The sequence below is a fragment of the Ptychodera flava genome (genome assembly GCF_041260155.1).
Source record: "Ptychodera flava strain L36383 chromosome 3 unlocalized genomic scaffold, AS_Pfla_20210202 Scaffold_27__1_contigs__length_13241970_pilon, whole genome shotgun sequence".
NCBI lineage: Eukaryota > Metazoa > Hemichordata > Enteropneusta > Ptychoderidae > Ptychodera > Ptychodera flava.
Genome location: NW_027248281.1, coordinates 8427531 through 8499619, shown reverse-complemented (window position 1 = coordinate 8499619; position 72089 = coordinate 8427531). Strand labels below are relative to the sequence as shown.

The 72089-nt window shown below is 38.0% G+C and overlaps 2 protein-coding genes and 2 long non-coding RNA genes across 4 annotated transcripts in view; 1 reads left to right on the top strand and 3 right to left on the bottom strand.

Moving 5' to 3' along the window:
* Positions 1-12027, bottom strand: part of LOC139126312 (uncharacterized) — a 16710-nt gene extending 4683 nt beyond the window's left edge. Inside the window, exons 1-6 of the mRNA XM_070692387.1 lie at positions 11855-12027; positions 7463-7526; positions 6342-6460; positions 4354-4444; positions 3904-3963; positions 1458-1570 (exon numbers count right to left, since the gene is read on the bottom strand). Of these exons, the coding sequence (XP_070548488.1) occupies positions 1458-1570; positions 3904-3963; positions 4354-4444; positions 6342-6460; positions 7463-7517 (438 nt within the window). The 5' untranslated portion in view covers positions 7518-7526; positions 11855-12027. The remainder of the gene's footprint in view (positions 1-1457; positions 1571-3903; positions 3964-4353; positions 4445-6341; positions 6461-7462; positions 7527-11854) is intronic.
* A 31606-nt stretch (positions 12028-43633) lies between these two features.
* Positions 43634-44504, bottom strand: LOC139126273 (uncharacterized). Its single transcript, XR_011550509.1, has 2 exons — positions 44313-44504; positions 43634-43844 (listed from the first exon to the last, which is right to left on the bottom strand). It is a non-coding gene; the product is annotated as an uncharacterized lncRNA (long non-coding RNA).
* A 1046-nt stretch (positions 44505-45550) lies between these two features.
* LOC139126540 (uncharacterized) lies at positions 45551-55023 on the top strand. The gene is made up of 2 exons (XR_011550629.1): positions 45551-45708; positions 53563-55023. It is a non-coding gene; the product is annotated as an uncharacterized lncRNA (long non-coding RNA).
* An 850-nt stretch (positions 55024-55873) lies between these two features.
* Positions 55874-71252, bottom strand: LOC139126224 (uncharacterized). Its single transcript, XM_070692272.1, has 8 exons — positions 71127-71252; positions 66609-66672; positions 64663-64781; positions 63261-63351; positions 62761-62820; positions 60402-60538; positions 59058-59151; positions 55874-55989 (listed from the first exon to the last, which is right to left on the bottom strand). Exons 2-8 carry the CDS (start codon positions 66661-66663, stop codon positions 55874-55876), a joined length of 672 nt encoding a protein of 223 aa, XP_070548373.1. The 5' UTR covers positions 66664-66672; positions 71127-71252.
* Positions 71253-72089: the final 837 nt, after the last annotated feature.

Sequence of the window (72089 nt, the reverse complement as noted above, 5' to 3'; positions counted from 1 at the left end):
TCACTACTCTGTTTCAATGTATCAACTACAGAATTTTACTATAATCCGATCATCATGACCAATGCCCGGTGTCCTGCTTGCCAACACAGCCTGCATATGTGAAATGACCATTGTTATTGTTGATAATTGTATTCTAGTCCGGACCTGAATACAAAATTTAAACAATAAAAATGCAGATTATACTCATATAGGGTATATTTATGAGCTAAATATTAGGAATTTCTCCATGGTTCAGGGATTCACACCAGAAACTGCAGATTGTGAACAGAAGCAAACAAAATAAAAAATGACCAAAGTTACAGCTAATGGATCTTAAGTCTGATAGAATGGAAACATTATCAAACAAGGGAAAATTTTGAGATGAAGGATCATTGCATTGCTCACGCCGCAATTGCCAAACGCTGCTTGATAGGCATTTCTCTGACCCGTACCGATAACTACACACTTATCTCCATGCTCGACTAATGGTGGCGCTGTTCCGACTGAACTAGAACTGTGGTGAGCAAACGGCTGCCAGTTGTAGCTTGTTTACAAAATGTATACTGTGTAACTAAACTTGGTTCAAGTCTGTGATTTGTGAATGTTTAAGTGAGGTGAACGCGATGATTTGTGTTCTGTTTTCATGTGAAATGCGTGAGTGGAATGGACACGATGAGTGGGGTGAATGTTATACAGGGGAGAATCCGGCAAAAACCTACTCACTACTGCGCAAACTCAAAAGTAACGCGTTTAATCGCTAGGAAGAACTGGCCCAGGCTGCCAATTCAAAATAGGTTTTGCATGAAATAGTACGGATACAAATGAAACTAGTACAAATGATTTTATTTTTAGAAATTCACCGACTTGAATCAAGTTTACAGTGTGTAACCTGCCTTCCTGGTTTACTGATGGACGTGTCAAACGGGGCAGTTTGCCATTGCAGTTGAAGGATTAAAATTCATTGTTTGAGCCAGTGACTTTGCCCACAGAAATGATATATATGTCAAGATGCTATTGCAACGTACAGTGAAGGTGAGGTGAAGATCGTACGAGAAGGAGTTAGGAGATCGCGTCATACTTTTAATTAATTATTTGTTAAGATGTTGAATGAGAACAATCGAGTACTGGATATTCCATGGTGTGATCTTGTTTAATCTTAAGAAACAATCAAAGACTGGCGGGAAAATTTCCACCTGATGACCATTGTATAATGATGATAATTTTGTAGTTATGTAAGTTTAATAAACGTATATAACTTTGTAGCGAATGTACAAACAGATCAGACCTGAGACGCCAGACGATACGGTCGACATCTTAAATAAAGATTTAAGGTTGTGCCTACAATCTGCATCTTGGGCGTCAGCTTCAGTTACTGAAAGCATTACGATGCACACTGGTACCTTAAGTCGTATTCCCACAAACTACGGGCGCAACATTTATACATTGTATCCCCGAAAAATCAGCCGCAGGGCACTCACCGAGCACTTCGAGCCAGAACAAGTTCTTGTAGTGTCGTCGGGAATTTTACAGTTGTCTTCCAACGGCCATGTGCAAGAGTAGCATGAGTCACCATCATCACCGTCACCATCGCCTGGTAATAAACAGGCAATAACACATTAACGCCAATCGCAGAGTACGGGACCGTGCCAGTATTTAGTTTGATTGATAATAAATTAAATTATTCTTACAAACTCCACGTGCGTCACGGTCATCGCTGAAACCTTTTGGGTTAACATTGCTGTTTTTTTAATATGTCAGTGGTACGTCATCCATACGAAAATCCTTACAGCGCTTTGCTCTTTAGACTACTTTCTGACTCTTTTCGATCTAAAAAAATCGAGCATAATGGATAATGTGGTAGAAAATTACAGTAGAAATTTGTCGGTGTTATGTTAGCGCCGGCCGCAACGATTCCAATTAGTCATGGTTAAACGGCCGGAAAGCTTGTATATTTATATTTCTTAGTGACCCCTGTCTCGTTTTTCAAAACACTTTCTCGGAAACGATCATTGGATAGCTTTGGAATTTGTTTTTACCTCCTTTAGAAGATGCCACTCGGATTTCTCAAACCGATTTTTGATGGAACTTTAGGACCAATATCTTGACTTTAACCAAACCATGTACACATCAACAGCTTAAAAACATATTTGAAATTATCGTCTATAATATTTTGTGTCATGAGTTAGCTGTTTGTCTAAACATCATTATCCATGAAAATAATTATCAGATTGCTTAAAATTAAATTTGCATGTTTCTTATAATGATCTAATTTTCAAATTCAAAAAACTATTTCGATTTGTTAGGCGATTTTTTTCAAACGCCACTTTCTTTTTTGTCACTTATAATTTAGCGTTCAGAGTTTGCAGATCGGTTTAATGATTTATACAAACGATGAGAAATATCCCAATATCAATCTGCAAGGACAGTTTCCTTACTTGCGATCAAAACATTGTATTCTATGAAACCACGCACTTTCAAATTAGGTATGCATCTTGATATTAACGACTAAATTTTGGAGTCAATTTTGTCATCTTAATCGAGGGTCAGTCAAACTTAAATGTTTTAAAATAATTACGATATGTTCCAATTACTTAGCGACAGAGATGTTGAAACAACCATAATAATTTCGATTCCTTACGAAGACAACTGATTCACACTCAGTGAATGAGGACCTTGTTTACAAACTACTATCACTGGAGTGTATTTTTTTCTTAAGCTTAAAACTTTCACGAAATTTTAAGGACGAAATATTTTACACGTGAAAAATCAAATAAACGCTTGGCTATAGTAAAGACTGGTTATCAACGACTTCAACCACAGGGCACAGAAGTCAGTCCCCTGGGGTGGGGAGGGGTGGGGATGGATGGGTTTACTTTGATTTTATCAATTTTGACTGTGATATTTCAAATAAAGATTTCGACTCCACGCCATCTGACTGCTTAATATATTACCGACAAGTCCTTATCTTCTTTCTAACTTGTGTATACACCACTGTAATTGCTCCGAAATCATTGCCAACTTGCTAATCCGCTGTCCGTACCAGCGGATTAATTGATTTGGTAAACGCCATAGCCGCCACACGCTCTTATTTTACTACGAACAAGTTGGCAATGTTTGCGGAGCAATTAGAGTGGTATGTACACTGGTTGAAGAGGAGGTAAGGAATTGTAGGTATTAAAAACACAGACAATTTGGAGTCGAAATCTTTATTTGAAATATCAGAGTCAAAATTGATAAAATCAAATAAGACATAAACCGTTGCAAAAAAGACCACCCCTCCCCCACCCAAGGGGACTGACTCCTGTACCCTGTGCTTCAACCCGAATGTTGTCACCTTCCGAAACAAACACTTCCCAATATTCTTTTTACACTATACAAACTGTTGTAACTTGGAATCGTATCATTTGTACTTTCCATTGCTCGCCATGAGTAAGATTCTTCTGAACAAGACCTTAAAACCGTCAATTAACTGGTTCAAGTTGGTACAAAGATTTTAAATGTTACGTAAAGCTTAATAACTGTTTTATTGTATGAACCGTGTTAAAACGGTATCCGCCGATTCAACATCATGAAAAGTACACTGGGATTTTGCGACACGCCCTCTGCGTTTCCAGATAGTTCCACAAATTAACAGCGATAGATGGATCGACTTCATATTCACAATTTAAACACAAGGAACAAAAATACAAATAAAGAGGTTAATTGGATGCACTAATATTTTCTGATTATGGTTAATAAATTTTGACAGATGCACAGAATATACAAGCCCACTACCACCATACTAACTTGACATCCTCGAATCTGAAAACGGGGGTTAGTGAGTTGACCACCAAAATTATATTTGTAAGGAAATGTTTTCGTCAACGTTTAAACCTGCTCAGGGAGTATTGAGCGAAGACAGTCTAGTTCTTAGAAATTTCTCACCTTGAGAGGAAACGCTTTCACTATTACATTTATCTGTACTGCAGCAGTCAGTGTCGCCACCTGTGAAGAAAATAATCCATGTTATAGCACGTCATCTCTTGTACCGAAGTATGGCTAAAGAAACATCTCTCTCTCTCTCTCTCTCTCTCTCTCTCTCTCTCTCTCTCTCTCCATTATAACACGCGCACAGAAGCATTATGGCAAGACAGCCGACTAATATAATTCCCTAGGAACGCACCATGATGTTTACATGATACAAAGATAATACTACTCAATCTGCCTAAAAATATTAATTAGATAAGCAATCTTGATACAAGGTCACACCAAAAGAAAATATAATTTTCTTGTCTCTGTCTCCTCAATTGTTGTAAAAATCTCCTCGTGTGCGTTTTAGTTTGGTTACCAGTAGCGCTTACTGTATACTAAACACATGGCTGGTGTGATACTTACCTAGCCCTGACATTGGATCAGATTCTATGCATGTGAGAACACATGCACGCGTAACAGATGTGATCGAGTTGCTCAGATACGTGAAAGTAGTCTGAAAAAAGTTGAAGAAAATCAGTCAACGTCATGAAGTATAGACATGAGCGTTAAAATCCATTCCGTGCTTATTCAATATGCCTGGTTATCGTCATGGTAAGTGAAACATTGCACAGCTCTTTGCAGAAACGTTGACCAAACTGCAGGTTTTATTATTACGTTCGCACCCGTAGAATACATAATGCTCAAGATGACCTTTTTATGAACTTCAATATGAGTATTTTGCTGTGGTGTCATACTTAATAACCAATAATCGGCTCTCATGATGACGTTGAACGGGAAACCCCATCGCTTGATTTAAAATTTGTTCGGTTAAGGAGCGCTAAGTTCTTAAGGTCGCTGGTGGGCCGGCAAAATCCGGGGGGGGGGGGGTTCACCTGAAATTTGAAAACTGTAAATGGTTGAAGGGGGTCATGAATTTTTCAGACAGCACAAATGGGGTCAATTGATTTTCTGAAGTATCTATCCCGAAAAAGGCGACATCATTGTACAAAGATATTCTGGGAAATAAAAAAGCAATCTCTGCAAAATTTCATTCTCTGAAGGCATGTCACTTTCATCTGAATAAAAGTATACGTATTATCTGTCACATGAACCCCTTGACTGGACAACTCTATACAGGCTTGTCTTCTTGTAAATTTAGCTCGCTGAGGGTAAATAAACAATTCCTATCAGCCTTTGGTTAAGGTAAGGCAATGATTAGGTGCAAGATATATGTTAAAATGACACCTGACACACACTGAAAGGTTCCCCTTGTGTGTTGCATAGCACTATTTTTGATATCTGACCAGTTTTCAGGAAAGAGATGTACAAAACTTATGTGGATAAATAAACAAAAAGGCTGGAATATAAATGAAAACGTTAAAATGACCTTGCAATTAGCAATAAGGAAGAAATAGATAAACTATTTAGTGTTTTAACTCTTAAAACATATGTTTAATATGTATATATACTATTTCGTCGTAAATTGTCCTTCAGGTAGTATTATGGTATTGTGGCAAGAGTATCCATAAGGGAGCATGTCCTTGATCAAGCACTTTTAGCTCACTTTGCTTCTCCTTTCCCCAAAAGCAGTGGGTACAAGGCCTGGAAATTGGCCATTTGACCCCTTCATGACCTTATATCCTGGCATATTTGGTGACATGCAATGTTTTCCTCTGAAAATATGCATCGATGTGAAAATGCACAATTTTCCTTGGAAATGAGGCCCGGTGGAAATACAGTTGAATGTTACACAGTGTCAATCAACCTGGTAGATGTAGATCAACACAAATACCCGGATGTGTTGTCCAAGAAGGGATCAAATAAAATGGCCATGTAGATTTTTGTTCAATGCCTGCTGAGAAGTACACGAGGAGTTGTATTTAGATGGGGAAACTATATCAAAATTACACACTGATGATTTGCACTCAATGGAAACATAATAACACTTACATTTCTAATATAAAAATTCTTTAGAACTGAGTGGATGATATGTTATATTGTATCTATGCATCGGTAGTGGCCAGTGTTATCATGAAAATGGGATCAATACTTACTCAAGCAATATGGGGTCATAAAAATCCTGTAACCTTATAAAGAGTGTATCAATTTTAGGGGCAATACGTAGGTGAGGCTCATTTAAGAGAAATTTCCCGGTCCAACCCAGGCCATAATACCTGAGCGCTCCATAAGTCAGTTTATAACACACTTTACTTGAAATATGGCAGAGCCTGTAATCACAGGTTGACCTTGGCACATTTGTATTACACACACAGGATTTGTACATTACAGCAAGGGGCCAAGAAGTAAATTGACGATATATCCGAGTGAAACTTTCTTGAGGTTTCAAATCACGGCTTCTATCAAACCACAGTTGCCTATAGATTTCTGAATACACTTTGTGGTCTCTTTACCTGACACTCGCCAGCGCAAGTAGTGGTGAGGGTCGTTCCGTCTACTGGATTAGCGCAGGTGTCACTGTCCGCTGTCGATACCGAAGTACAAGTGTAACATTCAACAGCTGAGCTTCTCTCTTGAAATAAAAAAAAACATGAGTAAAAACATTTATATGCACTTTGGATGAATGAATTCGTAATGACACGCGTACTGCACCACAGCACACCTTTCACTTTGCCAAGCTGACTTTGCAACATGTCATGGTTAGACTCCCCTCTCGTACCCGTTCAAATCTTCAATGGTGTGACTATTTGAAAGATATTGATCGTGAGAACAGAGAAAAGGTAAGTACTGTTAAATTTTCTGTCAAACAAACAGAGGCGGCTTATGATTATTTTCCTGATCAAAAGCGGACAAATTTTCTCAATGATATCATGAAATCAAACGTGTGTCAGTGTGAGTTAATATCGTGATCAGAAAGGAAAGTTAAATTTTATGTCCTGATAGTATTCTCTGCGAAAAGAACAAAAGAGAATGATCACTGAGTAAATGCGAAGGAATTTCAGATAATTTTGCAGCCTTTTCGAAAAGCAAAAATTCAATCAACAAAAGTAAACATGTTGTGATTTAGAGCAACATGAACGTCTTCCATGACCAGCAATGACAGTTCACTTCGTATATCAGATATTTTATCAGATGATCTATCTAGCGATTTCTCTAAAGTACTTGATTGGTGGCAGGTATATCCCATGCTTCTCTTTTCAGAGCAATAGTATTATTTATTTAGATTCAGCGCACACAAGAAACATCCAACGGTTGCCTTACAAACAAATTGTGCGTTTGCCAGCAGAGACAACAGCTACGAGACAACTCATAGACCGTCGAGATAGTCTATGGACAACTTGACATCAATCTTTGTCAAAAAACATCGCTTTATAGTAAACAATGCGCTGTGTCCACATGGTTATGCTTTGCAGATCAACATACTTGATAGACTAGAATCTAAAATAGTTTAATTGAGATGCTTTCTAGAACAGATCATACTTAAACGTTTAAAAAGCTATAGTGGACAGTCAATTTAACTATTTTATTGATAAATTCACGTATTCTATTTAGGAGAGGTAAATTCATTTCTTACCAATTACAAATGTAAGCAGGAAAGCAAACACCAAGGTCTTCATTGCAACGTCCATTATGATCACCTGAAACAAAATAACAGGAAAAATTGCTGTAGTTTCAAATAACATTGATGTTATTCAGAGAAATACATAAATACCTATAAAGACAGGACATAAAAATGTGGTGATAGTGGTATATTACGAGTTAAATGACATCACGTGTAAAGTGTGGCGTTTATTTCAAGTACTGTGGAGCTACTACTGAACATATCAGGTTCCTGTTACTGTATGCTATCGCAATCTCAAAATTTGATTTCGAGTTTCCGAGCAAAAGTCATATTTCGTCAAGATTACATTTACGCTAATGAATACAACATGATAGTGTCTCTTCAATTTGTTGTGTTAATTAGGCTGTAATTTTGAATTGAAGCTGTTACGGATTTTGACGCCACCCTGCGAAACGTCCAATATTCTCAACCTTATCTCCTTAGAGAGCCCGATGGTCTTAGATTAATTTTCCGACTTAGTTTCCGTTATTTTCCATGTGCCACGGCTGACCAATGTCTGCTTCATTTCTTAAAGTTGCGCCACCTATACCAGTATGGAATCGTCGTGAAATGCACGGAGCATAATCAAATAAGGGAACTCGAAAATATCCTCCTTCATGTCAATCCGCTTTTAATTTATCTCAGAGCAAATAAAATCAAAGTTGCAAAGAAAATCTATTTACAAAGAGAAAGAAAGAGTGATTGTGTACTGGTTTGGCTCTGTTATGGAAACGGCTGAATCTTTTACAGACACACCCGATGCCTCCGGATCAAAATCAGATTGAGTACTACTTCAAATTTATAAATGTGACAGGATCCTGACATTTCAGTCATTGAAATGTCAGCGAGCAACATATATGAGACCTACTCTTATGGAGACCAAAAAGGAGGTTAAAAGATTCCTCATCACTCAATCCCGGTGACAATTTTGAATTCGCTCTACATAGGTTGTGACGTTTCAACACAGAAATATTACATTCTAACACTATGCTCGTCAAGACGTCATGGAAACAACAGTACCATAAAATAAATGCTCCGATTCAGGTGCAGCCAACGAACAATGCACTTTTAAAAAGGTCCTTACTATGATAAGATATATTGTGCATGACAAATAATGTGAACTGACTAATTTCAAGTCAAGAGGGTAATTAATTAGCTGTTCATAATTTGCCCTCCCACAGAAAATTTTTCGACTTACCCTCCCGCACTCAAACTTCATTTTTACCCACTCCCCACTTGTTTTTGCCTGTTTCCCCTCCCCACTGTGAATTTTTGAAGCTCCCCCGCCCTGTGGCGAAAAAAACTTGCCAATTTCCCCTGCCCTGGAAACAATTCCCCTCAAAAAGTTTTTCGCCAAGCCCTGTCCCCAGGAGAATCAACCGATATCCGCCCTGCCTTACAAAAAAAACCTAAAATTTGCTCCCCTGTCACCCAAAAACATGTCCCCTGCCCTAGCAAAATTAAAATTCCCCTGCCCTCAAAAATTGCTCCTGGAATAGCTTTTTCGATGAATAGCTCTGTTGGCTGCACCTGCCGATTGCGCTGCCATACTGCGTACCGTACGCCCTCAACGTTCAGGTTTAGGAGAGAAGGTACCAGCACGTACCACGGTCATGTTTCAGCAGCATTCACCGTGTTGAGAGACAAAGGCAAAGTTCACCACAGTGCAAAATGATTAGATGTGATCGTGGTGTCAAGAAAAGTGAATTCCTAAAAGCTGTACTTGAATCCAGAATAATCCTAGGGTCAATGCCTCCATAGAACTATCATGAAAGCCATCCGAAGACAAACATATACCAACGACAAAATGTAATACACCCAATATTCTTTGGTACACTGTATTGTTTCGCTTGAATAATATTACACTTACGTTTTTACAAAGGTCTTCGCGCCAAAATGTTCAACTTTGTCTTGTCATGAACGAAATGTTATTGCACATCTTAAATAAGTACATGTTTGTGTTGTAAATGTTAAGATTTCATAAAGTGCAAGAAGATATTATTAATTATACCGTCAAACTAACCCTGGCATCTGATCGAAATTAGAAGCCAGAATCAAAAGTTAGCCACCATTGCGACAGCTTATGACTGCTTATTTGACGTTCATGATCGGTCACACAATGCACTGACCACTCCCAGTACCTAGCTCGTCACCATGATGACTGTCAATAATTGAATACACCAAATGGCAAGCAATATACAAGAGTGTGTCCTACAATTTTCACTTAGGGGAAATATAATGAAAACTCACGACGGCGACAAATAGTGCGATACCGTGAGAATGGAAATAATAACCTTGAGTGTATGGCGTAAATAGTGTACTTGAAAGACGTGCGTAGCCCCCAGTTTGATATGTAAATTACGGCAAAGTATGACATCTTTACAGGTTTAGATACAGCAGGTTGCAATTCACGCTACTCATAATCGATGGTAATTGTTTGGCTCTAGCAGGAGAACTTCACGACCAAAGTATACCCTGGTCGTTTTCGAAGTTTTGAGCAAAAATTATTAAAAAATCTTGACGAAGCACGATGCAATCGGTCATTTCAAACGATAATATACATAATATAACCCATTTAAAAAAATAGGTCGAAATTTGTTGACGTTGACTGGTCATTTAATGCAGTATCTAAATGTATATGACATCACCTGAAGACTGAGATTAATGAAGAGTGGCCGTATATGGTAATATGTCAGAGCGATACGGGTACACAACTCATGGCTGTAGAGGTCACCTTGATTCACAAAGTCATCGGTGGGTGCGCTGTTCTGCATAATTTAGCGATCTGCCACAGACACTTGTTGCGACACGATCACAGTTTAAATCTTGATTCTCTTTGACACGCGCGGTGTAAGCGTCGTCCGAAAGTCTCCTAAGCTCAAATTGGATGGCAAAATTCTAGTCATGGTCGCTTCATCACGGTAGTATTCATTTAAAGCTTTTCCAGTTAAAAGTTACTGATCACAATCTTTCCAAATGTACACGTCTTTTACGTAAATAATTGCTGATATGTGACAATGACTTCTTTGAACGCTCAATATATGTGAAAACATGTATCGACATGCTGCTTTGCTTGCACGGGATTTAAGTAACAGTGACTTTTGATTTTCAAAATCGTTCAAAAAAACATCAAGTAAAATTCAATACCGAATTCAATGCTTTAAACTGCCGATCTGCTTAACTATGCAGGACATTTTCAGCAGGACCAATGTAACCCTACACTTTTATTCACGCCTGTCATCCGAAGTCGTACTAGTCCGGTACATCACAATTCCATGCATCATCAATGTGACATCATGTAATTTTCACGAGAAGATCGAGTTGAATCGTTTTAAGAAGGACTGGACGAAATCATGAATTTCTGCCAGCTAATGCTTTTCGCATGCACGGTAGATTGAACTAAAGCGAGTTGGTGAGCAAAGTGCAGATTCCGCTATTGGTAGAATTGGTACTGTCTCGACTAATGATTCTTCACTTTTTTATCGCCTTTTTCATTATCGTTTTTATCGTTTTCATTGCCATATTGCTTCAGTTACAGTACGACAATGCGACACCAAAGTATAGACAGAGCATCTCTCACAGTCTAGGGTTCCAAAGAACGAGATAGCATTCATGTTGGCATTTTAGCACTATTGACTTACAGATTCTCAAACGAATGGTTTATATGTATACGAAATACACAGCCAGTGTAAGAATGGGGCATTGAGGGAATTATATTAAAATGTCTATAGCGTTGAGCAAGCGGAAAGAAGCTGTCGCATCAGATTAGCCATCGCTGTTGTAAACTTTCCAGAATTTCCCCTCCTTGAAGTAACTTAGCAGGCACACAATCAAATGCAGGGTCACGTAGATACGTGTTGCTGGGTACCTGTACACAAAACATTAGACTTGTTTACCCACGACCTGACGACGGTCTGAATAAAAGCCACATAGAGGAGAACATCGCTATATCGGTATCAAGCGAAAATTTGATGGAAGCTTTCCAAGGTTCGAAATGATGCCAGCGATACAAAATTGATTAACTTTTCTCGAAATTTAACAAGCAAGGACGTACGGGAAGAAGACGAGACCGTCACTAATTGTCTTGATTCATTCGCTACTTGCCTTCCATGTATTAAGCTTATGTATGAACAAGGAACATTCTCAGAGGTAGACTGATTGTTAATATCGTATTGAATCATATCATCGAAAAACTAACAGAATTAGTACCGTACTAAAAGTGTCTCGCAGAATAGCATAGATAATGTTACCAGGACGTAGAACATGAAAGTCTTTCAAAAAAATCGCTTAAATCCGTCGCGCTTAACGATGCAATAGTTGATGAAATTAATTTCGCCAAGCGGCTGCAGCTCGCGGTCAGCTCACCTTATGGAGACGGTTATCCTAACACTTCGGGATCGGTTAAGTCTTGGAAGATGATGCGATGCCTTCGACGTCCAGTCCGTTAATGATAAGGGTGAGTTTGAATTACTGCCCTGCATAGGAACCTGTTTCTATACAGAAAGAGGTGTTGTGAAAGCGTTTGACTAACAGAATTGTTTGTTGCCAAGGAAGTGACGTATTCTGCTGAAAGAGTAAGGCCTCGAGCTTCGATCTGTCAAGCTATTTCACTGGTCCTGACATGCATAAAAGCGACAAAGAGTAAAAGGAATAGCCAAGCCCATAACGCCATCAACTCATAATCGATCATGAAATTTAAAAATGGAGCAATACACATCACAGGGACTCGTCAAAAGGGATCTAAGTCTGATACTGCTGTACAGCGTGTTGTCTGCCCAGGGAAACTGTCATATGAAACGCCTTTTTCATTTCTTTGTTCAGATTCCTGCAGACACACCGTAGAGAAAGAAAAGTTATCTTTGCAAGTGTTCATATGTTTAACAGGACACGGTGCACGACATGTTGATGATGCGGACAGACAAACAGACATACATATATGCATACATACATACAGACAGACAGATGCAGAGGGCGAGAGATTTGTATCTCACACAGAGCAGATAATGCAAACAACTGAATAAGGTCAATGTAACGAAGGCGATCGTACACAATATTTGCTATCGCTAGGGAGTAGGTCTCAGTATTTCATACATTGCCTTGTACTTTAAGAACAACGAGTTTTGTACAGGCAAGTGTTTGATTTTCAAGGGCTTTGTTCATTTTTGTATGTGAAGGTTGAATACTATGAAAGAGCTTTGGTTCTCTACAAATGCCTTTATTCCAGCAATATCACCACCCATTATCACAAGCCGCAGATTTAGGTCAGTGGCATGACCTGAACCACTAAAACGGTCTTGTTTGACACAATAAGCCGAACGAAAAATTTGAAAAGATGTAAGTCCGCGCCTCTGTCGTCAAGCATTCTGTTTATGTACTCTGTTCTTTGCACTGTGATGACCCAAATGAGCACGACACATGTTGTTACGGTCTTCACTTGAACGGCTGGTAGCTTTCTAGAGTAAAACCAACTTTTTAGATCAATCTCTTCGACCACACTTTCGAAGTCCATGTGTCATACGATGTCTCAAGATGGAAAGTTTCCTGTGTGATTCTGTTGTCGACTATTCCTGCCTTTCATTGCATTGCCACATTTCTATAATTTCACATATAACTTGCTTTGTTGTGTTTAAAACCTCGTCCACCTTCTCCGTTTCCTTCAAAGTATCAATAGAATTTTCCAAGTTCCTGCTGGTGCAATTTGATGGTTATCTAATCAACCAAACTGACAGATATTCCGTTCATAGGTAATGACGCTTGTGCGGCTTGATAAATTTGTGACATGGAATTGATTGAGAGAGAATGTATACATTTAGTATCAATAGTGTGCACTTCAAAAGTAAAAGACTCTAAATTTTTCTCTCACTTTCTTCAATTAAAATTTAAACCATTCTCGTGTCAAATCCAAAACACTATCAGGGGTCACAGTGCAAAGTTTGGTACTAGAAAAAACTTACCAAACATTTAGCGATATTTGAAATTCAAAATGGCTGCTCTCCCTGTTTTAGCTCCATGGCGAAGAATAATGAAATGTTCAATTTTCCAAAATCTGAGACGGAGAAAATGTTTCATACCCCGAGAGCTTTAAAATGAACTTCCACAAGTGGTAAAACCGAAAAAAAATTGTAAAAATTTGCGACTCCGAGGCACATTCTACCGCGATGATGATGTGCACGCATTTTCTTTATACATTGGAGGAGTTCTGGCGGTATGATCCAATAAAGTGAATACGAATGATAATGCTCTCTGTCAGCTAGCTATGCTTGCATTGGGACATGGAAATGATTAATCCTAGGAGGTGTAGACTGATATCCACGAATCCGTTCACTGAACCCCTCCAAAAATATCGATAATTTGGTCAGATCTCTAAAATTACAACATGTGACTGCAATGGTTAGAAATACACTCATCAGCTGTCAATAAAGTAATTTGCAGTGTATGTCTGATATTATTCGTTTTATTAAGGTGGATTTGTCCACTGACGATTACTATAAAGAATAAGAATTCTGTCAAAAGAAGAAAAACTTTGCCCAAGTTACTTGAGTCCTATCTCTTTCAATCAAGTTGCCATGACGATAGAGATGAATAGACGATATGTTGACAAAGCACGGTACTGCTGTGTACATAACTACTCTTGGCGCTGCGATGGCCTTGTTCTGCTAGCGTCCTTTCTCTTTGTAAATGGACACATATTTAAATGAGAATTGTAGAAATACAAAACGTCCTCCTTTAAGAAAATAGACCAAGAGTATACGTGCCCTTCCTGTACTTCACTCCATTGACAATTGTAGCTGAGGCAAGTTTTATAAATTACAACGCCTACGCACGATGATCTAATCACAAACTTTTCTGCTTATCTCACACATTTGAAAATTGTGACACAAGACAAAAGAATTGAAAATAGAAGCCCTCGTTCAAACAAAAAAAACAAACAATATTTTTGCACCACGGTTTGAACATGATAGTGATGTCGAAATTTCAAAACCGTGTCTCCTTTCCCTAGAGATCTCTTATGAAGTAAAAGAAATAATCTGTTGAACACAGTTTTCTACTACTGCCAGTTGCTTCACTCTCCTGACCACGGCAATGTACAGACACATCTCGACATTTTAAAACACATACTCATTTACACAAACAAAAAATTTTTCCAAATCTATTTCATGTCGAATCATGAGTCACGTTTGGTTTGCAATTTTTACGACTTTCAAAGAATTTTGAGTGTTTGAACCCAGCTTTTCAGTTTGACTCCATATTTTAGCCTGTACATCGACGACTTGACACATTGTCCATAATCGTCTGAGATTTCTGTACTATGATATGATACGGCTAGTTTTCAATCGGGTTCGAACCCACAACATACGGCATCAGTCGCCTAGCGGAGAGGCCACAGAGAGAACCGCTCGGCTAAATCTCCACTCCCAAAAAAGAGTGGTTCAATAGCCGGCTAAGTTGTTACATTTTTCTGACTGAGTGAGTTTATATCATGATGAGCAGGGAGATTTTTGCAATCGGAAAGAGAAAAAGCATTTTTTGAAAATGATAACAGCTGTTGCATTGTAATAAGTCGACTCCATCGGATTCGTGCAAGTCGCGTCTTGTCGTAAAACAACGCTATCATAGAATTCATTATTGTTGTGAAAGGGGCTGAATAGAATAGTGAAAACAATGAGAGGTTTTAACGGCCGTTTTGCGGAATTTCAAAACTTATTCCAGATTGGTAAAAGTAGAAACATGAATTCTGCGGAACAAGTTATTGTATTGTCTGGCCTTACAAAATGTTCAAAGTAGCGTATTCAGATTGACCGATAAGTTTTGATTTACACTGTTCATCGTTTGACCAGAACGATGTTTCCCTATCCATTGTACATTGACGAAGTCTAATAAATGGATCCTTTGCAAGGACTTGAAGGTTATTCTCCAATTTCTAAGTTATCAATACTGGAAACCCAAGATCTAACCAATGAACTTTCTTCTTCTAAACAATAGTTTTTAATCTTCAGCCGTTAGAATTGATTCTGCTAGCCATGGACCATGGTGAGACGAACCCGAGGTAAATATCCCAACCACAGACAAAAACAAATATAGTTTTCTAACCCTGAGATGACTTCTGTCAACTTCATCTTTTTTCAACCGAACTTGGCAAAATGAATTCCTGTGTCTTTAAGCAAGGCACGCCTTCAGATAATATTCGCATTGCTGTGACACTAGGGGTGTCGCGAACAACCAAGGCTTTATTTTGAGTCACCTAAGGTGCCTTTGTACTGACCTTTCGTTTTGTAAATAGGTGGAATTTAAAGCAAAGCTGAAGATACACAAATACTATTGAGGATGAAAGTCAACCAAGCCAAACATTTCACTTTTATCGCCTTATCGTCTGTTTCGCTGAGTTAGCAGAGTATTGAAGACTTGGAGATAATATAATAACCTGCAGTGCTGCGCCAAGGGTCCGTTCATTAGCATTTATTAGTGTATGGCGGCTAAGGTAATTTTATTGTGGTCAACCGTGACCAACGTTGGCAAAATCGCCCACGTATGATGATGTCATCGCTTTCAATCTTTGTATCGCCTGACGGCGGATTGCAAGCTTTTCTTGTTCTTTCGCTTTTCAAGAATGTGTTCTTTTGATTTAAGATCAAAGTAAAGAAGCAGGTTTTTCACGACAACAATAAATCAGTGTTTGATTTTCTTAAGACTTAAACAAACCAATACCTTGTGTCCTAGGATAAAAAAAAAATCCTTATATCGTTCTTCAAAGCTAAAAACTTCAATGCTCTACTCCTTATACTACCTGCCTTGTACAATGAAAGCATAGAGGGCCCGCATATGATTTACAGTACATTATGACGGACGTAAATTACACTTCTCTAACTGTTGGATTGACGCTCCCCCTGCATAGTGGGGTGTTCTCTATGTGTTGTTACTTCATAGTATTTCACAGCCAGTGATTTCACCTGATTTCTTTTTATTTGATTTAATCAACATAATTCTTCTAAATACAGAAAGTTTGTTACACAGCGATAGCATAGGTCGGAAAGAATTTATTTCCAAAGTGGAGAGGACAGCTAGAGTCCTTGCATTGGAACTGGAGTCTAAGAAATTCGCTGCTCGTTGATTTGCATTTTGTCACATCTCTTCTCGAGATCAAAAGTAGCCCTTTATAAAATCCTAGCTATTGGAAATAGTTATATGTGGTGACTTAATCACATTGAATTCATTCATAGCCAGGGCAAATGAATCAAATCTGTGTTCTTCATTTACATTGTGAGTAATAAACGGTTGTAGCGTCATGTGCGTAAACTTTATCCGGATCTACCTTCCCAAACATCTCTTATTGGTGGTTTCTTCAACTCTGGGCGGATCCAGCTTCTTTCCTCCCCATGTGAAACTTCTACAGTCCTTCAAAAATGTAAACTTAGCTGTAAAACGTGATATTCGGATCTCCTACTTCTGTCACTTGCCTCATGTACACTCCGTGCCACGCCCAGTCGAACGGTTGAACGAACCAGCATACTATACACACAGACACACAGACACACACAGTCTCACGGGAACTTAACACTCAACCATAAGCACACCTCAGACTTCTTTTCTTGTTGAACTAACACGAGTACTAAGAAAGAGTGATATCCTCTATGTATTGACACTTCAAGGTATTTTACATGTTGCCGTTATACGCCATTTGATTTGATTGAAATAGCACAATACATCTGATACACAGACAGCATAATCGTTGAACTGACATACCATGAAAAGTATAAAAAATTATACTCTAAAGTAGTCCGACAAAGGAGCACTGTGGTCCATTATTTTAATGACAGTCCAATAAATTTGAGTATTCAAATTTATCGATTAAAGACAGGATTGGTCTGATTCGGCCTTCAAAGATATTGTTATAACATTATGTGTGTCGAAGAATCGCTATTAACTTTTACAACGGGTCGCCAAAGGAGTCCTCATACTGAACTTTTTTTTCGTGAATAAGCGAAATTTACCACAAACCCATGAACAGCTGCGAAAAACAGCGAGCCCTCGTGCAAATACTCCTAGAACGACGTACTTGCACTGTCTCCTTAGACTTGAACCAAGTCTGTGATTTGTGAATGTTTGAGTTGGGTGAGCGCGATGATTTGTGTTCTGTTTTCATGTGAAACGTGTGAGTGCGGTGAACGCGATGAGTAGGTTGATCGCTATACGGGGGAGTTTCTCCGGTAAGTCCGGCAGAAACTAGTAACTCACTATTGCGCAGACTCACGGGTAACCGCGTCTAATCGCAAGGAAAACCTGGCCTGGGCTGCCAAATTCCAAATAGGTTTGCATGAAATAGGAGAGACACAAGAGAAACTATTACAAATGATTTTATTTTTTTTTTAATTCACCGGCTTGAACCAAGTCTACCTGTCTCCATGCCTGTGTCTTTACAGGCTGGCACGGTGCTTTATAATAAGTGCGGAGCAATGAGACGATATAAATGGAGACATATCAAATATGCCTGTCACTTTTTAATCAAGTGCCACATATCCACGAGATCACAAACAAGTTAGATGTGGGGTTTTTTATTATAAGTAAATAAAATCTACTTACATGGTGATTTCATAAATGTCTAAAAATAAGTAAGTTTAATTAGTATCATAATACTTGAACGATGAGTAACCGACACGCGTTATTTATTGTGTACCAAAAAAGTTGAACACATCACTAAGTTTTATTCTGCCGTGACCTTCTTCTGATGCCGTGGTACTTCTTTGTAAATGGATTGATTTAAATTGAATCTTCACCCCAAGAAAACAGTTGTCTAGGACGGCAATTAAACGAGTAAAGAAAACCTTTTGAAACCCCGTAAACACCCGCTCATAGATCACAAGTTGCATCTCTCCATAAATAGCAAATGAATTTCTATGAAGTTTGCACTGCATACAAGCCATATGAGGTCCTGTATTATGCTACATCAAAGTATATTGAGATAGTTTCTCAGTGTATTTCTTACATGCATCACTCATATTATTCGATGTAGCATACTGATAATGCAGACATTTTTCGATGGATTTTGCAACGACCGCGATGCTCTCGGTCCTAATCTCTCCATTCTAGTTTGTTAAGTACAGAAATTCATGTCATTGTACATGTAAGGACTGCAAGCAGGTAAGGAATAAAACTTACCATTTTGTAAGTTATGGTTTAGGCAAAATGTACACTTCTAAACAACAAGTAAAATCCTAGCATGATTGAATAACCATCAACTGGTCTGCCTCAAGAGTGTTTGGAAGTTATGATGTTTGGGTTTTGCTTTTATTCTGTTAGATCTTTCTGATGACCTCATTCTGACCTTGCTATTTCTCTTTGCAGGAAGTACATATCCAAAATGGACATATACGATGTTTTTTTTTCTTCCGCTTGCATTTTGAAAAAAACGAATGGGAGGAAAACTTATCAATGATGTGATTGTCATCTGATCCACCAGTCGTCATGCCTTTCAACGTCACTTCAGCTCAGAGCATATTGGACTATAAACTGTGGTTGATAAAGCAAAGAAACACAAGACAACAAACATTTGTCTGTAATTTTGAAATAGTCTCTTATATATCACACGCTCCATTGTAATTCAGTGATCTGCAGTAGCACGGCATCCATATTTTTGCACTCCATCGGTGCAAGTGACCTGGATAAAGGACATTGCAAACCAGTGCTGAGATTGCATACCTCGCCTGTAGTGTCGTTTAACCGTCTATTATCAAGACCAAGTGACGGAGACACGCCTAATGCTGCCGTTGTAATATTCAGCCATTTAATTGTTCGATTCACCACTTTAAAATCCCTCCCCTCGTTCTTTTCCCATGAAATTGAATAGAGTGAAGTTACAAACAACAAACCTACCTTATTTGTCCCTGTCTGTGTCAATGCCGGGTCAACCTGTCACCCTGTCGCCTTAAATAGCCGCGATTTCGTGAAGACACTGAAGACGATAACGATTTTCGATTTCGTCTTACTATGATCAGACAAGATTTGTACTTGTCGGAAGGAAAGTCTGAGACATATATATGGAGTCTAGCGAATCACATTTTCAGGACAAGGTCGTGTCTGAATGAACAAACGCGAGCTTTATCAAGTTCTTTACTTAAAATAATCTCATTGTTATCCTGTGACCTTGTAAAGATGGTTAGGGAAAGGTTGACCTCCTGATATTTTCTATTACTTCTTAATTCATTATTGTATTCTAACCGTCACAGGTCAGGATGTAGATGGGTAGATAAAACCGTCAAATATTTTATTAGATCCATAGCTATGTTAGAACGCAGTTTTGTTCGTTCAGGAAGAGAAATTTGTAACTTTAAAATATTTGAGATACCTATAGTTCGAGGCAGTTGATGAATGTAATGGCGACCCTGGAATTGCAGGTTTTAGTAACCAACACGATTGGAACTAATTTGCGATAATTGCATGGATGGTGAAGTAATGTAGTATGCAAATGTAAGCTCGTCTGCTGTTCTCTTTAAATTATACACTTGTTTTTATGACTACTTTGTTATATTGCAAAATTAAGCTACATGGCACGTAACACTTTTTCAGAAATTTGACAATATGAAGATCCAATTTTATCAAATGAGTTCCAATCGCGTTAATCACAACATGTTGACACTGGTGCGTACGTACACGTTATATCCATCATAGAATGCTTTCCACACATGTTTCAGAGCTTTGTTGTGAGAATATTGTTAATAGAACGCCATGCTAGATGCCATGACAAAGCTGTAAACACAGGCAAATACATGACATCGACTGTATTTGTGTCATTGGATACGACTGTATAAATAATGCTAGCAATGCATCTATCACAAACCGTTTCGTGTGCCCTCGTTCCGAACAAAACCCCTGATCCGACAATGCTTGCTGTGAGCCTTTTTTATACAGGGGCTGGTTTTGTACGTGTCTCTTCAGTATATGTCACACTGTGAAATGGAGGACAAAAGGAAGTAGGCCGCTGGCCCTAGTTACGGGATACTCCTGACAAAAGCCCGGTCACTCCCTGCTTGTGCTCCGCATTGAGTCAAGGCTACCTGCCAGAGTCAAAGTCCCGTTTAGTTCTCAACAGTGTTGTCGGAATCGGTCTATTTCAATTCGAAGCACATACACGGATACATTTTAGTACAATCACTGTTCTTAGTGAATGCATTGTTGGATGAAAAGTGATTACATCAGTCAATCAATCAATCAATCAATTAATTGATGTGATAGAGTAGAACACTAGTATTTTAAAGGACAATGCGTCACTAATGCGGTGATCTGCTGACGGTTGTATACGCGTTTGAAAATTGAAAGACTTAAACTTCCGCCCTCACTTTCCTCCCTTTCGATTTCAAGACAGAATAAAATAAGGAGTCAAGTTTTGTACTAATAATAATAATATTTAATTCTTAAAAAACCCACTCCACAAACGTCTCAGTGCACTGAACACGAGTGTTTAAAACTAGTCTAAGAGAAAAAATTTACCGAGCATATATAACTTTTTGAATTTAAACAAGTCCCCATCCCTAAGTTAACACCTAAGGAAAATATTAAATTTTCTAGTTTCACAGAAATAATCCTGTGAAAACTGCACTCACTTTATAAGCACCCATAAGTGGTAGAAAAATAAAATATTGTAAAAGCTTGACAGTCCGAAAATGTGTCCACGAGGCACCTTCTAACTTACGCATATATTTAGTTACTTATTTATTTAATCCGACATTCAACACAATAGGCGAAAGCTCAAGCATACGAAGCAACAAATAGTAAAGTACTTTGTCTCTAGGCAAAACAACATACTCGAATCTCGGACACAGCACCATTCGACAGTGAACCCGGTACACATACCCAGCCGTACGCGTCACGATGGTCTTTTCGACTGTAAGTCAGCGTTACAGTGTCTAAAGCGTAATAGTAACTAGATTGTTGATTACCGTGTAATAACACCAAGAATCTGAGTGAGTCCTTATGACAATGAAGTACATGTCATTCAGCCAAAAAAAGCACCTTAAATGTAACGAAAATGATAGCCAAACAAATGACCCCGAAGAGAGCGGCCTCGACCCCTTCGCTGACCGGTACGCCTTTCTGCGTCTTTTGTACATCTGAATGCAATCCACCTGTAATACAATATAACGTTGGTGACACGCACATGTTATGCTACAATGACACAGTCTCATCCTCTCAAGAGAAGTAATTGAGTTTATTGGCCTGTATTGCCGACTGGTTATTACATTTTCACAATTCTTATCACGTAAGTTCTTAGTGTCAGTAGAGATATGCAGAACTGTGCTCTACAAACGTCTTTGATGTCGGCTACATAGGTTCCTTGCATGATGTATTCTGTCAAAACTGCAGAGACAGACGTGTCTTGACAAAACGCTGTCACCACAACAACGACGAATCGAACGATTGCCTGTACATGTCAATTCGTCGTTTGAAATCGAATGCCTTCTCATGGTCTCTAAAGAACAAAATAAGAACGGTTACGTTTTGCTCTCACGCGCTGTGCTGAAATGAGAGTGTTGTAATGGCTCTGAATTTCTTTGAGCTTGTTCACTATACACATTGTTTCGTCCAAATGCCTAGAGTGGTTGAACGTGATCTTTAATCCAAGCACCCCGCGTGACACACGGTTTAACATCACTTTCATTTCAAGTCTGAATCACATTATCTGCAGACAGAGATAGCTGACACTTCACCGAAAAGCTTTGTTTTTTGTGTACATTTTTGTGATGCACAGATTATACCAAATCCTTTTCGCGTCCCTGTTACCACATTGAAATATTATTTTGAATGAAGTCTTAAGTATACCAAAGTGTCAAAGTTTCATTTTTTTCAGCATATTCAGTCTTCTTGGACAGACTTGCTTTGATCATAAATTTGTGGCACTTACACAACGACGACACAAGTTGCATCTCTTTTCAAATAAATTCAGACCTATATTTCAGAAGTTTGCACTTTAGGCTGGCCGTTTGATGTCCACAGGATACTTTGTCAAAGTTCATTGAGATATTTCTTACATGGATCACTCACATTATTAAATGTGGCAATCTGATCATGCAGATATTTTTCATGGAACGACCATGATACTCTCGGTCCTCATCTCTCCATTGTTACCTAGTTTTTGTCAAGCACAGAAATTCATATCATTGTATGTAAGGACTGCAAGGATGTAAAGAATAAAACTTACTGTTTTGTAAGTTATGGGATTGGTAACATAAACACTTCTAAACAACATGTATGTCCTGGCTTGATTCAATAACCGTCACCTGATCTGCTTCCAGAGTAATCGGAAGTTATGCTGTTCGGTTTTGACTTTTATTCTGTTAGGTCTCCATGATGACCTCATTCTGAACTTGCTATTTCTCTTTGCAGGAAGGATTTATCCAACATTGGCCTATACGATATTATTTAGGACGAAGATCCACCCAGCAAAAAGTGGCCTAATCACATGTCCAATATTTTATTGACTGCAAAAGAAATGCCATTGAAAATGGTTACGTATGATGCCCTCGCCATATTCAATTGATTCGTAGCTGGGTTAGCGTTTCAATTTTTTTTCGTCCACTTTCATTTGTGAATAACGAATGGGAGAGGAAAAACTGGCATCGATGTGATCGCCATCTGATCCACCAGTCGTCATTCCTTTCAATGTCGCTTCAAATCAGAGCAGATTGGACTGAAAACTATGATTGATAAAGCAAAGAAACACAAGGCAACAAACATACGTCTGTAATTTTGAAATAGTCTCTTATATATCACACGCTCCATTGTAATTCAGTGATCTGCAGTAGCACAGCAGCCATATTGTTGCACTCCATCGGTACAAGTGACCTGGATAAAGGATATCGCAAACCAGTGGTACTGAGATTGCATACCTCCCCTGTAGTGTCGTTTAATCGTCTATTATACACACAAAGTGACGGAGACACGCCTAACGCTGCCGTTGTAATATTCAGCCATTTTTCGATTCACCACTTCAAAGTCCTTCCCCTCGTTCTTTTCCCACGGACTTAAACAGGGTGAAGCTACAAACAACAAACCTACCTTCTTTGTCCCTGTCTGTGTCATGGCCGGTCAACCTGTCACCCTGTCTTCTTAAATAGCCGCGATTTCGTGAAGGCACTGAAGACGAAAACGATTTTCGTCTTACTATTCTTGACCCAGTATAGTTACCATGATAGATAAGATTTGTATTTGTCGGGAGGAAAGTCTGTGACATATATATGGAGTCTAGCGAATCACATTTTCAGGACAAGGCCGTGTCTGCATGAACAAGCGCGAGCTTTATCAAGTTCTTTACTTAAAATGTTCGCATTGTTATCCTGTGACCTTGTAAAGATGGTTAATTTTATATGAGTGGGAAAGGTTGACCTCCTAATATTTTCTATTACTTCTTAATTCATTATTGTATTGTAACCGTCACAGGTCAGGATGTAGATGGGTAGATAAAACCGTCAAATATTTTATTAGATCCATAGCTATGTTAGAACGCAGCTGTATTCGTTGATGAAGAGAAACTTGTTACTTTAAAATATTTGAGATACCTAGTTCGAGGCAGTTGATGGGTGTGATGGTAACCTAGGAATTTCAAGTGTTAGTTATTAATACGATTGGAAATAATTTGCGACAATTGGATGGTGAAGTAATGTCGGTTTTGTCTGCAAATGTAAGATTATCTGCTTTTCTTTTTTTTATGTTATACACTTTTTTATGAGTAATTTGTAATATTGCAACATTCAGCTATAGGGCACGCAATACTTTTTGAGAACTTTGAACAATATGAAAATCCAATTCTCCCAAATGAGTTAATCATAATAAGTTGACACTGGTGCGTACTTACACGCTGTACCCATCGCAGAATGCTTTCCAGACATGTTTCAGAGCTTTGTTTAGAATATTCTTAATAGAACGCCATGCTAGATGCCATGACAAAGGCATAAATACAGGTAAATACATGACGTCGACTGTATTTGTGTCCATGGATAATACGGCTATGTAAACAATGCTGCATCTATCACAAACCGTTTCGTGTGCCTTCGTTCCGAACAAAACCGCTGATCCGACAATGCTTGCTGTGAGTTTTTTTTATACAGAGGCTGTTTTTTTACGTTTCTCTTCAGTATATCTCACACCGTCAAAGATAGGACAAAAGTAAGTAGGCCGCCGGCCTAGTTACGAGTTACAACAGAAGAACCCCCATCAATCCCAACTAGCGGTTCGAATCGAGTAAGCGCTACCTGCTGGATTCAAGGCCCGTTTTGTTCGCAACGGCGTTGTGGAAGCCGCTTTTATCTCGATTTGAAGCAAAAACATGGATATATTTTAGTATAATCACTGTTCTTAGTAATTTCCATCAATCAATCAATCAATCAATCAATGTCATGGAGTAAACAAACAGAACACTGATATTTGAGAGGACAACGAGTCGCAAATGTGGTGATCTGGTTACGATTGTACGCGCTTGAAAATTGATGGACTGAATTTCCGCTCACACTTTCCTTAAGGAGATTTTAAACCATTCCCTTCGAATTCAAGACAGAATACACTCAAGGAACACCGTGCAAAGTTTTGTGCGGGTCTAAGAGGAAGAATTTATCGAGTATTCAACTTTTTGAATAAACAAGTCCCATCCCTGTGTTAACACCCTAAGAAAATTTTACTTTTTCGATTTTCACAGAAATAAGCTTGAGCACTCATAAGTGGTAGAAGAAACTAGTATTGCAAAAGCTTGAGAGTCCGAAAATCTGTCCCCGAGGCACCTTCTAAATTACGCATATATGTAGTTACTTATTTATTTAATCGGACATTCAATACAATAGGCGAAAGCTCAGTCACCAAATGAAGCAACAAAGAGTAAAGTGTTTTGCCTACGGCCAAACAACATACTCGAATCTTTGACACACCATCATTCAACATTGAGCCAGGTACGTAAACCCCAACGTCACGATGGTGTTTTCGACTTTATGTCAGCGTTACAGAGTGTAATGCGTAACAATAATTAGATATTGTGGTTTATCGTGTAATAACACCGAGAATCTGCGCGAGTCCTCATGAAGGGGGTGGCCTCGACCCTTTGGCTGACCCGTACGCCTTCAACCATGTCTTTTGTACATCTGATTGTAATCGACCTGTAATAATGACCATTTAACGTTAGCGATAGATGACACACGCATGTGATGCTACAATTGCACCGTCTTACTCTTTCAAGATAAGCAATTAAGTTTATTCGCCTGTATGGCTTGCCGGTTATTACATTTTCACAATTCTTATCACGTTAAAGCTCTCAGCGTCAATAGAGATAATTACAACAGTATAGAACCCCGACTCCGTCGTTTGGCATTCATCCATACTCCGAAAGCCAAAAGACAGAGTCGACGTTCTAGACTACGTAAAACATGGCTCTACAAGTTTCGCTGATGTAGGCTACAGTTTCCTTGCATGGTGTGTTGTGCCAAAACTGCAATGACTCATGTGTCCTGACAAAACGGTGTCCACAAAAACGATGAATCGAACGAATGTCTGTTTAAGTGAAATCGTCGTTTAAGTGCCTTCCGTTGGTCTCTTTAAAACAAACTAAGAACTGTTATGTTTTGCTCTCACGCGCTGTTGTGAAATGGGAGGTCGTGTTGTAATGGTTCAGAATTTCTTTTAGCTTGTTCCCTATACATTGTTTTTTCATATGCCTTGAGTGGTTGAGTGTAATCTGTATTCGAAGTATGGTTCAATTATTAACGTAATCGTCATTTTAAGTCAGAAGAGTCTTATCGTCAGACATATTTTGTTACTCAGGCGATAATAAATGGTGATAGCCTACACTTGACTAAAAACCTTATTTTTGAATACATTTTTGTGATGCACAGATTTGTCACTTTGGTTTGAGCATTATACCGAATCCCTTGCGAGTCCCTGTGAGCAGATTGTGATGTTTGGATTGAAATTTTATTTTGTCATTGAAATACGGTTTCCAAGCACAGATGCGAGAAAAGACCAACGAATGTCATCAGGTTCACCAGACAACATGTAGGCGACAGTGTAGCCGGCGACATCGGTTGTTATTTCTATTTACGTAAAGAGTAAACTAAGCGCGTCACAAATGATCTCCTCTTGTTTGAAAGATGAGAAAGTAAACTTGAATAATATAATCAAACCGAGTGCAATCATACGATGGGAGGGAAGCCTAAGGTTTGGAGCAGTTTAACAAAGGTTTGTTTCGGAAGTTACAAAATATGTACTCCGATTTCATGATTCTCTCGAAAAAAGACAGGATCTGAATTGGCTCCGTGACAAAATCGCCAAATAGCTGTCTCTATCTTCAGCCAAAATCACATTTACTTAAAATTTTAATATTAGTTTCAATGCACAACCATATTTATCACAGTTCAAACGATGATGGTGCGTGCCAATCGGTCTAGCTCCCTATCTATATGGAATTGGAAACCACTTCATGCCTCTCTATTCATGCTTTAGTGTATACTACCAGTATCTTATGATTGGAAATTTTCTATTTAGTCTTTTTTTGACATTCACTCTTCCATTATGTTAAGTCTTCCTAAGATGTAAATTATTTTTTTCGTCTTCGGATCGGATATTATCAATTACAAGCAACGAGACGTTATTGTCCATGCTACCATTCGTACTTCAGCAATCATAAGTAGCTGTTTATTTTGATCTGTCGGTATCCGTCTTTCTGACCCTTTATGTGAGTCCACTGAGAAACCTATCCAGGTATCACATCGCAATTGGTGTGAAGATGCATATTCTTGGGTGACAGTTTGATATCGCTCAAATGAAAATCTTCTTTTGTAATTTGACGAGCTTTCCTGTCTCAAAAACCTCAGGAGCGACTTTCCAGATCGTTTGCTAATTACTTTGTTATTACCTTAGGAGATATTAACGCATATTTGTCACATCTTATTATTTTATTACTTCAATTAAAATTGTTGTTATTTTCTTAAATATGTCAAGATGCTCTATTTGCAAAGAGACCACTTTTTGCGAGACTAAATCCGCAAAAGTCTCGATGGATTCGAAATCATAATCTACGGCACCACGTCACTTAGCGACAATATCACTGTCAACATCATTCAGCTGTCATATGGCGGAAAAACTCAATCAAAGCAATGAAAAAAATCGCTAAACTGGGCGTCAACTAATTATAAACTGTTGTCGTATGAGGGCAGACTTTGATATTTTATCATTTAATTCTTAGGTATCCGGGGTGATGAAGAGAACACAGAAGACTAACACCATCCCTCAGATCCATATTTTCATCATTCATACGACTGCATGTGCAATGTTTTCTACAGGCATATGCTGTGAAATTTAATTGGCATTGTTTTGCCTATGAGGGCGGATGCTATCTCTCTCTCATATACACACACTCACACATACAAGTTGCACGCTAAAATGCGCTAAATCACGACTGGGGTAAACTTTTCAAATAATGGAGAAGCCAAGACGTCCGAAATTACTATGAACAGTGGCCTAATGCTTCGGGAAATTAACTTGACACAGAAAACAAAACTACTACAAACAAGATGTTACAGCTTTTATTCATGAACAAAAGTGATAACAAATTGGTACCATCCAAGGACTAGCAAATATCAATAACATGGCGTGATCGAAATCAAACTCGCAGCTCTTTTTTCAAGAGTTTCTGTGTAAAGTGTACACATGGGGTATAGCCCAATAGTTGTGTTAACTTGTAATAATTCTCATGACAGACGGAATCGCTTATCTATAACTGCCCGAGTTTTATTTGTATTACGCAACAAGACGCACAAAAAAAATGCAAGTTTTGAACAGTATAGTATATGATATTAAAGTCGCGTTAGAGCTGTTCAAAAATTACAGTTGAATTCTGTAATGGAAATGGGATTACTTCATAGAAGGTTTTTATAAATTCTTCAAATGAATGATGTTGTGACCTCATCTCACAGCCTGTTAAAGTGATCAAATCAAAAGTTTATAAAATCAAAACAAGAACTAAAGTCAGAAATATACATCCTTGATTTCGATTTTGCCCCGACAATCACATACATGAGATACGTATAAATTTTTCAGACAATGCCAGACAATTGATGCCAAAATATAAAAAGAACATCAAACACGTTGACAATTTTCCGCAAATTACATCAGAGCAGAACGCTTTCGTTTCATATGATGAACTTAATGCAGAGGACAAAAAAATGAGTCTGTGTAACTGGATTGAATGTTACAATCATAGAAAGGAGTAGTATATTGGATTGGGTACAAGACGTATTCAGGTATTTTACAGCGCTTGTCATTTGAGTTTGGACCGGGGGGTTGGAGTTTCAGTGTTTGGCACTAACGAACAAATTGTTTTACTCTGACACAAAACATCAAAGTATGTGAAGATTGCCGCATGATCTCTTATCATAGTACATAATTAACACGCTGAAGCAGAACTTTAAGCCCTCGAAAAAGTAATTTTTCCCGATTCAGGCGTATGATTGGCTTAAAACTTCGCAATCTCGATCAACCCATGCATATGTCTCTGCGTGTCTCTGAGCAAGTGTTAGACAAAATGAAAACATATGTCCATGTGACGTTTGACCAACGGTTTATCGTCACATCTCATATTTATTGCTTCGGAGTAATTTATCTAAATAATGCACAAAACACAGGAAAAACGTCCGTCTGTCCGTCACCAGCAGCGATCTCCGACAATTGATAGTTCGCGAAATACAAACTGTTAAGACATTGTTTGTTATCAGGCGATTGGTTTCGTAGATTATACGTACAAACAACGAAGAGAGATATTTTGAATGGCAGCATCGGCAGTAATGAACATTTTGGTATTTTTTGCGAGACCAGTTTAATAACTCACGCAGATAAACCACAACAGATTCTAATTCATATTTTCCAGTTCTAATGTGGAAAATTTAAGACACACAATCAGATTTTTCGTGAAAAGTAGTAAACTTTATTGTCAAAGTCGACAAAAGCTGTACTTCATTGAACACTTCAGCTACAAAAGTCGTGGTAATGGTAATGTGCACTAGTCAACAGCAGCTGTACTCCATCGACACCAGCTACAAATGTCATGGCATAGTAAACTAGTAAACAAGAGTTCTACTTCAGTAATCACTACAGCTACAAATGTTGTGACAATTAAAGTGTCACGACATATGTTGTGTGATTGTACATTACTCAACAACAGTTGCACTTCATTGAACACTTCAGCTACACATGTCGTGGCAGGAACACTAGTGCTCAAGACCTGTACTTCACTGAACACATTCACCTAAGCTACAAACGTCATGGCAATTACACAGTCACCAAGAGCTCTGCTTCCGAACACATACACTACAGCTACATATGTCGTGGGATTGTACATTACTCAACAACAGATGCACTTCATATGACACTTCAGCTACACATGTCGTGGCAGAGTACAATGGTCAACAAGACCTGTACTTCACTGAACATATTCACCTAAGCTACAAACGTCGTGGCAATACCACAGTCACCAAGAGCTCTGCTTCTGAACACATACACTACAGCTACATATGTCGTAGGATTGTACATTACTCAACAACAATTGCAATTCACTGAACACTTCAGCTACACATGTCGTGGCATCGTACACCGGTCAACAAGAGCTGTACTTCACTGAACATTTACACTTCAGCTACAAACGTCGTGACAATGTACACTAGTTGACAAAAGCTGTACTTCATTGAACACTGCCTCAACAAATGTCATGGCAGTCTACACTAGTCAAAAAAGCTCTACTTCACTGAACACATACCTAAGCTACAAACATCAAGAGCTCTACTTCACTGAACAGATATACTACAGCTACATATGTCGTGGGATTGTAAATTACTCAACAACAGTTGTACTTCATAGAACACTTCAAGTACAAATGTCGTGGCAGTGTACATTAGTCAACTAAAGCTGTAGCTACATATGTCGTGGCAACGTACACTAGTCAACAAAAGCTGCACTTCATTGAACACCACAGCTGCGAATGTCCCGGCAATGTACACTAGTCAACAAGAGCTGTACTTCATTGCACGCTTCAGCTACAAATGTCGTGGCAATGTATATTAGTGAACAAAACCTGTACTTCATTGAACACATCAGCTTCAAATTCCTCGGCAATGTAAACAAATCAACTCTTCAGCTCCAAATGTCATGGCAATGTACCGGCACACTTTATTGATAGCCATCACTTTGAAGAATCTGAAATAAAAATTTGAAGAGAATTATCACCTTTAACTTATTACATTAGAAGTATATGTATCTTTAACAACTTAGGGGCTTTTGATAATTAAAACATGCGCATAAAACTAAATGCGTGTGTCCTCACACCCTCCCCTAAACAAGTTTGGAAGTGCAAAAATCCAATCCGGCCTAATTCTGTACCTGAATCGAACAATTGCAGGACTCGAACTTAACTTTTTACCGACTTGTCCTGCGGGCAAGTTTCCAGAAATTTTACTTGCCCGAGGAACAAACTTACTTGCCCAATTTTTTTGTCTGTTTACATTGTTTGGGCAGAGATCACGAAGACCAAGCAATCTCAAAATGTGGCTGACAGCATCATATCAATGCAGGTTCTGTTTTGTCTGTATTGATAATCGTGTTAATTGTTACGATCCATTAGAGTTGGTCTTCGTGATCTCTGCCCACTCGTCCACCAATATTCTAGTGCAGGATTGGGGTCATACAGTTGAAGGGGTGGCCATCAATCGATATTCGCATCAGCAAATCTCTTTTCCAGAAGTTTTGAAACTTCTGTTGTCGTTTCCTTTCATATATGTCGCACTTCTGCTTCTTCACGTAACTTTCCACTGAACTCGATGCTGCGACCGCGCTATAGCTTTATCACCGTCGATTCTGAGTGGCTGGCCGGTTGAACGTGTACTGTATCCCCTGACACAGATCCTGTTCCGGAATCCGTGACTTTGTCAGGCGTAGATTTCAAAAATTTACATGAAACAGGTGGTTTGCTTCGCTATGGAGTACAATCTGCGTTGTCGCAGTCAGGTCACCGCGTGCAAAGTGGCTCTTAAAATTACTGACCAACACCCCCTTGGAGTCACTAGCGAAAAACAAGTGAGATTAGACTTCCCGAGGGAGGAAAGACAACAGCTGAATATCTCTCGCTGAATGTTGACGTCCAGCTTGTCGGTTGTGATACCCGCTTCAGTGACTTGAAACAGCGAACATTGTTTAACAAAATTTCTTAAGTTATTTATTCCCAGAACATATAAATTTTATCAAAGTCTATCACTTGCCCAACTGGGCAAATGTAATTTATTTTTACCAGCCGATGTCAGGTATTACTTGCTCCGGGCAAGCGGGCAACCGTTAAGTTCGAGCCCTGAATTGGTAATTACGGCACTATGAAATCAGGCATACGCTACCGACCGTCCCCCCCCCCCCGCCCCACATACTCCCTCTAAAATCAATCTCTGTTCAGTGCCAACTCAACAATGGTGCAACTGATAGAACGAAACTATCCAAAATTATTGTTACATTATTTTACTTGTGCACTAATTCACAATTGGTCAATATAGCTTTTGCTGTGTTATGTAGAGGAGAACTTTTTGTGACACATGCGTTGATAAAGATGGTGGAAATCTATCATAGCTGATTTCAGGACAGCCTGTCCAAAACTGGCAAAAATAGTTGCAAAAATACATAATTGAAGATTTCATCACAATTAGAACATATAACATTAAAATCATCCCTACGAACATGCCAAAGCCATCAACAAAGCTATCAGATTTGAAAACAAAATATTTAACTAGAAAGGATAAAAATACCGTCAAGGACAGTGTGCTCACATTCGATTTGAATTGGTCCATTCGAGAAATATTTAAACCAGGAAAAACAAGAATGACAAAAGCAAATAAGCTCTCCAACTTAGGTACTGGAGGTAATCTTTAGGAACCTGCATATCAACTTCTACAACAATGGGAAAGCAGATCCTAAATACATAAGCAAATGTCAACAACAAAAATAGACAGTGGTTTGATAAAAAGAAAAGGTGGGAGTGGGTAAAAAATGTACAAGGGATCTGGTAAAAAAGGAATGCTACCTCATCAATCTTCTAGACCCTACCCCCTCCTCAATATCAAATGTCCCATCCCTTGGTATTACATAACGCCGATGACAGGAAATTAAATGTATTTACAACCTTGGGGAGTTTTTAGTTAATGCAATGAGTGTTATCATTCTAATGTAAACAGCACTTAAGTTAGTTACAGTTACGATGGTGAAATGCCTTCCACTGTGGGTGGTGATTACAATATCTGGAATTATCCTGGATCAAAATTTCTCATCAGTTCTTGTACGTCGTACATAAAAAAGTTGCAAAAATTAGTCCACAGTGAAACAATCCACCTCAGCTTTGTTTTCTGGATCAAATTTTCCTACAAATTGATACCAAATATGACAAAATTATGTTCACAGACTTCAAAACTGTCTCACAACATTTCCTGGGTTGGTGTCGGTCATATAAGGTCACAAACTGAGACCAGATATGAACTGAAAATGCTCACGTGTTTCATTATATTGCAGTTAGGTGTAAATTTTAACCTTTGCCACATGTTTGCAACTTCATTGAAAATATTATGAACAACGTAATGAACTATAATCACCGCCGATTAGGTCATGAAGTATACAAATATGTAATTAGCTGAAATAAAAATATCAACGTTCTTTAACTGCTGTCATTGTATCACCACTTTATATAGGTATTCCAAGTGAAAATTTAAAATCACTAAATTGCTGTTTTGATGCATTTTCCAAAGAGTGCTTTGGAAATGTTGAAAAATACTTTTTATTTGGTCAAAATCGGTTCAGTCATTCAAAAGTTATGAAGATTTTTGTGTATGTAAAACCTCGCGGCCGAAGGTCATAGTATTGGAAAAAAGTTAAAATTGATGAAATCATAGATTTTAATAGGCTTGTTTTCCCTAAAATACATGACTCTGTAACAAATGTGATGCTAAAAGTATTTAAAAGTAAATTCTTTTTACAAAATAATTTAATTTTTGACCAAAGGAATTTACTTTTTGATGTAAACATATCCAAATATGGCAGTTTGTCCAATTCTGCATCGCGGAAAATTTATAAAATGACTGAAAAATACAAATTTTGGCAGATTTACAGTCATTCTGATGCAAAATAATTGGTGAACTTACAAAGCATTCTTAATCTATATGCAGTGCTACTGAAGTGTAATTAAAAAAAGGGAAAGTTCATGCAGGAAAGGTAATCAGATAGTCAGAAATGCAGTGTTAAGTTTGACTTTACTGCAAAATTGTGCCTTTGCGGGCCACCAAAACAGGGTAAAATATGAAAATTAGCTATGTTTGGTAAAGTCTACCCAAGAGCATTGATGTTTAAAAAGTACAGCCTCAGCATATCAGCAAAGAAAAACAATTTTTCAACAAGTTTCAAATATAAATATGGTAAACTTACTTCCCAGATCACTGTAATTTTGACCAAAAATGTCACTTTTGTACAAAAAATGACATTCACATCGGATGATGAAATATGAAAAGTTACCATGTACAAATGTATACGCAATGTCTGAGCAAGTATTTTATAGTGTCAAACCATCTTTTCTGGGTTTTTATCTCTAGAAAACCCTTTGTTATGAGCACCAATGAACATTCAGCAACAAAACTACTCTAAATGATAAAAAATGAGTGACAGAAAAACCCATTTATGCAAATTTCTCGCTTTGAATGAGTCGCCACTGGCCCTGAGATCGAGAGCCTGCATGAATGTACTTTTGTTGGTAACCACTGGCTATGAAAATTTAGGAAATTTTTGAAATGTTCATTAAGTTCATAGCAAAATTTTGATGAAGGAATATCTACTTTATTGAAAATAACCTATACCAAGTGTTTCCATGGCAACCATTCTTTTAATTAAATTTTTAGTTATCAACAAATTCCTTCGGTATGCCAATACAGCTCGTCTCAGAACCAGACATACTTATATACACACATGATTTGGCAACACCCTGAAAATTAAATAATTTTCAACAGCTCTGATTTACATTTCATAATTTCCTTAAACATTTCTTGTTTTTTATTAACGCCTCCAATTATGTAATTTGATATTACTGTACCTTTAGAATATGTGAGGTTTTAATCTTACCATGATCCACAATATTTTTTGGTCGTTGGAAACATTCAAATTGAAAGTAAGTGGAATTTGAAAACTGTTGATGAAATGCTTTTAATTATTCTATGTGAAGTACCAGTTTCGATTGCAGATACTACAACAGAAGAGTTCAACACTGCCAAGATATGAGTACAGCACACTGAATTTTGAACTTCAGAGTTATGAAAATGACTGAAGTGTGTCGCAATAAAGTTTCTTTTATAAATCAATCGTTTCATTCTTTTCTAAGATTGTAGAGACTAAGGACTATTAAAGGATATTAGTAACTTTCAACCAGGAAAAAATACCAATACGTGGAAAGGATCAAAACAAATCAACTTATTTATTTCGTTACATATTACAAAACCGAAAGAAACACATAATTCTCATTTAAGTGATTAGGGCTAATTTTATACTTGTCGATGTTTGATGATGGAAAGGAACAGAATCATTATAAAAACTACGAATGAACCTCAAAAGCAACAAAATTCCAAGCATAACATTACACTGTGGTTCAGAATGTTAATTTATAAAGTTCGCTCAAATGTACTTTGAAAACGATAGTATTTTGACAGTCGTATCGGCAGCTACTTACTAAAGTCTGTTGAAAAAGAGTACTAAATATCGTTGTTTTCAGGTCAACAAGTGATTGAATCGAAAAAATGGTTCATGAAACGGTAAAACAACCACTGATAAATAAGTAATTTTTCTCAAGAGTGACTTCAACACCTCGCCTGAAAGAAAATTTCATCCCGTTTCACAGAAACTGACCGTGTTTTCAAGCGCCGTAGCTATGAACGATAGGTCTGGGAATCCCCGCGAAAATCGCTCACGCTCGTCCAAACATTGATCGTTCGCTTTTGAGCTGCATGATTCACCTTGTCAAAAATATTTTTATTTTGTAAATAATTAATTAAATTCTTATTTTTTTCTTTCGTTTGATAATTAAAAGTCATTATAATGTTTTTAGATGCTTTAGAAAAATTCAAACCCGCTAAAAAAGCGACTATTTGGCCAAAATTCAAACGAAAAACACGAAATAAAGGTCGAATCATGGGCTATCTATCTATGAATACTTTCAGTGTCTTTACGCTCAGGCTCAACTGCGATAGAACGCTGTGTATGCATAGGCTCAGTGGGCTAAAAATAGCGAGTTGAAAACATGGCCGCCGCTCTCGCTGATGCACGATTTTTGCATCGAAATTTTTCGCTCATTTTCGTTCGTATGACTTTGAAACTCCAGGAAACGATTGAGAAGAAAGGGGTACCTTGAAGTATTGAGGTATTTGCTGATAATTTGCCAAATTAAACGAGAAAAAATGCTTCGAAAATTCCCACATGCTTACACACTGAGCGCTTTCAGAAGCCGTAGCATGTTCGTGTGGTATACCTACTTTATATAGCAAGTGTAATTACCGTTGGCCAAGTCCTTCAAGCCATACATGCCGAGCTGTGAAAGCTTATTAGACATGCAAATTATAAATCAGCTGACATGAAAATGTGAAATGACTTTTGATATTGTTTTAACCTGGTATAATCATCAATGTACATAGCATATTTTGCCAACTTTGATTAAGTAAATCCAGTATATATCCCTAATAAGCAAAGGTCATTAAATATGTAAATTAGGAATTGGCTTATAAAATGCTTAATGATTTTCAACAATGTTGTATCATGGTATCTGCAATATATGTAGCAAGTTTTGTCAACTTTGGTCAAGTTGATTCAGATATATATCTCTAATTAGGAAAGTTTATTTAATATGCAAATTAGGAATTGGCTGAAGAGAAAATGCTTGATGACTTTCAAAAATATTGTATTGTAGTATCTTCAACGTACATAGCAAGTTTCATCAAATTGATCAAGTCAATTCAGATAAATATCCCTAAATATGAAAATTCATTAAATATGCATATTAGGAATTGGCTGCAGTTAAAACGCTTAATGACTTTCAATAATGTTAAATCATAGTATCTTTGATATACATACCAAGTTTGGTCGATTTTGATCGAGTCAAATCAGACATATATCCCTAATTAGGAAAGTTCATTAAATATGCAAATAAGCAACTCTCTTTTATGTCATCCCTTAATGGTTCCCACAACTGATATATCTTGGTGTGATCAACATTTGTAGCAAATCTCATCAAATTGTGTGTAGTCGTTTGTAATGAATATCCGTTTTTTCTAAAATCATTAATTATGCAAATGAGCAAAAAGTATGCAAGCCACATCCACCAAAAACTAATCAGTTCTTGCCATTTGCTAACTGAATCTATGTACCAGATTTGATTCTGATCTGATCAGCCGTTTTTGAGATATCGGACCAACAGACAGACAGACAGACAGACAGACAGACAGACAGACAGACAGACAGACAGACAGACAGACATCGCTGCGACATATGCTCACGTGTGTGAACACGTGAGCAAAAAATTACCTAAAATATACAAATTTGGAGGTTTCCCAACACATTGAGCAGAAAATTTATCTAATAACATCCCTTGGGACTTTTTATACCAAATTACAAAGCTATCAAACAAGTAATTTTGAGAACAAGTTTTCTTGACCAAAATGACAATATTGTCTTAAAAATAAAATTTGTGTATTTCAGGACAATTTCCACATATCTGTCTATTGACATCTCTGTAGGTCTGTGTACCAAATATAAAAGCTGTCTGTCAACGAGTTTTAAAAAGAAAATACTGTTTAAGATTTTTTGACCAAAAATGACAAAATTGCTCCAAAATAGTAATTTTCCCAATTTCGTCATAATTTCAACAAATTAGAAGAGTAACACCCTCGCAAAGATCCAACCCAAATTTGAGTGCGATTGGGCTGGTTTCAGAGAAGAATTTTTACTGAAAATGAGAAAAATCACAAAAAAATTCAGTAAAAATACAAATTAAGGATATCCTCACAATATTTATAAAACTGTATAAGGTTTACCTAAGGTACTTGCACACAAATTTTCAAAGCAATCAAAACAGCGTTTTCTCGAGATAATAATTCTTGACCATTTTCACATTTTGTAAGCTCATTTGCGTAATTTTGGCAATGAAGACTTCATTTGAACAAAATCCCATCTATAGCCCAGGATGCATCCACACACCACAGACCAAGATGAAATGTGCAGCGGTTTGCGTGTTTTAATGTTGACGGACATACTGTACTTACATACATACATACATACATACATACATACATACATTACATACATACATACACACATACATACAGTCGCCATCAACTTCAGCTTATATGATAAACTCACATTGATATAACCAAATGTGAGCTAAAAAATTACACCAAAAATGCAATAATGCAATATTGCAAATTTCATAAAAATTACATTAGGATAACCCCTAAGAACATGTCTACTGGCTATTAAAGCTATCAGACAAAACAAATTTGTTGACCAAAAATTGGCAAATTGCCTTAAAATACAATTATTAAAATTTCACCACAATTAAACAATCCCAGGGCTGTCATTTATAGCCGGTCACCGGCGGCAAATCGCCGTCTGACACAGGTCTTGCCGCCGCCTGTTTTCCCTATTCAAGGCCTGCAATAATGATCTTTACACACGTTATGAATTCTTTCCTGTCCCAATTCTACCGTTGGCTGCGCTGTGCTACAGAGGCGCAGTCCCTAAGGCTCGTTGGTAGCCGATTTCTGATTGGTTTCAATCGGTACTGTCAAAATGCTTTGCGTGTTGTGATTGGTTTTCGGACGTACACGATCGATACGGCTACGAAAAGAACGACAGCCACGTTGGATGTCCAAAAGACCCCGAGAGGCTTACACTAGCTTTGGAGATAAGAGTTATGTCAATATTTGTAAATCATTTCATTTTCCTGAGGAATGTCAGTGATCGGGGGTTCAATCCATCAATGGTAGAGCATGCAATGTAGATTTCAAGCCGCGTCTGAGCAAAGTGCCATAGCATTACGTGTATTTATTTTATAAATTTATTTATAAATTATTATATTATTATTATATTATTATATTGTTATTTATTTTCATAAATAACAACACGAATCTTAGATTCATCAAAATCTATCATTACCAAGTTAACAACAGCAAAAATCAATGCACTGGGTAAGGGTTGAAATTCACCCCAACACTAATCGTCCTCACAGAGTTCATCTCATACAAGACGCAAACATTAGGAGAAGGAAAATCCAATACATTATGCGACACAAATTGACCAAAAAAGACAAATTCAAACACAAGTCTCGATGGACTCCACATACAACTAAAGAACACAAATAGACAGATTTGAATTCTTACATAAAACATCAGGCCACCTGAAATCTACGCTTTAAAAGCCTGATCAAAGGGGAACACTAAGATACATCAGAACTTGCAACACAAAAATGACTTTGTTTCAAAGGTCGATACACTTTATGCAAGATTAATCGAACGTGGCTAAAACAACAGGAGATGTCAAGTCACATCGCAAGCACAGTTCGCCGCACGAATTACGCAACTAGAACACAAGCGAACAAACGAAGAAACAAAGAAAACACTAGTCTTCACGACGAAAATTATAGCAACAATATATATAAGAACACTATAAAAAGCAGCAATGTGCGAAAACTGGGAACACATAGACAAGGACGAAACATTAAGCCTGAATGAAATATTTCCACAACAACCGATCATCGCATACAAAAGAAATCCAAACATTAGCGATATACTGATACAGGCCAAAGTCCACGGCATTTTTGTATTAGGAACAAGTCAATGAACGAACGAACACATGACGATCCACACATAAATCAGGGTTCTCAAAAATTTTTGAAGTAGGAGGAAAATTCAGAAAAGTAGGCGGTTAGCTTCTGTGTGCAACCAGGTTCCCTGGGTGGGGGGGGGGGATGTTCAGTATTGTTTTTAAATCGAAGACATTTCTGAGCAATTTCATGCATTCTTATACAGTTATAAAAGGCTATTCCAACATACATACAAAGGGGTTTCAGGGACGTGGGCAAGAAATTTTTAAATTTTGGAGACATTTTGGAGTAATTTTATGCATTCTTGTACAGTATTAAAGACCATTTCAGCATACAGAATAATCATTACCATTGTCAATTACAACATGTTTTAAAGGGATAAAGTTTTTAAAAAACATCAGAAAAATTAATTTGATATCACTCGGGCCTGTCAACTGCATTCAGTTGACAAAAATAATAGCAAAATTTCACCAGACTGTTGTGTAGAATTATGTTTAGCTCATGACTTGAACAAACATTTTGAAATACATCATAGAATAGGGGTTTTCATAACCCGGAAAACGATCCGCTGGAATCATGACCAGCCTGGCTGTACAAAGTTTTTCACTGATTTAAATAAACTTGATTGAAGATACTACTAAAGAGAGAGCGATCCGCAGTATGAGTACAACACGTTCGCTGATAGCGGTACTGCAGTGATAGCGACAAGTTCACCGCGTAAATTGCTAGACTACATAAACAAATCAAACAGTTTATTCAATTCAATGAATTATAGGAACACAATTCTCAGTGATTTTAATTCACTGTACTAATTTCACAATAAAACGAGCTGATTATGGATTTTTTGGTGACGTTGAATATAATTGAAAAAGAGAGCTAAATTTCAGTGTTCATGTTTGATAAAACCTCAAACTAACGACACCGAACGCCAGCCTGTACTACACCATGTGTGTACAAAGCACCGGCGGTTAAAGGCGGAGCCTCCCTTTAAAAGGACGCCAAGGTATGGCGGCGTTCACTGTCTAAGTGGACACCAAACAGGCAACACGCGGGCACACGCTCCAGAAATAGTCACTTTTTAGTTTTCCCCGGCCGCAAAAACACAGACAGACTGCCAAGCGGTCAGCGTGAAGTTGCTGCCGATCGAACTCTGTGGTTGTATTCAAAGTTTAACGCGACTGGAAGACAATTTTTTAGGAAATTCGAGCGTTTGTAGTGGGGAATCAATGACCGTTGGCGATTTGAACCGACTGTCAATCAAAAGCTTGCATAAACTCTGTTTGCAGGATTAGCAAAATGTGACAAAAGGTTGAGATCAATTTGTGTAAGTAATGTTATAGAAATCAAACATCATACTGGCCATGTGTTTGACTGGGAGGAGAACTCCACTAATGCGAGAACCTGGGATTGAAAAGTGCGGCTTTAATTGTAACACAGTACACACAACGCGATGTCGGTCGACCTAAAATTTGACACTGTGATCGAGGTAGCGTTTCAAAAGTGATATCAAGTTATTTTTTGTTTATTTAGATTTGATGTTAACCTCCCAAAACCAACAGACAAAGTCCTACTCTTACGCAGAAAATCAAATTTTTCAAGGGTCGACTTTCTCTTCCGCGATGCACACAACCACGGCCCCTCCACAAAACGCGATGTCGATCGACTTGAATATTGGCACCGCGGATCGTGATTGGCCATGGATGGATTGACATAGCGTTTCAAAGTATGAAAGATGAGACTCAGTAACTTTTGATCGCTTCAGATTTGATCAAAAACCTACCAAACCCATCAGACAAGGCCCTACTCTTACGCAGAAAACCAAAGCTCTCAAGCGTCGACTTTCTCTTCCGCGTTCGAGCGAAACAAAAGTCGGCTTCATTCGGAAATGGTCGGCTATTTGCGGGCATAACGTGCAGTTCAAATTCACGTCGGATCAACTAGAAATGATAAACACTCTTACAATGTTGCAATGTTTTTATCGCTTGTCGCTACAATCTTGTCAATATAGAAAACAAATGACGTTCACGAAATAGCCTGAAACCCCCAAGTTCACTTCGTACTGAAGTAGGCCCGATGTCAGCTCATTGAGAAATGTGGTGCCCATTCATTTGTTGATAACCAATGTAAAGTTTGTTCATTTTACACATCACTCTATTATTTTTGAAGTCATGAACATTATTGATATTCAACTACACAGAACACTGTCCTCTGAGTCTAAATTTGCAGTAATGTCGTTCTTTTACCATCACTCCGTGAATTTGAACTGCTTGTAAAACTTGGCAACCAGTCTCTGTGTGTGTGTCACCATTGAAACTGATAGCTGCTGTAAAGATATAAACATACTACATAGTAAATTAGTTTACAGACATCTTGCTGCGTCACCTGCTGTTGGCGCAAAGTTGTAAAAGTTGACCACTAAAAGGGTAAATTCGCCAGCAAACTGACAAACCTAATTAGGTAGTGTATCAATATCCAGCTGTATCTCATCGTCAAAGTAATTGAGTTCAACAACCATTTGGACATTTAACACCACCATAATGACATGCTACCCATCCAAATTAAACAATACTATATCGTTGGATACTGGTTGTTAAGTGAGCTTTTATATCTCAATCTTGTTAGTTGGGCGCAGGTAAGCCAAAATTTCTGTGTTAGTGGGTCCTCAAATTGGCTTGGTGGGACTCGAAATTTCGGATTTTCCAATGTAGTTCCTCCGACCCCCAGGCCGTAAATAATTACGGCTCCCTAAACAGCTGTGTACGCACGAGCAGAACGACCAGGACCAGCTAAAACAATGAAGCTAGTACAGTCTGAATGCTGGGGGTGTAATTTGAACAGCGCCCTCAGAAAAATAGCCTCGTTTTCATTTCAAAACAAAGGTCGCAGTAGTACGCAGGGGACACACAAGCATGGGTCGCCTAAACATGCCTATATTCACGCTATACCGCGGACCTGAGTGAATGTTATAGGTAATATGTGTTTTTTAGGAATTTGTTTCTGATATAAACAGTTTGTCATGTAAAAATAAACCTACCTTCAAAAGATTGTCGATGTGTATACTGAGTAGTTTCTGTTGCATAACACGATTTGGGTCTGTCTATGAAGGAGAAACGGGGCTAGTAAATGGTCTTCCGGGTCTTGAACACCGATCAAATTTCAGCAGTGTCTTTTTCAGTAACAATTGATTGTGTATACCAATTTTTAACTTCACAGAGCTATTTTACTGGAAATGGTACACTTTTCAATAGACCCTTGGCGAAACTTCGTCTAAAAATTTCACTTATGAATGCCGTTTTCTAGTACTTGTTACAGTGGGCATTATACATTCACCACAGATTAGATGGCCTCTACAAACGAGAATAATTTTGTTAACTACAACTACAGTTCTTTAGTATATTTTTTTCGCAGAATTTTAGAATTTATAAATTGTTTTATGTATCTTGAAGTCTGTTTCTATACATAGGAAAATGAGAGCAACTTTACACATCGTTTTCTACCTTTGATAGTGATGTGGTTTAATGATATGGAGAAACATGGCGAGACACCGGTGAATCGATAGTGCTTTGACCCTGGTCATGTGATCTGGGTCCCCGGGAAAGAACCGGTTATGTGTTGGAGCTATTTATCCCACATATTAATTTGATAGTAGCGATTGTTCATCAACTAGAGATGCTAGTATGGATATGTTGTGGTCTGAACTTTGAGTGGTTTGTTGGTCAGACCGTTCGTGTTTATTTTATCCTCGTGCTTGATTTGTGCCTGAACGAGGATGTCTCTTAAGTTTTTATTCCTTTTGTATGCTATGATAGTTTTTTCTGGAAAAACTTTGACCAGTGTTTGATAGGCTTCTATTATTTTCCAATTTTTTGTTAGACATTGTTTGATTTGCCTGGTTTTGATGAATGGACTGAAGGTCGTTGTGTAAACCAGTTTTGTTCTTATGTCATATTCCTCTTATCTTTATCGGTGAGGTATCGTCGATGGTTGGTGAGATTAACATCTTTCTTTATACGAGATATATCTTTTTTTTCTATAATCTTGTTGTTGAAGTTTGCGTGTGAGAAAGTTGACCTTTTCAATGAAGTCCATGTCGTTGTTGCATGTGCAAGCATATCGGAGAAGTTCACCTTTAATGAAGCCTTTGAAAGTGCCGCTCGGGTGACACGAATTTCTCAATAAATATTGGAACGTGTCGGTTGGTTTTGTGTTGGTTAAATTAAAAAGAAAATTAATAAGTTCTGAATTCAATATACTGCAAAGACAACAGCTTTATTCTAAATAAACCTGAAGTTTGATCAATACTTAAGCCTCAGAGACTTGACTGCAACAAACTGAGACAAATCAGACACGAAAATTACGTCAAAAAAGTTAAAAGTGAACAACCATGAGGTCACATGCACAAGTTTTTCTATGGGAAGCCCCGGCTGGAAGCTTCGAAGCCATCCTCGGACTGTGATGACCCTGAAAAAAAAAAGAGGAAAATAATTAAAAACAACTGTGACACGAATTTTACGTATTACAACCTAAAAGTGTCACTTGATGATAGTTTCCCCCAAAAAAGTAACATTTGACCTAAAAATACGCACATTTTGGGGATTTATTTCACTATGAGCGTATGCGAGTACACAGTGTACGTGTAAACGTACAGTACACTAATGTTGATTTGGCGCCATATTGGATTTTCGCGGCAAAACACAGCGGCGAACTTTGCCGCCCAACATCAAATTCCTGGCATGAACAAACAAAATTCTGCGGTAAAAAGCTAATTTATAGTATAATTCCACGAACTATGCTTGATTTTGGGCCTTAATTTCATGCTACCGTAGTTGGTACAGCAACACAAGTCCGCGCTCGACATATAACATCGTACTATGAAAAATCGCAAAATTCACTTTAATTTTTCAAACAGAGCCCCGAAAAGTCACTTACCTTCTCAGAAAATCCAATTGAAGAGATGAACTTGGTCTCCAATGATAATTATCGGCGAAAAAATGAGGATTTGGGAGCGACTGAAAAACTGTGTTAGACAGCCAACGGTCACAGTGTAGACTGAGTTGCTGAGTGCCGTTCGAAAGGAAATGGCATTTGCATATGCAAATTGCACCCCTAGCGTTCAGACTGAGTACAGCTAAGAAATTTACAGACTCTTGGCCTTTGATGCACCAATTTTTGGGTATAATATACCTGTATAAAGGCATTCTGAGTACAGCGGTATAATTATTTCCTCCCAAACGACTCTGACCATTTTTACATCCACGCTCTGACATTATCTGTACCAATGTGCTGATCCGTCACCATGAAAAACTTTGAACCACCAACGTAAACCACCTACTAGTAGGCGTCCCTCCACCCAACCAACCGCCCACCGGTGGTTTAACCTAGCCGGCACACGTTCTGTAAAGCGGATGAATAGTACATCGGAATTCATATCGCCTTGAGCATATGTACTTGTGGGTATGTGCGCTATATAAGAACCAAATATTGCATTCATTTCACTCGCAAAAAATGGCTACGCCACCAATGGCGTAGCCAAAGCCGGACACTCTCGCCATACTCGTAGGGCTAACTTGAACAGTGTGCCTACGATTCGATTATCGCAGGCAGGGCCAGTGTTTCATATGTCTACAAGGTCTTGTGTCAAAATGCATCGTTTAGGCCTATCAGCTGCAGCAGAGTGTGTTACCCGGCACCACGCTTGCGGATCCGGTAACATATAGCCTGAAGGGAATGTGATACAGCTATCCAAATATCTTAGACCAACGTGTTGACACTGGCATTCGACAAACCCAAGGCGAGACAACCTTGTTTGGGCCTCGCGCAGCGACGCTTGAGTGTGAGGTTCAGCCTTCAGGCCTTCGATCATCAACAATTCCAAGCAACTCTGCGAGCACTCCGGTCTCGACCACCAAAAAGCAAATCGTACACTCAACAAGTGTGAAACAGTCATTACTTACCAGGTTTTCTTGATCAGCCATGTACTAGTTAGTATGTTCCCGTAGTTGCCTCGTAGTACCAGTTGGTCGCTCCATATGGTCACACATCAACCGCGAAAGACTTCTGTGAGGTTTATTTTACGAGGTCAATGCCTCCTCACAGCTTGGCTGATTATTAACGAAACAATCTTATGATTGGTTAATCAGGGGTCTGTTTAAATGCGGAGCGGACGGAAGCTCGCGAGCCAATCAACCTTAAGCTTCGCTTGGCGCTAAATTTAACGGTGTATTGAGACCGAGACTCAAAATATCCGAATAGCTTTACTGTCAGCTTCCTTGAATGCGAGTATCTTCACTGGATTATGAAGAAAAAGGAACTACGGATTTAACTGGTAAGTAAGCCTCGAAACGCGCTATGTATACCATGATAGTTCACTTGTGACGTAAATATGAATGTTTAATTTGCTTAAATGCGTCAAGGCCTTTTCTTATCAAATTTCCGTTGAGGATAATTCTCCCAACTAGAACTGCTATATAGCTTGACACGTAGCCAGGCTCGATGTTGTCTCTCCCGGCATTATTCGCACCATCAAGGTCAGTCCTAGCTGCAATAATTGCCCAGAATAATTTTAGCAATTTGTGGGCTAGGCCTATGTTTTACAGTAATAGCTGTGGGTCCATAGCTGTGGTGATTTCAGACGGGATTCTTGCTGCGGATCTGTAGCCCTACCACTCCCTTTGCTGGTTGTGTTGGGGCAACACAACTAGCAAAGGGAGTGCTAGGGCTACGGATCCGCAGCAAACGGGATTCCTGCCTTTTACGGGCTAGTTAAAATCGTAAAAATCAAAACCAGCCCGTAAAAGGCAGGGATCCGTCTGAAAACACCACAGCTATGGACCCTGGCACAGCTAGGCCTAGCTCTGCGTGGTAGGACTGTGTGTTACTGGCGTTCCGGCCCCTCACAACAGGACGAGGAAGGCCGTATAACGCCGGTAACACCCTGCCATGCAGAGCTAGGCTGGGCCGTGGGGCTTGCGTGATTCCAAACCAAGTCAGTTTCGTAATGGTAAAAGATAGTAAAACTGACATTTATGTCCAGGGTTGAATGAGGTTAGCCTATTTATTATTTCTCAGGATGTTGCTGCAGATAGCCAAACCGTTGACCTATGACGTCACATTCTAGCATCGGGATATAAACAAAACACGTTTACAGCAATTAAAGTGTAACAAATACTGTTAGAGAGTTGATTTGATTTTGGCGCAGAAGTTTGCTTACTAAGCAAAATATCGACCGAGAATACGTGTTTTTGTTGAGATCCCGAAGCCAGATGTGACGTCATATGTCAACGGTTCAATATCCATGATGGTGGATTTCATGATTTTTCCCACGGCAGCAGCCGCCCAGTAAAGTACGGAGAAAGTTAGTAAACGGAGAGGAAAATGGACATCTGCGTTGGCATCCGTCGATAGGTAGGCGCTCGATGCACCCCGACTTCGGATTATGATGGGCTTTTTGTTTTTGTTTATCTGGAGCATTGCAATTAAAAACGCTCACTCACTATCTCAATGTTTACAGCTCTGAATACGCATGCATGCCCGGGTCTGATGGGGGTCATCACCACAGACCTCTGATCTCCACAACATGCAGCACTGCATATTCACAGCTAACTATCCGCTAACTCACTGTGAGATTAGCAGCGTCCGGGGATATTGTGAAACGTTTGTCCATAATGTACGCTACATCATGAATGTATGTACATCCATGGGTATACATATGGTAAGGGAGCCTTCAGTAAGATGGTGGGCCGGGCACGCCTGGGGCATTCCGCGCACACCTTTACCGTAGAATGTGACCTCCCCATTATCCTCCTGTCTAAAATGTGACCCCCCCTTGTTTAACATTCTAAAATTTGACCCTCCCCCAACCACTGCAGTATTCTCCTCAGGAATAAGTGAAAAGTATCAGCTATACAAAATTTGTTTAATTGTTATGTAAGTTAGGGACAAATTACGGAGAAAAGGGCTGGTGTTTTTGGAGGGACAGTCACAATCTATCACACAAGCATTTTTGAAGAGATATGGCATTTCATACATTTGCGGAAGGGTTATCATATTTTGTGCAACTATAAGAAGGCAAGATGTGGCTGATACGGTGCCTCATCCAAAAAATAACAAATCACAATACATGCAGTCTATCAAGAAAATTATTGACAATTTTCCACCACAAAACATGCAATATCTGTATATTTGATGTGTTTGATAATGTATTGAAATACACTTTTGCTTGAAATGGGAAGTAAAATCACATTGTGCATTTGTGTACAAGAGATTGATTTTGATATTTAATCTAAAATGTTGGTTCACCATATATGGCAGTCTATGATGAAAGTATGAATAATTGTTTTCCAATTCAAAATAGGTAAATCTGTGCACTTATGTACACTTGATTATTGGTGTTAATGTTCATGTTTACCGGTAGACAGGAGTGGTTTCAAGTCCATGTTGTGCAAGAAATTTGATTTTGAAATTTCACTGAAATGTTCATTCACTCAGTGTACATGGTAGTCTCTGAGAAAATTATGCACATATTTTACAATATAAAAATAATAATATCTTTGTATTTGTGTTCATGTGGTAATTGATATACACTTTTCCACCTGTTCCATATGTTTTTGTCTCTTGTCTTTCATTAGTTCAAGGTGTTAAATGTAGGATACCACTGCATCTTCTTTGCTTCATTGTGAAACTTGTGGATAATGTATATGCATTTGAAGGAATCAGTGTATTTCATTGGTGATTTCCTATTCAGGAAATATCATACAGACAATCAAAGGTTTCTCCATAAAATCAGCTTCTGTCAAAAGTGACCCTCCCCAAGATAGGTTTATAAATAATGACCCTCCCCCTTGAACAGTTTTCTAAAAATTGACCCTCTCCCCAATTCTCCCGGCCCTGTGATTTCTGAAGACTCCCTAAGGTAGGCGTGGTATAGCTCTGCATCACAGATGTTATGTTGACTTGGTAGTTTGTAAAAGTGTAGTTTATGCGGTTAGTTTATGCTGCGTTCTGACGTGTATCCCTTTTCCTGCCAAGTCCATATTTCACTACCAGGTCAAGATGGAAAAATTAATGAAACACAACATATTCCATAAGATGTATTTTAACATAATACTGTACATTTGAAAGCTATTGAAAACATAATACTGTAAAATTGAGTCATTTGACTAAAGATGCTATAACAGACCAAGCCAAGTGGGTGAAAATACTTCACGTTTTGGCTCAATACCACTTTTTACTGACTTGGCTGATGGGGAAAATATACTGTCTGGCAGGAAAAGGAATACATGCTACGCCTTACCACTCATTATCATAATTGAATGCTGTCCACATCACTGATTGGTACGTGAGTTAATGCCATCAATGGCATCAAAAGGAGATTCACCACTTTCTATGTATAGACGCTATCCATTATGATGTGTTGCGTTATTACAATGGTGGACTCTAGAAATGCCGAATTTGTCAAAACACGGCAGATATCTCCTAAAGTTTTCTGTTATCGTGACATGAGAATGCTTTTTGGACAGTAGAGACTCTTCCGCATCAAACTGGGTAATGGACTGTAGGATTTGTGTTTATTTTTTGACTAGAATGGCCAGTTTTATATTCAGGCCAGACAAGTCCGTTTCAAACCTTTGTGGTAAGGCTATGTACCAGTATGTCCAAGCGTAGCGTAAACTCACAGCATGAACTACACTTTTACAAACTACCCAGTAAACACAATGCCTGTGCCCTGCATACGATGCTACATGTGTTCTGGACGCCGTACAGCCTCACACCATATAAGCTGGGAACACACAACAATCGTATGCAGGGCTTGTACATTATGTCTCTTAAATGCCCAAGTAGTGGTTGTTTTGAGAAATAGATGTCCTTATTGGCTTTCAAAGTTTAAAGGAGTGTTCACAAGTAAGCTTACACTTTTTCTTCAGGGATGTGCAACCCAAAATAGCACACCAAATTAATCTACTTTGTTTTTACCAATAAAAGCGTAGCTCTTGTTTTGTTTCAAGTTAAAACTTAGAGACACATTTAAGGAGTGTTCAGTTATTATGGCTGGGGTTGGCCATCAAAATCCAGGGATCACCTCAAATTTGAAAAGTGCAAAGGAGGGGGTCATGCATTTGTCAAACAGCACAGGGGGTTCACTTTCAATTTTCATAAGTATCCACCCCATCAAAAAGCAGTTTCAGTGTTCAAACAATATTGTGGGGTATAAAAATGATTTGCTGCATGATTTCTTTCTGAAGTCATTTCAGGTGGTTGGAAAGGCTATTTTTGCACCAATCTTTTCTCAGAGTTAATGTCAAGTTTCAAGTGTTAGAATCAAGATATTTAGTTCAAATTTCAGGATAACTCCCTTAGTTAATATTTTCTCCAAAAATTGTATATTTGCAGCAATGATTTTGAAATATGACACCAGTAAATATTCAAATTTAATTTTTCATATTTTTTTTACATATTTGAATTTAATTATAATTGGAAAGTATTAATATTACCAAATTTGTTATAAATATGTTGACACTATTTATTGTAAGATTTGTACGGCAGGATTTGTAAATAAAATTTGTTTTTATGATTTTACATGGGTTATATATCAAAAATTATTAAAAATTCTTTCAAATTTCAAAATGTGATTTTTCAAAAAGTACTTCAAATACAGGAAAATTGTGCCATACAAATCTTATCTGTAACCTTGTTAATAGGCTGTAAAAATTCATGTCCATATCTCATTTCAAAGGTTGGATTAAAGTGGCATAAAATTATGAAGGAAAACTGTTATTCTGTCAAAAATGTGAAAACAAGCCATATTTGCACCCCTCTTTTGAAGTCATAGAGCAGTTTTTATTTGATTAATCTCACTTTTGACACCTCTTTGACACTCAAAGCATCTAAAAATGCATTTACAATAGCAGTCACTCACTCTGAATGCCAGCACCGCCTTGTCAAACTTTCCTGAAAAACAGCAAATAATGACTTTCCCTTTTCAAAATTTTTAATAAAAGCTAGGGGACCTCTACCATAGTTAATACACTAAGGACTCCCCAACTTCTTCTTATTTGGTCAGCTTTTCAGAAGTTTCAACAGGCTATAACTCTGCAATGCCTTTGTGCCCAAATGTCTAGTTTTTTTATACCACAGAGAATGTTGACTACTTTTATATTTTAATAGTTTTGTTGAAATTTATAACTGACGCTCCAGCCCCTCCAACCACCTTAACTGTAAATCTGAATAAAATTATAGTCATCTGTCACACATACATCTTCCCTTGTCTTCTTGTAAGTCGAGCTCACTGAGGGCAATGAATAATTCCAAAGTTATTTACATGTTAGAGATATGGCAAGTTTTGTATGGAAAATATTTAGCAGTTACCTGTAAACTGTCATGAAAAGTGAAAGAATACTTTTACATGAAATTCAAGTATCATTATTGTTGTCCACATCTGAACTTTCAAACACCATTTTTGAATCAATGACAATTGTATCAGTTGTGAAATGTGTATAAATACACAGGTTTAGTTTTGTGTTGAAAACAATTATTCAAACTTTCCTCATAAACTACTATGCATAGTGAATCAACATATCGGTGAAATTCCAAAATCAAATTTCTTACACACAACCATTTGTAACCATCCTAGTCTAATCAAGCATACCGGTAATAATGTCCATTATACAACGTCTATATATACACAATTATAACAAATTTTTCATCGGAAAAAATTATTTACAATTTTATCATAGACTCCCATGTATTGTGGATGAACATTTTCAATGAAATTCCAAAATCAAATTTTTGTTCACACATGAGTTTTAACCATCCTATTCCAATCACAAGTACATTTAGGCAATAATCAAACGTCTATCAATGCATAGATATTGCTAGTTTTGTATTGAAAATTATTTCGAGTTTTCTCATTGACTACCGTGTATAGAATAGTGAATCAGCGTTATCAATTAAATCTAATCTAATATCAAAGTTTTGTCACAGTACAAACATGGACTTTTTACGTGTTAATGCAAGCAAAGTACATGAACATGCACCATGAGTAAATGAACAGATATATTTTGTTAGTCCCCACAGACACCATCCTGGGGACTTATAGGTTTAGTCATGTCCGTGTGTGCGTGTGTCCGTGCGTGCGTCCGTTCACGCAGATATCTCAGAGATGCAAAGAGCGATTTCATTCAAACTTGGTACAAGGATTACTTCATATGTCATACAGATGCACGTTGATTTGTTTTGTGATACGATCCAATATGGCCGCCAGGCGGCCATTTTATTACGATTTTTTCATGTACAGAGCCATAACTCAGACATGTTTCAACCGATTTTATTCAAAGTTGGTACAAGGACATTGACCAATGTTATAGATATGCACGTCAATTAGTTTTGTGAAACGATCCAATATGGCCGCCAGGCAGCCATTTTATTACAATTTTTTCATGTACAGAGCCATAACTCAGGCATATCTCAACTGATTTTATTTAAAGTTGGTACAAGGACATTGACCAATGTCATAGATATGCATGTCAATTTGTGTTGTGAATCGATCCAATATGGCTGCCATGTGGCCATTTTGCTACCATTTTTTCATGTACAAAGCCATAACTCAGACATGTATCAAGCGAATTTATTCAAAGTTGGTACAAGGACATTGACCAATGTCATAGATATGCACGTTAATTTGTTTTGTGATACGATCCAATATGGTTGCCAGGCAGCCATTTTATTACAATTTTTTCATGTATAGAGCCATAACTCAGGCATATCTCAACAGATTTTATTCAAAGTTGGTACAAGGATATTGACCTATGTCATATATGTACGTCGATTTTTTTGTGACACGATCCAATATGGCCACTAGGCAGCCATTTTATTACGATGTTTCCACGTACAGAGCCATAACTCTGGCACATCTCAACCAACTTTATTCAAAGTTGGAACAAGGACATTGACCTATATCATACATATGCATGTCAATTTATTTCACAATATGATCCAATATTGCCGCATGGCTGCCATTTAGTTACAATTTTTCATGTCCTTAGCTAAACTCAGACATGCATCATCGGATTTTATTCAAAGTTGGTACAAGGACATTGACCTATGTCATACATATGCATGTCAATTGGTTTCACAATCTGATGCAATATGGCTGCCTTGTGGCCATTTTGTTATGATTTTGTCATGTCCTGAGCCACAACTTGGATATGTATCAACTGATGTTTTTCAAAGTTGGTACAAGGACATTGACCTATCATGTCATAAATATGCATGTATTTTGGTTTCACAATCCAATGCAATATAATGGCTACCTGGTGGCCATTTTGTTACAATTTTTTCATGTACAGAGCTATAACTCGGACATATTGCCCAGTATCATTCAAAGTTGGCACAAGGACATTTACCTATGTCATACATAGCACATCAAGTTGTTTAATGGCATGTAGCAGTATCATGTCAATTATTGAATTTTCGTAATTAGTCTGATATGTCAAGAAATACTGCATCAAATTTCATGAAACTTGGTACAGATGTTAAGCTCACATTACTTTGATAGTGAAAAAGACATTTATCAGTGTAAAGTTAATTAATTTGTAATTGCATATGTAATAAACTTTCCTAATTACAGTGATATATCCGCAAATACTGCGTTAAATTTGATAAAACTTGTACAGATTTTGATCTCATACCGGTAGTGTTGTAAATACAAATCAATGACACTTAGTGGTATCATTTATATATAGATTAATCAGTAGTTTGTATTTACATAATGGATTTTTGTTTTTAGGGTGAATATCCAAAGTACTGCATCAAACTTTATGAAATATGGTACTGGTGATAATCTGTCAGTGTTAGGATAGGATGCAAAAATGTTTGGCAGCATCCTGTTTATTAAGTACTAATTGATTAATTTTGATGACCTTCTGTAATTAGTATGGCGGCTCACATTGGCTTTATGTTTTCACCACATGGAACTCATTTTTGGCCATTAAGCCCCATCTGTATGCAGTATTTTTAATCACATACCTAATTAATGAAGGGGACAACTTCCTCCCGGAGGACTTGTAATTAAAGTACCCATTAACATGCGGGGACTGTGTCATTGTCGATGACTTGTTAAAGATAGATGTACTTCTAATGTAATATGTTAAAGATGCTAATTCCCTTTGATTTTTTATTTCAGAATCTTCAAAGTGATGGATATCAATAAAGTGTACCGGTACATTGCCACGACATTTGTAGCTGAAGCGTGCATTAAAGTACCGCTCTTGTTGCCTAGTGTACATCGCCGGGACATTCGTACCTGTGGTGTTCAATGAAGTACAGCTTTTGTTAACTATGTACATTGCCACGACGTTTGTAGCTGAAGTGCATATTTTCAGTGAAGTACAGCTCATGTTGACCAGTGTACACTGCCAGGACATTTGCAGCTGAAGTGTTCTGAAGTGCAACTGTTGTTGAGAAATGTACAATGCCACGACATATGTAGCTGTAGTGCGTGTGTTCAGTGAAGCAGAGCTCTTGATGACTCTTGTAATTGCCATAACATTTGTTGCCAAGGTGCATGTGTTCAGTGAAATAGTGCTCTCCGTGACTAGTGTACGCTGCCACAACATTTGTAGCAGCAGGTTCAATGAAATACAGCTTTTGTTAACAAGTGTACATTGCCACGACGTTTGTAGCTGAAGTGCATATGTTCAGTGAAGTACAGCTTTTGTTGACTAGCAAACACTGTCTGGACATTTGAAGCTGAAGTGTTATATGAAGTGCAACTATTGTTGAGTAATGTACAATCCAAAGACATCTGTAGCTGTAGTGTACGTGTTCAGTGAAGTAGAGCTCTTGATGACTCTAGTAACTCCCACGACGTTTGTAGCTTAGGTGAATGTGTTCAGTAAAGTACAGGTCTTGTTGACCAGTGTACACTGCCACGACATGTGTAGCTGAAGTGATCAATGAAGTGCAACTGTTGTTGAATAATGTACAGTCCCACGACATGTGTAGCTGAAGTGTTCAATGAAGTGCAACTGTTGTTGAGTAATGTACAATCCCACGACATACGTAGCTATAACGTATGTGTTCAGAAGCAGAGCTCTTGGTGACTGTGATATTGCCGCAACGTTTGTAGCTTAGGTGAATGTGTTCAGGGAAGAACAAGTCTTGTTGACCATTGTACACTGCCACGACATGTGTAGCTGAAGTGTTCAATGAATTGCAATTGTTGTTGAGTAATGTACAATCCAACGACATATGTAGCTGTAGTGTATGTGTTCAGAAGCAGAGCTCTTGGTGACCGTGGTATTGCCACGATGTTTGTAGCTTAGTTGAATGTGTTCAGTGAAGTACAGGTCTTGTTGACCATTTTACACTGCCACGACATGTGTAACTGAAGTATTAATTGAAGTGCAACTGTTGTTGAGTTATGTACAATCCCACAACATATGTAGCTGTAGTGTATGTGTTCAGTGAAGCAGAGCTCTTGTTAACTTGTGCAATTGCCACTACGTGTGTAGCTGAAGTGTATGTGTTCAGTGGATTCCTTGTTGACAAGTGTACATTGCCACTACTTCTGTTGCTAGAAATGTTCTATGAAGTACAGTCCTTTTTGACTTTTTCAATAAAGTTTACTATTTTGAAAGAAAAATCAGATTAAGCGTGTTAAATTTTCCACATTAGAACTGGAAAATATGCATTGCAATGGTCGACAATGAGTGTCACTAACGTTGAGTTCTAAGAAGCCATCAAAGGATGAGCTGTCGGTCACATCTTATAACGAATTAGAAACACGCCTTGACCTACGTTTTTGGGTTCAAAACACATGAAATGTTGGTAATTTCCATAAAGACTAGCTCTAATTTTGCATTTATTTCGATATTCCCAATAAAACATGACTTATCCCTACAAAGAACGCCATTGTTAAAATGGTCGAACCCCAAAGTGTGGTTGACCATTGAGGTCGATGAGTTGGCTGGACTGCGAAGTTTTTAGCCAATCACAAGCCTGAATCAGAAAAATACTGTCACTGTCACTTTTGCAAGAGGTTAAGGTTCTGCTAAAGTGTTTTTATTTTGAAACATTCGGCACGATAAGAGAACATGTGGCAATCTTCACATCCTGCGATGTAGTGTGTCAGAGTAAAGCAACTTGTACGTTACAGTCACGAAATCCGTGTTTACCAAACAGTGAAACTCCAATCTCAAAAGACGAGCGCTGTATTTTACATCGTTTGAAGTTGTATTATGCTGATTCAAAATAATAAACATTAAACAGCGCCATCTTTCAGAATTTCACCGTTGGTTGCAATTTCCACCATCTAAGATGACGGCACTCGTTAAATATACAATTATGTGCGATGATGTCGATGTGGCAAACACAAATTTGGCAATAGCAATAAGCTTTTAAAAAGAGAGCGGGTATACAGGTAAGTGTTGTTGACCTACAAAACATATGAAAACACTGCACCTACAAACTTGGCACTAGAGAACCAAGGATGCTTACAGGGCGGTGTGGTAAATAGCGGCGGTAACCGACATGAACAGCGCCACAAACGACACTACAGAATAGACTGCGTTGTTACACTTGTCTCCCTCGCAACATTTAATCTCAGTACCTGAAACAGAAAACAAACACATATATCAAAAGAGGTATTATCGTGGTGCGTATAAAGTATGAAATAACTACTCAGACATCATTAAGCCATGCAATTGCATATTAAGTAAACGGGACCAGACCCTCCAGTTTACAATCACCAAATTAGTTGAAAATTCTGAAATTTCTCCTTCATCTGCCAATAATCCTCGATCGCCCAGAAATTAAACGGTCCTCCTATAAATGACGGAGTTTGATACATCAGCGGTGATGAGATGGATAGCCCGATATGATTCACATCTATTCACCCGATCGACGGCAGAATGATAAGAAATTAGAACCTCATTCGTTTAAATGACGATAAGAAGAAAACATACTGCTGTGTGATTTGCCTTCATAGATGATACGGTAATAGCATAAGGCCAATATATGTGCTGTAGTGTAAAATAAGCTGAAGATAATGATGAGGATGTTTTGGAAAGATTAAGAGACCTTCTGTTCCCATTTTTTTTTTGATGTTAAGATGTTTGGCATGTTATTCGTTTAAACATAGACAATGGAAGCTAGCTACTGCTGTCTATGGTTTAAATGACCAAGCAAGTTTTTCCGTTTTGTCTGTCCTTGATTGAGTCAGTCACCTTTGCGTGTTGTGGCAATTACTCACGGTCAAGTATAGTGTAATATTTCAAGTAGTTGCAAACTAGTGGGGCATTTCTGTGACAGTACCTTTTTAGTCTTTATCCCCACAGAAAACTTAGGTTTGACCCCCCCCCCCCAATTATTGTCTTATTACTACTTGAAGCAATACGAGCCTGTTGGCGCTGACCCTTTCTTGACGAACTGTCAGAGTGTGTCCACTTTGGGTCGATGTTATGTATTTTATACATCTATTTTCGCGCCATTACTTAAGGTTGCAAGACAAGAAATTGACCTTTTTAAGCTAACAATTCTCTAGTGGTTAATAAGCTCAGAACCCCCGTAAATTATATATTTTCTGAAAGCCTAATATAGGGAAACATTTTTGTCACCACAGTGTCACCATTGTTTTCATAACTATCACGTGATAGTTAACTTAACAAAAACATATCACGTGTACATTAACCTCGGACGATTTAAGGTGTCGATTTTTATAATATAAGCGATATTGATTTAACAAGACACAAATCAAATTTAGGAGAACATACGTTATCGTGCCATGCTATATCGTGCCACCAGCCAGAGGTTACATTGATTATACATTAAGACAAACAGAAGCACATAAATGTGCAGATAATCTTAGACGCTTTATATATACTATATTTGTTAACGTTCAGTTCTAGCTGAGGAACGGCGGTAGATGTGGAAAAATGGGTGCCGCGAAACTGCATAGACTTGTGTCACAAAGGAAAATGGCGTGCCTATATGTCACTGTACTATTTTCCCTCTCCACATGCGCACGAAATCACTGCTGCATGTCTGGGCACAGGGTGGAGCGCGAAATCACTGAAATCAGCACATTCTTTTGATGAAATCTTGGGGATATCTGCGATTTTTCCAATAAAGACGGAAGTCCCTCCGCGTGTTTCTATCAACGGTCGTCTCTCCCTTCACTGAACACACAACCTCTGACCATTTGACCAAACACTATGACATCGCCTAATCGCCCACCGTGTTGACCTTATAAGGTAATTAAATCAACGCGATATTCTAATGACGTAATTAGTTTATCACAGCAGTGTTACATCACGGGGAAAGACTTTTTTTAGCTCCGCTGTCAGCAATTGCCTTCTCCTCAGAAACCGCAAGTCCGATTGCTTTGAAATTTTATATGCAGTTCACTTGGGGTACCCTCACTTAAGTTTGTTCAAATCGTGGTGAAATGTTCATATTTGTATTTTTAAGGCAATTTTTGTCGTTTTTGGTAAAAAAATCTTTACAAATCTTCTTCTTCAAAACTACCAGTCAGATAGCTTTGATATTTAGTACATAGGTCCCTAGGGATGATCTATTTCAGATTTGTTCAAATTGTGCAGAAATATGCAAATTTGCATTTTTAAGGCAATTTTTGCCATTTTTGGTCAAAAAATGTGTTTCTCAAAAAGTACTGGTCTGATAGCTTTGAAATTTGGTATACAGGTTCCTATAGATGAACTAAGTAATATATATGAATTTCTGATGAAATCTGTAATTTTGTATTTTTGGGGCAATTTTTGCCCTTTTTGGTCACTAATGTGTATTTCCAAAACTACTCGTTTGACAGCTTTGAAATTTGGTATACAGGTTTCTACAGATAAACTTAGTCAATATACTGAATTTCTGATGAAATCTGTAATTTTGTATTTTTGGGGCAATTTTTGCCCTTTTTGGTCACTTAATGTGTATTTCCAAAAGTACTCATCTGAAAGCTTTGAAATTTGGTATATAGGTTCCAATAGATGACCTTAATGATGCTTATTGGAATAATGACGAATTCTGCAATTCTGTATTTTTGGGGCAATTTTTCCATCTTTGGTCAAAAAATGTGTTTCTCAAAAAGTACTGGTCTGATAGCTTTGAATTTCGATATGCATGTTCCTACAGATGAACTAAATGTGATATTTTGAAATTATGAGGAAATCTGCAATTTTGTATTTTGGGGGCAATTTTTGCCATTTTTGGTCAAAAAAATGTGTTTCTCAAAAACTGCAAGTCGATAGCTTTGATATTTGGTATACAGTTTCCAAGGGATTATTGTAATATATGATATATTGAAATTATGTTGAAATCTGCAATTTTTATTTTGAGGGCAATTTTTGCCATTTTTGGTCAGAAAAATTTTATTCTCAAAAAACTACTCGTCAGATAGCTTTGGTTGACATGTTCTTTGGGATGATCCGATGTGATATATTCAAATTATGATCAAATCCTCAATTGTGTATTTTTGCAGCTATTTTAGCCACTTTTTTCTGGCCACTGAAATGAGCTATCAAAGATTTCCACCTTCTTCATCATAGTTATTCTTTACATAAACACAGCGGAGCTATATCGGCCGCTAGGTCGCCTGTATGTTCTATAGATGGGCCGTTGTTACATTTAGTGGTCAGAGATGAAGACGGATAGATATCAACTTACGAGTGCACGCGGCAGTGTCATCTCTTTCAGCGCATTGTGGAAAGCATGTTCGAACCACTAATATAAGATCGCCTTCAGAGTATGTTGCTGCTTTCTGTAATAAGAAAGATAATATTGTCATTATTAGTGTCTCTGCTAAACTTTTGTATCCCTTCTTTCCTGGGTTCGATTTGTTTTGACAGTGGTGTTCCATTTGTCTGATCATGGCTGCTGTCTCTACTCTTTAGGCCTACATACTACTCCAAAGTATGACACAGAAGAGAAAATCAGAACAAACAGCTCACAACGGCAGCAGAATAAAATACTGATAGAATTACATAAACCGAGAAGCTTCAATTGTGAATATGTTTTGGATGTAAACAATTACACAGAACAAGTAACAATGACAATGACGATGACCCTATCCCCTAGCGTTCATGAAAATAACTCAGTGATTGACAGTTACTATGGTAAAGGTTATCAGGGGACATTCTATAGTAGTTCTAGAAGTCTGAGACGATGTGAAAACGTTGCCCGGAGTAGAGTCAGTTGAGATTTATGCTGTCAAGGGACGGTCAACAAACTTATCCTACCCCAGTTTGTTGCCTATATTATTATTCTTTGCCGTTGTAGTTTGAATATCTCTGTCGTTGGCTGCAAAGTTTGTCGTTTTTGGAAGTGCGATGATCATTAGAAGATTATTAGAAATAAAAATGACAATATAATCTAAAGAGAATGAATTTAATGATAATGATTTTCATTGAGGAAATAATCTGTTAATGTGGCCAAAGCGTGTAAGTTATGCAGCAATACAATGGCCTCAGCAATACTAGTATTTATAGTAAACGATACTGAACATAGCCCTTCGGTTTGAAGGAGTTCCTAAATCAAATAGAAATCGAGCGAAGTTCTTCCAACTTATCAAATGTTTTCTACGATAAATGGAGTGGAATTTCCTAAGTCTGATAGAATAGAAAAATCATCAGACAAAGGAAAATTTTTGAGGTGAAGAAGTATTTATTGCATTTCTTACGCCGCCATTGCCGAACGCTACTTGTTGGCCATTACTCTGACCCGACACTGATAACTACACACTTATCCCCATGCTCTACTAATGGTGGCGCTGTTCCGACTGAGCTAGAACTGTGGTGAGCAAACGGCTGCCAGTTGTAGGTTGTTCACAAAATTTATACTGTGTAACCCGTCTCATGGTTTACTGAATGATGGGGCAGTTTGACATTGCAGTTCAAGGGTTAAAGTTTATTGTCTGTGCCTATGACTTTACCAACGCAAAAAAGACGCTATTGCAACGTACAGTATAACTTATACATTGTATCCCCGAAAAGTCTGCTGCACTACACTCACCGCGCACTTCGAGCCAGAACAAGTTCTTGTAGTATCATCGACAGGGTTACAGTTGTTTTCCGTCGGCCAGGTGCAAAAGTAGCATGAGTCTCCACCATCACCATCGCCATCGCCATCACCATCGCCATCACCATCGCCTGGTAATAAACCGACAATTTATTAACGCAAATCGCAGAGCATGGGACCGTACCAGTACTTAATTTGATTGATTAAATGCTTCTTACAAACTCCACGTGTGTCACGGCCATCGCTGAAACCTTTTGGGTTAACATTGACAAATTATTTTGCTGGTTTTTTAATACGCCAGTGGGTACGTTATTCAGAAGAAACTCCTTACAGCGTGTTGCTCTTTGGACTACTTTCTAACCCTTTTCGATCTAAAAAATATTAGAGAGTAAAAACCGGGTAAGCCTATCGTTATGGATATGGATAATGTGTGTGTGTGTAATAAACTAGGAAAATGGTCAGTGTTGTGCCAAGGGTTTATAAGATTGGTGACTCACCGGGGACACCAATATTATATCATCCGTCGATTCCAATAAGTCTAGGTCAAATGACCGTGAAAGCTTGTATATTTATATTTCTTAGTGACCCCCTGTCTAGTTTTTTCAAAACATTTTTTCCAAAACGATCATTGGATTACTTTGGAATTTGTTTTGTTAGCTCCTTTAGAGGAAGCCACTCGGATTTCTCAAACCGATGTTTGGATGGAACTTTTAGGGCAAATTTCTTGATTATATGTTCACATCAACAGCTTTTACAACATACTTTAAAATCATGGTTTACAATATGTCTGTGAATTGCAAACTAGGCATTGTATATATAAATGTTTTGTGTCATGATTTAACTGTTTGTCTAAGCATCATTATCTATGAACGTAATTGCCAAATTGCTTAAAATTAAGTGTGCAGGTTTTTTATAATGATGTAGTATTCAAATTTAAAAAGCTATTTCAATTTGTTGGGCGATTTTTTTTCTAACGCCACTTTCTTTTTTTTTTAATATTTATGATTTAGCGTTCAGAGTTTGCAGATCGGTTTACTGATGTGTACAAACGATGAGAAATTATTACAAATATCAATCTGCAAGGAAAGTTCTCTTACTTGCGATCAAAACATTGTATTCTATGAGACCACGCACTTTCAAATTTGGTATGCATCTTGATATAAACCACAACATTTTGGAGCCAAATTTGTCATCTTAATGGAGGTTAAGCCAAACGTAAGTGTTTTAAAATCATTGCGATATGTTTCAATCGCTGAGCGACTGAGACGTTGATACAACCATAAAAATTTCGATTCCGGACGAAGACAACTGATTCACACTCAATGAATGAGGACCTTGTTTACAAACTGCTATTGCTGGTCCAGGAGTGTATGTTCTTTGTTAAGCTAAAAATTTTCACGAAATTTTAGGACGAAATATTTTACACATAAAAATGGTTGGACACACAATGGTCCAAATCGTAATCTATTCTGAGATATAGCGTCACTTATCATTACTCGACTTCACTTTTTTTCGTTGACACAGAGCAATGTACAAGAATATTGAAGTTTTTGATAGTTTAGACTAGTTTAAACATATTCCTGTGTTCGTCAGAGTGACAATCTGTTTCAGACTTTATTTGCTCTATTTATAGATCTGACAACTGACTTTGATAAATGTAAGGAGATGTTTCTCTTTTAGAATTTGTTTTATTCATTCTACTTTTTGCTGATATCATTATTCTCCTTTAATGAAATGAAACTTGCACGAAATGGACTAACTCAAATGAAATAAACACTTGGCTATAGTAAAGACTGGTTATCAACTGCAACCCGAATGTTGTCACTTTCCGAAGCAACACTTCAAAATGTTCATCTTACGCCATACATAGAGCTGTAAGTAGCTTAAAATTCATCGTTTGTACCTTGCATTGTTTGCTATGCCTAAGATTCTTCAGAATCAGACATTAAAACCAATGATTAACAAGGAAATACAAAGGTTTAAAATGTTACGCAAAATTTAATAAACTGCATAAATCGTAGATTGTTGCTACGGTATCAGCAGATTCAACTGTAATGAAAACGGCACTAGGACTCTGCATCGCGCCCTCTTCGTTTCCTGGAATTTCCAAAGATTAATATCGATAGATAAAGGGATTCATTTATATTTTCTGATTATGGTTCATAAATTTTGACAGATGCACAGAATATGCAAGCCCCCTACCATCATACTAACGTGACATCCTCAAATCTGAAAACAGGGGTTAGTGATTTCACCATACAAGTTACATTTGTAAGGAAATGTTTTCGTTAACGCTAAAAAGCTGTTCAGAGAGTCTTGAGCGAAGACAGTCTAGTTACTTGAACTTTCTCACCTTGGGAGGAAGCGCTTTCACTATTACAGTTAGTTGTACTGCAGCAGTCAGTGTCGGCACCTGTGAAGAATAGAAAATCCATGCTGATGAGAGCACGTCATATTTGTACCGGAGTCCTGCTAAACACACTTATAGTTGTAGTTTTTGATTTCATTCACAAAAACTGTACTCTCTCTCTCTCTCTCTCTCTCTCTCTCTCTCTCTCTCTCTCTCTCTCTCTCTCTCCATTATAACGGAAGCACTATGCCAGGACAACCCACTACTATAATTCCCTAGAAATGCACCAGGAAGTATGTATGATACAAAGATAACAAAACTCAATCCGCCAAAAATATATTAATTAGATGAGGAATTTTGATACAGGGTCATACAAAAAGAGAAAATTCTTATCTTCTGGTCTCTGTGTCCTCAATTGTTGTGAAAATTTCCCCGTGCTCGTTATAGCTTGGTTGCCAGTACTGTTCGCTCTATACTGAACACATGACTGGCGTGATACTTACCTATCCCTGACACTGGATTAGATTCTGTGCATGAGGCAGAACATGAACGCGTAACAGCTGAGATCGCGTTGCTCACATACGCGAAAGTAGTCTGAAAGAAGTTCAAGAAAATCAGTCAACGTCATGAAGTATAGACAGCGTTAAAATCCATGTCTTGCTTATTCATTGCCTTGTTATCGTCGTGGTAAGTGAAACATAGCACAGCTCTTTGCAGAAGCCTTAACCAACCTGCAGGTTTTACATGTATTATCATTTATGTAAATTTTATGTTCGCACCCATAGCATACATAATGTTCAACATAATATCTTTATGAACTTCAATATAAGTATTTTGATGCGGTGTCATACTTAATGATCAGCATTCGGCTCTCAGGATGACGTTGAACGGGAAACCCATCGCTTGATTTAAAATGTGTTTGCTTGCTTAAGGAGCCTTAAGTTCTTAAGGCCTAGGGTGGGCCGGCAAAATCCAGGGGGTCACCTAAAATTTGAAAACTGTGAGGGGTGTGTCATGTATTTTTAAAACAGCAGAGAGGGGGGTTACTGATTTTCTGAAGTATCCATCTTGTCAAAAGGCAGTATCAAAGTACAAAGATATCCTGGGAAATGAAAATCATTCTCTGTAAAATTTCATCCTCTGAAGCCATTTCACTGTAAATCTGTAACCGGTTCTAAGACAGTTACCATCCAGACAAATACCCTCTGGACAATCACCACCAGACATTTACAACCAAAGTCATGAGTATCCATAAGGCAGCATGTCCTTGATCAAGCACTTTTAGCTCACTTTGTTTCTCCTTACCCGAGGAGTGGTGGGTACCTTGGCCTGTACATTGGCTATTGACCTTATATCCTGGCATTTTGGTGATATATGTATATCAACTGAAATACCAGGATGAGTGTTCCGAGAAGGGATTTCGGAAAACCTTCATTTCAAATGTAAAATTTCTTTAGAACTCTATGCATGATATGTTATATTGTATCTATGCACTGGCAGTGGCCAGTTTTATCCTTCAAAAAAATTACTCAAGCAATACGGGATCATGAATTTTTTTTTGCAATCTTAAAAGGGGGCTTATCAATTTTTTGAGCAATGAATAGGGGGTTCACTTGTTTTGACTGATGCATAAGAAGAATTTGCCGGCCCATCCCCATAACACACTTTACTTGCAATATGGCAGAGTCCATAATCACAGGTTGACCCTGACACGCGCGTTCTTGTACATACATAGATTAACTAGGGCAAGGGTAAAATATACTTCAACAGCTAGAGTGGGCCAATAAGTAAATTTACGTTATTATTTATTTCCTAGTGAAACTTTCCTGAGGTTCCCAATCACGGCTTCTATCAAACCAGATTGCCTTTAGATTTTGTGAAAACTCTTTGCTGTGGTCTCTTTACCTGACACTCGCCATCGCAAGTTGCAGTGGCGGTCGTTCCGGCTACTGGATTAGCGCAGTTGTCACTGTCCTCCAACGATGTCGTAGTACAAAAGTAACATTCAATAGCTGAGCTTCTCTCTTGAAATCAAAAAGATATGAATAAAAACATTTATATGCACTTTGGATGAAGGAATTCGTATTGGCGTGTAGACTGCACTACAGTAAACCTTTCACATTGCTGAGATGACTTTGTATCAGATCATGGATAGAATATTGTCCCATACCCGTTCAACTTGAATCTTCAATAGTTAACTAATTGAAGACAATTGGTTGTAAGACAAGAGTAAAGGCAAGTACCGTATATATATTTTTCTGCTAAAAGAACAGAGGCGGCTTACGATTACGAGTGAATGTTCTCAATAATATCATGAAATCGAATGTGTATCAGTGAAAGTTCATATCGAGTGTCAGAAAGAAAAGTTTGTGTCTTGTGATAGCACTTTCTACGAATGAAACAGAAGAAAATTGAATGCATGGGAAAGGAATTTCAGATAATTTGCAGCAGACTTTTCGAAAAACAAATTTTGAATCCACAAAAGTAAAATGTTGTGATTTAGAGCAACATGACCGCCTTCCATGACCACCGATGACAGTTTATTTTCATATATCAGATATTTTATCAGTTGCTCTATCGTTGACGTCATGTGTTAGCTGACGTCATATCTGACGTAAAAGGACAAAGGAATGGAAAGTTTGTCATGGCACAGTGATTGCTCGTGTATTGTGGCAGATATATCTCATGTTGCTCTCTTTTAGTTATTTAGATTCAGCGCACACCAGAAAAATTTAACGGTCGCCAATAACAAACAAATTGTGCGTACAGCTACCAGGTCATAGCAAACTCTGTGTTTACAATCAGATATGTACAGCCAAACAGTTAGAAGCGCCACCTCCATGCTGTACAAAAAGTACGTAAGGTATTTTGTCTTTAGTCGCAAATCACGCATACAGTTAATAAAGATCCGGTCAAGCAGTCACGATTTGGCACAGAATGGATTGTAATCGAAACGGCTTCGCAGAAATGGATTACAGACTTTATGACATCAATAAACAATTTTGAAAAGTAATATACACATTACGCAACGTTAGCGGTTGTCATTTTCACTGATCTACCAATAGACGTCTGGTAATTTCTATCTCTGCAGACGGCTAGCTGCCCTCTGCACGTGTCAGGTAATGGCTGTATGAACTCAGTGTGTTAGCTGTGGAAAGTGATTTGAATTTTTCCTTTGGGGATGGGTACATCAGAGCGCTGGTTCTATCATTAATTATCATCATCTATGTCTCCACTATTATAACTTTTGACGTCTGTTTTTCTAAGACAACTTGACGCCAATCATTTGTCAAAAAACGTTGCGTATAGTAAACATTGTGCTGTGTCTACATGCTTATGCTTTGCAAGAATCTAAAATAGTTTAAGGTAGAACGCACCTCGGGGACAGACATTCGGACTCTCAAACATTTACAATTCTCTTATGATATACCACAAGTGGGGGTTCATTTTAAAGCTCTTGGTGAAAGAAAACTTTTCACCGGCTTAGTTTTTTGAAATTCGAAAATTTTTATTTTTCTCCATAGAGCTAACACAGGGATGGCGGCCATTTTGAATTTCTAATATCGGTAAATCTTGGGTAATTTGTTTCTCTTGTACCAAAATTTGCACGGTGACCCCGTATTTTTATTCTTGATTTTGAAAGAGAATGATTGAAAGATTCCTTGAGGAAAGGTAGCGCAAAAGTTTAAGTCTTTCACTTTCGAGGTGCATACTACCTTAATGGAGATGCTTTCCAGAACAGACTATACATAAACGTTTCAAAAGTTATAATGGACAGTCAACCTAACTATTTTTTTGATAAATTTACTTACGTATTTATTCTATTTAGGAGAGGTAAATTCATTTCTTACCGACTACAAATGTAAGAAGGAAAGCAAACACCAAGGTCTTCATTACAACGTCCATGATGATCACCTGAAACAAAAGAATTGGAAAGTTGTTGTAGTTTCAAAGGACATTGACGTTATTCAGAGAAATACATAAATACTATAAAGACAAGACATAACAATGTGCTGATAGTGGTATACTAGTACTGTGGAGCTACTACTGAACATATCAGGTTCCTGTTACTGTATGCCATCGCAATCTCAAAATTTGATTTCGAGTTTCCGAGCAAAAATCATATTTCGTCAAGACTTCATTTATGCTAACGAATACAATGTGAAAGTGTCCCTTCAATTTATCGTGTTAATTAGGTTGTAATTTTGAATTGAATCTGTTACGGATTTTGACGCCATATTCTCAACCTTCTCGCCTTAGGGAGTCCAATGGTCTTAGATTAATTTTCCGACTTAGTTTCCTTTATTTTCCATGTGCCACGGCTGACCAATGTTTGCTTCATTTCTGAAAGTTGCCCCACCTATACCACTAGGGAGTCACCTTGAAATGCACGTTGCACAATCAAAAGGAACTCGAAAATATCCTCCGTCATATCGACCCGTTTTAATTTATCTCATAGCAAATAAAATCAAACTTGTAAGAAAAATATATTTACAAAGAGAAATAAAGAGTGACTGTACTGATTCGGCGATGTTATGGAAACGGTGAAATGTTTTACAGACACACCCGATGCCCCCGGATCAAAATCAGATTAAGTACAACTTCACATTTAAAGTGGCAGGATTCTGTCATATATGTTATGGAAATGTCAGCGAGCAACAGATAGACCTACTGTGTTGGAGGCCAAAACGGAGGTTAAAAGGTTCCATCTCACTCAATCCCGATTAAAATTTTGAATTCGCTCGACATAGGCTGTGGCGTTTCAACGCAGAAATGTGGACATTCTAACTACAAGCTCGTCAAGGCGTCATGGAAACCACAGTTAACATACTTAGTTCGATTAAAAAGGATTCCAATTGCGCTGCCTTACTGCGTACGCCCTCAAGGTTCGGGATTTGGAGAGAAGGTGCCAGTATGTGTCAGCCATGGTCAATCGCGTTTCAGCAGTCACCGTACGTGTTGAGAGACAAAGGCAAAGTTCACCACAGTGCAAAAAAATTGCAACATCATTTTGTTCACGACAAGACGAAGTTGAACATTGAGGCGCGAAGACTTTGTAAAAACCTAAGTGTAATATTATTCAAAGAAAAGAATACAGTGTACCAAAGAATACTGGGTGTATTACATTTTGTCCTTGGTGAGTGCTTGTTTTCGGATGCCTTTCATGATGGCTGTACGGAAGCATTAACCGTAACATTATTCTTTATTTAATTATAGCGTTTAGAAATTGACTTTTCTTTACACCATGAGTACATCTTAAATTATTACATGTTTGTGATGCAATTGTTAAGATCTGTAAGGTGAGGGACGATATTATTAAAACCGTCAAACTAACCCTAGCATCTTGTAGAAAGTTGGAAGCCAGAATCAAAAGTAAGCCACCATTGCGATAACAGCTCAGTTACTGTATTTAAAATGACTGCTTATCGGGGCGTTCATTATCGGTCACACAATGAACTGACCACTTCCAGTACCTAGCTAGTCACCACAATGATTGTCGATAATCGAATATAAATGGCAAGCAATAGACGTGTCCAACAATTTTCACTGACGGGAAACATAATGAAAACACAGGACGGCGGCAAATATGCGACACTGTGAGGATGAAAATTATAGACTTCAGTGTATGATGGCGTAAATAGTGTAATTGAAAGACGTGTGGTGACTCCAGTTCGATAAGACATGTAAATAACGGTAAAGTAGGCCAGGTTTAGTCATAGTCGTTTGCACTTCACGCCATCACTTATTACAAAGTTCATTAAATATGCAAATGAATCATTAATTAATTTGACACTGCTCAGTGCTTCATGCGACAATTAGATGTTTATGAAAACAATATCTGTAGCAGGTTTCACCTAATTTGGTGCCATAACTATATCATTGATTATATATCATTGTTTACAAAGTTCATTAAATATGCAAATGAACCAATAATTAAGTTCACACTACTAAATTCCTTACAATACAGTCAGATATCTGTCGGATCAGTATCTGCAGCATATTTCATCAAATTTGGCGTAGTTATTTTGGAGTTGTATGACTGATTACAAAACTCAATGCAAATGAGCTATTTATTAACTTGACACTGCCCAATGCTTGTCAGTACAATAGGATGTTTATCAGAAGAATATCTGTAGCAGGTTTCAGCAAATTTGGTGCCATAATTTCAGAGTTATATCACTAACTACAAAGTTAATTAAATATGCAAATGAGCAGATAATTAACTTGACACTACTAAATGCTTTACAACGCATCAGAAATCTGTCGAATCAGTATCTGCAGCAGATTTCATCAAATTTGGTGCATGTATTTCGGAGTTATATGACTAATTACAAAACTTCATTAAATATGCAAACGAGATGGTTATTAACTTGACACTGACCAATACATCTCAGTACAATTAGCTATCTAACAGATCAATATTTGTAGCAGGTATCATCAAATTTGGTGTTGGAATTTCAGAGATATATCACTAATTACAAATGTTCATTAAATATGCGATAGGGATACACAACTCATGGCACTAGAGGTCACCTTGATTCACAAAGTCATCGGTGGGTGCGCTGTTCTTGATAATTTAACGATCTGCCCCAGACGCTTGTTGCGACACGATCACAGTTTAAATCGTGCGTCTCTTTGACACGCCCGGCGTAAGCGTCGTCTGAAAGTCTCAAGAGCGCAAATTATAGTCATGGTCGCTTCATCACGGTAGTTTTCCTTTAAATAATTATCAGCCGCCTCTTTCAATAATCAAATTTTGCCAACAGTTTTGAAAAGTCAGAAAATAAGGTATCCTTGATATGTTTGACTAGAGCTTTTCCAGTTGAAAGTTACTGGTCGTAATTTTTTTCAAATGAACACGCCTTTTCCGTAAATATTTTTTGATATTTGACAATGACTTCTTTGAACGCTATGTGAAAATATGCATCGACATGCTGCTTTGCTTGAATGGGATTTCTTACTTTAGTAACAGGGATTTTTGATTTTCAAAATTGTTAACATAATATTATGTAAAATTCCATACCAAATTTTATTATGTAAACTGCTGATCTGCTTAACTATGACGGACATTTTCAGCAGGACCAGCGTAGCGTAGGGTTACACAAGTCCTGCTGAAAATGTCCGTCATAGTTAAGCAGACCGGCAGTTTAAATCATTGAATTTGGTATTGAATTTTACATAACCCGAAGTCCTACTCCGGTACATCAAAATCTCATGCATCATAAATGGATTTAGGTGTCCATGTGACATCATGTAATTTTCACGAAAAGATCGACTTGAAGCATTTTAAGAATGACTAGACGAAATCATGAATTTCTCCCAGCTAATGCTTTTCGCATGCACGCTAGATTGAAACGAGTTGGTGAGTAAAGTGCAGATTCAGCTATTTGTAGAAGTGGTACTGTGTCGACTCATGATTATTCACTTTTTTATCGCCTTTATCAACATCGTTTTTATCGTTCATCGCTCCGTGTGTCAGCCGTCTGACAAGATTATGTCTATATTGCTTTTGTTACAGTACAACAACAAGACACCAACGTATAGACAGAGTATCCCTCACAGTCTAGGGTTCCAAAGAACCAGTTAGCATTCATGTTGGCATTTTAGCACCGTTGACTCACAGATTCTCAAAGGAATGGTTTATATGTATGCGAAATACACAGCCAGTGTAAGAATGGGGCATTGAGGGAATTATATTAAAACCTCTATAGCGCGTTGAGCAAGTGGAAAGAAGCTGTCGCGTCAGATTAGCAATCGCTATTGCAAACTTTCCAGAATTTCCCCTCCTTGAAGTAACTGAGCAGGCGCACAATCAAATGCAGGGTTACGTAGATACGAGTTGCTTGATATCCGTACACAAGACATTAATTTTGACTTGTTTGCCCGCGACCTGACGACGTTTGGAATAAAAGCCACATAGAGGAGAACATCGCTATATCGGTATCAAGCGAAAATTTGATGGAAGCTTTTCCAGGTTCGAAATGATGTCTGATGATTCACTTTCCATTACATTTCATTAATTTTCATCTAAATTAATGAGTAAGGACATACGGGGAGACAACGAGACCGTCATTGACTGTATCGTTCCCTACTTTCCGTCCGTATATTATGTATGAACAAGGAACATTCTCAGAGGGAGACTGATTGGTCATATCGTGTTGAAATCATATCACCGAAAAACTAACAGAATTAGTACCGTACCAATAGTGTCTCGCAGAATAGCATAAATAACGTTACCAGGACATAGAACATGAGAATCTTTCAACAAAATTCGCTTAAATCCGTTTTTGTCTGTGTGTCGCCCTTAACGATGCAACAGTTGATGAAATTCAATTTCGCCAAGCGGCTGCAGCTCGCGATCGGCTCACCTTATTGAGACGGTTATCCTAACACTTCGGGATCGGTCAAGTCTTGAAAGATGATGCGTTGCCTTCGACACCCAATCCGTTAATGATGAGGACGAGTTTGAAATTACTGCTCTGCGCAGGAACATGTTTCTGTCAAGAAAGAGGTATTGTGAAAGCGTTTGACTGACAGAGTCGTTGGTTGCCAAGGAAGTGACGTATGCTGCTGAAAGAGTGAGGCCTCGAGCTTCGATCTGTCAAGCTATTTCACTGGTCCTGACATGCATAAAAGCAACAAAGAATAAAAGGAATAGCCAGGCCCATAACACCATCAACTCATAATCGATCATGAAATTTAAAAATGGAGCAATACACATCACAGGGACTCGTCAAAGCGATCTCAGGCTGATACTGCTGTAGCCTACAGCGTGTTGTCTGCCCAGGGAGGCAGTCATTTTCAGATTTCTGCAGACACACCATTAAGAGAGAGAAAGGTTACCTTTGCAAGTGTTCATATGTGTAACAGGACGCGGTGCACGACATGTTGATGATGCATACATACATACATACATACGTACGTACATACATACATACATACATACATACATACATACATACATACATACATACATGTGCACTCATGCACGTACGCACGCAAGCAAGCACACACAGACAGACAGACAAGCAGACAGACAGAGACAGACAGACAGACAGACATGCAGAGGAAGATCAGATAATGCACACGACTATAAGTTGAATGCAACGAAGGCGAGCGTACACAAATATTTGCCATCGCTACGGATTACTCAATATTTCATACACTGGCTTATACTTCATGAACAAAGTGTTTGATTTACACGGGCTTTGTTCATTTTTGTATGTGAAGGTTGAATATCATGAAAGATCTTTGGTTCTCTACAAATACCCTGATTCTAACAATATCACCACCCTAACACCTATTATCACAAGCCGCAGATTTCGGTCGGT

Excerpts from the sequence above, each read along its gene's own strand:
- LOC139126224 (XM_070692272.1), bottom strand. The coding sequence starts at position 66,663 with ATGGACGTTGTAATGAAGACCTTGGTGTTTGCTTTCCTTCTTACATTT. Across the intron at positions 64,782-66,608 it reads CCTTCTTACATTTGTAGTCG|AGAGAAGCTCAGCTATTGAA; the intron begins GTAAGAAATGAA and ends TTTGATTTCAAG. Across the intron at positions 62,821-63,260 it reads TAATCCAGTGTCAGGGATAG|GTGCCGACACTGACTGCTGC; the intron begins GTAAGTATCACG and ends TATTCTTCACAG.